Source organism: Carassius auratus, chromosome 15 (genome assembly GCF_003368295.1).
Source record: "Carassius auratus strain Wakin chromosome 15, ASM336829v1, whole genome shotgun sequence".
NCBI classification, from domain to species: Eukaryota; Metazoa; Chordata; class Actinopteri; order Cypriniformes; family Cyprinidae; genus Carassius; species Carassius auratus.
The window spans coordinates 8,417,275-8,478,222 of NC_039257.1; the positions used below are offsets into that span (position 1 = coordinate 8,417,275).

At 35.1% G+C, this 60,948-nt stretch overlaps 1 protein-coding gene and 1 long non-coding RNA gene across 4 annotated transcripts in view; both read left to right on the plus strand.

The window, feature by feature from the left end:
• The window catches only part of LOC113114948 (uncharacterized), an 8,436-nt gene extending 1,555 nt beyond the window's left edge, over positions 1-6,881 (plus strand). Inside the window, exons 3-4 of the long non-coding RNA XR_003293813.1 lie at positions 5,292-5,392; positions 6,254-6,881. This is a non-coding gene — a long non-coding RNA (uncharacterized LOC113114948). The remainder of the gene's footprint in view (positions 1-5,291; positions 5,393-6,253) is intronic.
• A 6,169-nt stretch (positions 6,882-13,050) lies between these two features.
• Positions 13,051-41,241, plus strand: LOC113114946 (FXYD domain-containing ion transport regulator 5-like). 3 transcript variants are annotated; one of them, XM_026282074.1, is made up of 13 exons: positions 13,051-13,484; positions 13,721-13,842; positions 15,844-15,938; positions 16,043-16,244; positions 22,473-22,529; positions 25,226-25,293; positions 32,447-32,545; positions 32,899-33,039; positions 33,647-33,703; positions 34,586-34,615; positions 36,635-36,709; positions 36,819-36,864; positions 40,564-41,241. In XM_026282074.1, exons 4-13 carry the CDS (start codon positions 16,123-16,125, stop codon positions 40,586-40,588), a joined length of 720 nt encoding a protein of 239 aa, XP_026137859.1. In that variant the 5' UTR covers positions 13,051-13,484; positions 13,721-13,842; positions 15,844-15,938; positions 16,043-16,122; the 3' UTR covers positions 40,589-41,241. The 3 variants fall into 3 exon arrangements, with proteins under 3 accessions (XP_026137859.1, XP_026137860.1, XP_026137861.1); XM_026282076.1 differs by lacking the exons at positions 13,051-13,484; positions 13,721-13,842; positions 15,844-15,938; positions 22,473-22,529 and adding an exon at positions 30,100-30,145 and having other exon boundaries at positions 16,221-16,244; positions 34,574-34,615; XM_026282075.1 differs by lacking the exons at positions 13,051-13,484; positions 13,721-13,842; positions 15,844-15,938; positions 22,473-22,529 and having other exon boundaries at positions 16,179-16,244; positions 34,574-34,615.
• The last annotated feature ends 19,707 nt before the right edge of the window (positions 41,242-60,948 follow it).

Here is a 60,948-nt window from a genome sequence, read left to right on the forward strand (position 1 = left end):
TTTAAATGATTCAGTTCGATTTGGTGAACTGGTTCAAAAAGTTCCAGCTACATTGAATGATTCGTTCGTGAACCGGATATCCCAAACTGCTTTGTTTTGGACTCTCTCACAACAGACCCGGAAAAGAAGACAATGATGAATAAAGTCGTAGTTCTAGCTATTTTCAGACCAAAATGTATTTTCGATTCTAACTGGCCCTCTGATGTCACATGGACTTCTTTGATGATGTTTTTCTTACCTTTCTGGACATGGACAGTAGACCGTACACACAGCTTCAATGGAGGGTATGAGAGCTCTCGGACTAAATCTACAATATCTTAAACTGTGTTCTGAAGATAAACAGAGTTCTCACGGGTTTGAAACAATGTAAGGGTGAATTATTAATGAAATCATTTTTATTATTGAATGAATTAACCCATTAATTATATCTGAGATGACCGTGACCAGTCAGGTGTACCAGTGTACAGCAGACAAAGACATATCTGCTCCTGGCGGTGTGGAAGGACAGCTCGTCATACACTGTGGGTTCTACTAGTCATACTATATTACATAAATGTGTTAAAAAGAGATATTAACCAGAAGGTCTGGACTTTCTTTTGAGGATGATGAAAGTGTGTCCTGGAAGCTTCAAAAATTACCATAAAAGTAAAATAGAAGTAGTCCATATTACCAGTTATATTATTGTCAACAAAAATGATCACTGATGGTTTATAAAAGTTTTTAATTTAATTGGTGTTAAATGATGAAACATTTAAATTAACTCTCATCAACTCTCATCATCTCATCTTAATGAATGATTGGCTAAGATTAGATGTTATTATGAGTGAAACTGATTAAAACATAATGAATATAAATACTGAGTAAATTGTATGTTTTTATGAAGATTAAAACAAAAACTAACTTTAAAGATTAGCACTGCATATTACTTGTATGCTATATTACTATTTTGAAGCCACTGCAGACTGCAATTCAGTGTCTTCCCAAATTCTTCCCAGACATGAAAATATCCAAGTGATGTGTCATTAGTAGTAACCCTTTGAAATAATCAATAATGACATTTAGTGTGACAAGTGTGTGACAAATAGTTTTATGTTCGGTCACAATTGTGACCGGTGGGATAATGTGTGTACTCAACCATCACCGCATTTCAAAAACTTTACTTTTTTTAAAAAATACAAAAAACAATTTTTATATTAATGCTTAGAGTATTACAACATCATTATAGTACATTTTTGTAACATTTGAATTGTTAATTTAGTGCAATATTTTGTCATTTTCATAAGCAACTGCATTTTGATTTATATTGTATTTATAAGTTCAATGTTATCCCATATTACTATTGTGACATTAACATTTTTACTCATTCTATGACCACACTAAACAAAACTAAATGTATGTGAATGCATATATTAACACCCTAAAGATCATGTGTACCAAAAATCTTGATCATATATTTATGTTAAGACACTTTACTAGCCTTTAGTTTTGGAGCTTTGATGCAGCCATCATCTTCTCAAGGTGCAAACAGGAATAAACTGCTCTGGTCAAGTGACAATTTGCACTAATCATGTGAAACTGCACATATTTAATTGAGACCCTTCTTTTCATATTAGCAGGAAGTACACTAATACAGTATTGTTCAAAATAATAGCAGTACAATGTGACTAACCAGAATAATCAAGGTTTTTAGTATATTTTTTATTGCTACGTGGCAAACAAGTTACCAGTAGGTTCAGTAGATTGTCAGAAAACAAACAAGACCCAGCATTCATGATATGCACGCTCTTAAGGCTGTGCAATTGGGCAATTAGTTGAAAGGGGTGTGTTCAAAAAAATAGCAGTGTCTACCTTTGACTGTACAAACTCAAAACTATTTTGTACAAACATTTTTTTTTTTCTGGGATTTTAGCAATCCTGTGAATCACTAAACTAATATTTAGTTGTATGACCACAGTTTTTTAAAACTGCTTGACATCTGTGTGGCATGGAGTCAACCAACTTGTGGCACCTCTCAGCTGTTATTCCACTCCATGATTCTTTAACAACATTCCACAATTCATTCACATTTCTTGGTTTTGCTTCAGAAACAGCATTTTTGATATCACCCCACAAGTTCTCAATTGGATTAAGGTCTGGAGATTGGGCTGGCCACTCCATAACATTAATTTTGTTGGTTTGGAACCAAGACTTTGCCCGTTTACTAGTGTGTTTTGGGTCATTGTCTTGTTGAAACAACCATTTCAAGGGCATGTCCTCTTCAGCATAGGGCAACATGACCTCTTCAAGTATTTTAACATATGCAAACTGATCCATGATCCCTGGTATGCGATAAATAGGCCCAACACCATAGTAGGAGAAACATGCCCATATCATGATGCTTGCACCTCCATGCTTCACTGTCTTCACTGTGTACTGTGGCTTGAATTCAGAGTTTGGGGGTCGTCTCACAAACTGCCTGTGGCCCTTGGACCCAAAAAGAAAAATTTTACTCTCATCAGTCCACAAAATGTTCCTCCATTTCTCTTTAGGCCAGTTGATGTGTTCTTTGGCAAATTGTAACCTCTTCTGCACATGCCTTTTTTTTAACAGAGGGACTTTGCGGGGGATTCTTGAAAATAGATTAGCTTCACACAGACGTCTTCTAACTGTCACAGTACTTACAGGTAACTCCAGACTGTCTTTGATCATCCTGGAGGTGATCATTGGCTGAGCCTTTGCCATTCTGGTTATTCTTCTATCCATTTTGATGGTTGTCTTCCGTTTTCTTCCACGTCTCTCTGGTTTTGCTCTCCATTTTAAGGCATTGGAGATCATTTTAGCTGAACAGCCTATCATTTTTTGCACCTCTTTATAGGTTTTCCCCTCTCTAATCAACTTTTTAATCAAAGTACGCTGTTCTTCTGAACAATGTCTTGAACGACCCATTTTCCTCAGCTTTCAAATGCATGTTCAACAAGTGTTGGCTTCATCCTTAAATAGGGGCCACCTGATTCACACCTGTTTCTTCACAAAATTGATGACCTCAGTGATTGAATGCCACACTGCTATTTTTTTGAACACACCCCTTTCAACTAATTCAACTAATTGCCCAATTGCACAGCCTTAAGAGCGTGCATATCATGAATGCTGGGTCTCATTTGTTTTCTGAGAATCTACTGAGCCTACTGGTAACTTGTTTGCCACGTAGCAATAAAAAAATATACGAAAAACCTTGATTATTCTGGTTAGTCACATTGTACTGCTATTATTTTGAACAATACTGTACATCAGTCAGTAAGGTTTTTATAGCTTTATAAATGGCCGGTGGGATTAAAAACAGGTTAGTTTAAAACATAATCTATTTCAAAAACATTGCAAAAAATAAATTAAATAAATAAACACTAGCGTTATAAGGTATGAGGTTAGTAAATTTTTTAAAAGAAATTAGTACTTTCATTCAGAAAGGAAGCATTTAGTTCAGTTTGTTATAATGATACAAAAAAAGCTTCTAAGATGCTGATTTGGTGCTCAAGTAACATTTCTGATTCTTATCAACGTTGAAAACATCTATGATGCTTAACAGCATAGAAACCTTTGCAACGATGTCAATCTCTTTACGTTTACTTTTGCACAATTTAATGCATCCTTGCTAAATAATTCATGCATGAAGTTTATTTTTTTTCCAATCCCAAACTATAACCGTTTCCACAAAAATATTAAGCACCATGATTAATATGAAGAGATTTTAATATTAAAATCAGATTTGCATTTTCTTTATAACTCTCTATATAGGATTTGTAGCTTTTGCTGCATTGCAGGGTTTTCAATTCTTTTAGGAAATGCAAAGCTGTTTTGGTTTTGTTTTAGTCCTAAATATAGCATGTTAATGTTTATGTGACCTTATCTGAGGAGAAGACGGCGGTGACAGGAACCGTCCAGCATTCTGACCGTCATTCTGACCACGTGATGGGAGCGTGGGAGAGGACTCTCTAGACATACAACTCCTCAGCACTAGTACAAACAGGAAGTGAGCCTTTCAATGCCGAGCTTGAATGGTCAGCTTCGCCCGACTGGTCAGGTCACCTTCTCTGACCCTTATTGAAAGGTGATCGTGAATTAGCATACATGCATGAATAAATAAAAACCTAATAAATGAAAACAAACAGACACCGGCGTCTGGGTGTCACATTTCTTATCGCCAACTCATAAACGCACACAAAGATGATGAGCAGAGCCATGAAAGAGATTTCTGCTCGCCAATGAGATTTTGTTTTTCTCGACCGGAGCAGCAATTGTGATATTAATTATTCAGTTGTGGTAATCAACGTCCGCTCTTTTTCAGACTGTCCCTTAATATACAGAACAATAGGGTCGAACGATCTGAGTACCTCCTGCTCACACTGCACTTCTCTTTGTCCCTTTTTAATACTAATAATGTTACTTTTTTTTTGCACTGGAGATTTCCATCAAAGTTATTATAAAAAATAAAAAGTTTGAATTGTAAATAGTTTGCATTCCTTTTCTGATTATGAACTGTACTTACTATGTATTAAATATACAGAACTAATATATATAATCTAACACGCACGCACACACACACACACACACACACATATAGTTACCAGTACATTGGCTTGCTCCATTGTTAATGCATAACTGTAAATGCTGAGGTTTTTGTTTGTGTTTTATAAATTGAGAGTTGAGTAGAAATGATTTGCTTTTGTAACAGATACCCTTGTATTGCACCCGGAATAATACTTTAATTCTCTCTTTCCTGCAGTAAACTGGAATGTTTTCCTCTGTTGCCTGCTCTCTGTTGTGCTGTTGCTCTCTCTCTCTCTTTCTCTGAGGTCCGTGGAATCGACTCGGGCAGACACGTTTAATGTTTATCATAAAAACCATGAAATACAATCCAATATCCGCCTCTTTTTGTCCACACCTCCTTCTCTGTTTTTACTGCCACGAATATTCATAATTAATCTGACACAGCGATAATAAATTTTATGTGCTTCTTATCATCAGTCGACCGGGGAACGGAATGGTGCAGATTTTTGCTCCCCGCTTTGCAATTTTGGATTGACCCCTTCACCCCGTCCCAGTAGAGCCAACAAGATAATTAAGCAGTTTCACAGTTTAGTGTATTATTGACACACATATTTCTTTCTGACTGTGAAGTAGCCTGTTAATTTCTTTCTTGTTGTCTCTCTGCCCCTCTTAAATAAACATTCTCTGAGCAGTGCAATAAGATTTAGGCAGTAGTTATATTTTTAATAGGCTTGTGTTCTCTCTGTTTCTCTCTCTGTCTGTCTCAGACCACCCCTGATCTGAAGCTGCTCCGTGTCGACCATAACTCGGTTACTCTGGAAAGGATGCCCGGATTTGATGGTGGTTTGACACAAAACTTCCGTGTCAGGTGAACTTGTCATAAATGCCGCTGTGAGGTGTCTAGAACATGTGGAGTGTGTTGTGGATATGTTTTATCTCTCAGTCTCGTGTGTGTCACAACACTGAACACATTTCAATTTGGCCGATGTATTAACGTTTTCATCTAGGTCCATGGCACTGTAATTCCCATATGTTTCCCTGATAGGAAAGGCAGGTTTATTTTTATTTTCATTCAGTTATTCAGTCCTGTCTGGTCCGGAAGTTTGACACCATGATGAAATTGAAAATTGAAAATTGAAAATCGAAAATTAAATTAAATTAAATTAAATTAAATTAAATTAAATTAAATTAAATTAAATTAAATTAAATTAAATTAAATTAAATTAAATTAAAAATATTAACATTTGTACACTAAAGGTGAACACATTGAATGCAGAATCCTCGATATTTCTTGTAAAAGATTATTTTTAGATTTATTTTCAAATTATGCTGATCATGTGATCAGTATGTTTTACACAAACTTGTGGATTTCATGCAGTTCCTGCTGTCAACAAAAGCCTGACAACCCAGATATTATAAATTCTGAAATTCCTGTTAATATTACATTAATAAATTATTTAATAATGGTATATCCTGTATTTAAGTAAAAAAATAAGAGCTTTTTCATTAGTGACCCCATTGCCTGAAAGTGAAATTGAAAAGATCCTAAAAAAATGAACAAGACAAAAATAAAAGTAAATAAAGTCATTTTAAGTACATAATTTCTTGAAAGTCAAGTGTTATTTAAGAACACAAAATGAATAAAGAATTAAAGGAAACACAAGTTCAATGTAGAAATGTATAAAAATAAATGTATAGTGTATAACATTAGCATCTCTTTGATTGACAGGTACCAGTGGGCGGGATCAGTGAGATTCATGCATGTGGACGTGTTTCCTCCGACAGCCACTGTGTATACCGTCATGGGCCTTGACCCTTCCACTACCTCCAACTTTTTTCAGTCAACACTATCAAAACGATGTGAGAGAGCAGCTATACAGACAACAACAAAATACTGACAGTCACTACTGCTGGTACATTCAGCTCAGCCTGGGCCTGTATAATAAAGCTTACGACACATAAACTAAATTATTCGTCATTCGGTTTCCGACCATGGTGGTTTACTTGTAGATTTAGACACCGGCTTTACTTTCCACTGATTTGATGAGCCATTCATCAATCCCACCAATCACATCTCATTTGTAAGGCAAAGATCACGGCTGAGCCTCATGCAAATAAGCCGAATGGCTGAATGTCTACACCAATCAGTGCACCAGTGTGTTTTCTGAATGCGTATTTCAGTCTGCATCTTATCGGGATTGCGAGCTAGAGGGAGAAAAATCGAGCGATAGAGGGAGAGAGACAGAAAACAAAACCGTGTGATGTATGATAAATGATGATAAGCTACATTCCCTCTGCAAACATAATGAATTCTGCAATTGTAATGTCATAGCATTTGATTTGCAAAACAAATTAGTCATGAGCACAGGCAGCTGACAGAAGTACGGAAAAATCACAACATGGCTCTGCCACAGAGTTTACTGATAGCAGAACTGAAAAACCTTACTTATTTAACATTTATCAGCTATGTAAAGACAAATTCTGTCATATTTTGCTTACTATTGTGTCATAAGAAAGCTTTTCTGTGTTTTCCATGGAGCACAAAATCAATTTTAAGAGCGTCCTTTTCATACAACAAAAACATACAGTGTCCAATGGCTGTCAAGGTCCAAAAAAGCAACATGAATGTCATACAACAGCAAAATTCATCATGGTGGAATGTATTGCATTTATGCTACCATTCAGCTACCATTTTGGGGTCAGTGAGATATTATTTGTGTATTTTAATTTTTTGGAAAGAAGTCTTTTAATTTATTTGATTAAAAATACAGTAAAAATGGAAATATTATTACAATTTAAAAGAACTATTTTCTATTTGAATATATGTGACCCTGGACCACAAACCCAGTCTCAAGTCACTGGGGTATATTTTTAGCAACAGCCAAAAAAACATTGTATGGGTCAAAATTATAGATTTTTCTTTTATGCCCAAAATCATTAGTAAAGTAAAGATCATGTTCCATGAAGATATTTTGTAAATATATCAAAACGGACTAAATCTCAAAGCATTTCTGTCTGAACTTTCCCTTTAAGTATGAATAACAACTAGCAGAACAGTTTGTACAGTCCTAACTAAAACCCCAATAAAACCATAAATCCTCAGTTCCGTTTGAACACACAGCATATAGTTTTGCTTGAGCAGCATTCAGCAATAACTAGACTATGAAAAAGCACGAGATGTTTTTTTGCAGGTACATGCGCTGCTTCCCGCAATCACCTTATTTCAACTCACTCCAGGAGCCATATGTAATTTAATGCAAATGAAAACGGGGACGAGAAAGTACAGTCCATTCAAGTGCCTCGTTTTCGTTTGTGTGAAATTAAATATGCCATTTACTCTGACTAAAGCCTTTACACATCACAATGGGGCTTTTCAGGCTAGACTAAGTCTATAATGTTTGATTTTACACATTGGTACCTCTGTGCTTTCAGTGGAATTCATTATTTTCCTTTCTACTCTATATTTTCAGTCCACTCTAATGGACTTGGCTATATGTAGTACTAGTAGTGTTTTCGATGCAAAGTGTTTTTAAATGCATAAATCAATTTCAGTTTTTAGAATTTTCTGATCATAGACTCAGAGCAGAACAAAGCGACTGCACTCTGTAACCTCTGCAGTAAGTGATTTACCTTCTCTCTCTCTCTCTCTTTCTCTCAGATGCGGAGGAAGCAGATGACGGGGTCTCCCCAGCAGACCAGGACTCAGCTCTTGCAGGTGCTGCATTTCTTCCTCCAGCTTACTGCAGCTGCTATTTATCAAATGTAGAAAAGGCCTGACACCCCAGAATTCAGATCAATTTCTTAGCTCGTACTTCAGTTTCCATGGCCTTTACCGGCCTGTTTCATGTGATTTCATAAAGCCTTGGGGCTCAATGTTTTCCCCACTGTGGTTTGGTGCAGTTTTGCACAGGCTATAATCCTGAACGCTTTGGTGCTGTTTAATGGGACACTGTGGCAGTTATTGACCCTTGAATCGGGATACAAAATAAACTGACATTAGCTTGCGGCGAATTCGAGGTCCGTCAGATACTGCTTTGCATTTTGATTGGGTTTGTGTAGAAAAGATTCATTAGGGTTTTCAATTTCCTCGGATAGTTCCTATGTCATCAGTTTGATTTGGGAATGATACACTGTGTGAGGCAGCTTTTTTTCTGCGAGAGATTCATCAGTGTCTTTCGTCTGTGTGAATAAACTGGTTCTTGCGGCGTTGGAGGTATTTTCACGCGGCAAGGCATGACTCGAGCGTGTCAAATCTGTGCCAATCACACGCTCTCTTCTACAAAACTGTGACATATGGTATAGCAAATCCAACAGGACAGTGATGCATAGTATTGCAAATTCAACCCAAGACATATTTCAGCATCATGCACATATATATGTCTGAGTTTCAGCACAGCTGCCATTAATATATATTGTGCCCAAAAAGTATTTGAACGCTTCATGCTTTAAAATGTCAGAGTGTCATTGCATTGGATGACAAAATATCTTCTCAAGAAACAAACAAATGATTCTAGACCTTTTCTCTAACTAACTCAAACTTACAGGCTTTTTATCTGTTTTTGGAAATACCTTTAAGCAATTGGAGTCATGCTGATTGAGAATGGATGTTTTAAGTTTCTTTGGAAGACTTTTGCACTAAAGCACTATTCAGATGGTAAACAATTACAAATGCATAAAAGTTACAATTAATTTCAATAAAACTTGATTCCAGTTTATTATTATTGCTTTGTATTAAAATGTTTAAAATATTGTTGGCTTCTGTTACACTATATTTAGTGTTGGACCAATGTAAAAGTAATTTGTTATAAATAAATACAAATGTATTCAATAAGAATATATTTTTTTATAATTATTAAAATGAATACAAAAATAATATGTTATTGGATTAATTTACACTATTGTTAGGCAAGGCAAGGCAAGTTTAATTATATAGCACATTTCGTACACAATGATAAAGTAAAATAGTCATGAAGAAAAATAATACAAAAATAAAAACAAGCAATTTTAAAACTATTTAAATTTATTTGAAAATGGACTTATTTAAAATGAATTTAAAACAGTTAAAAATAAAAAATGATTTAACATAAAACACAGTGAATACTTAAAATACAGTGCGATTGGTTCGGACATTGCACAGTGCTCATTCAATAAATGCACAGCTAAACAGATGCGTTTTGAGTCTAGATTTAAATGTGACTAGTGTTTTAGCACATTTGATCTCTTCTGAAAGATGATTCCAACTGCGGTCGGCATAGTAACTAAAGGCAGACTCCCCTTGTTTTGTGTGAACCCTTGGTTTTCCAGCTGACTCGATCCTCGTGATCTGAGTGCTCTGTTAGGTTTATATTCAGTGAACAAATCTGCAATATAATTCCGTCCTAGGTCATTGAGTGATTTATAGACAAGTAAAAGTACTTTAAAATCAATCCTAAATGTAACTGAAAAGGCAGAGTGAGGACCTGAGGACTGGTGTGATATGCTCAGATTTTCTGGTTCTAGTCAGAATCCTGGCAGCAGCGTTCTGGATGAGCTGCAGCTGTCTAATGGTCTTTTTGGGAAGGCCAGTGAGGAGCCCATTACAATAGTCCACCCTGCTGGTGATAAAGGCATGAACAAGTTTTGATGGAAGCAAAACCTCTAATTCTTGCTAGGTTTTTTTTAGATGATAGTATGCTGATTTAGCTACTGCTTTGACATGACTACTGAAACTAAGGTCTGTCTCCAAAATCACACCAGGATCCCTGACTTGATTTTTAGTTGTTTGACCCCTAGAATCAAGGTATGCATTCACCTTGAACACTTCATCTTTGTTTCCAAATGCAATAACTTAGTTTTTTCTTTGTTTAACTGAAGAAAGTTCTGGTACATCCAACTATTAATTTCATCAATGCATTGGCAGAGGGAGTCAATGGGGCTGTAGTCATTTGGAGATAAGGCTAGGTAAATCTGGGTATCATCAGCATAGCTGTGATAGGCAATTTGGTTCTTTCCCATTATTTGACTAAGTGGGAGCATATACAGGCTAAACAAGAGCGGTGCAAGAATTGACTCATGTGGGACTCCACATGTCATGGACATATGTTCTCTTAGACTCTCATAATAGAACTCCCTTCTAAGTATGACCTGAACCATTTGAGTACCATCCCATGTTAGACAAATTAGAAGTATGGTGGAAAAGGTTTTAACATTATTAATAATAATAATAATGATAATAATACATTTTATAAAAATAATGACATGCTTAATAATAATTATAATAATCCAATTTATAAAATAATAATAATACAATTTTAAATAATAACAATAATAATAATAAAAGTATTAATTAGTCAGTTTAAACTAAGAGGAATGTGTAAGTTTTAAAAAGTAAGGATAAGAACTAATGCAAAAAATTATAAATATAGAGTTAAATATATGGAATAAAAGTGATAAGGAATTAAAATGATGTAATTCACTTAGCAAATTTAAGAAAATGAATAAAAACAAGTTTATAAATAATTAAATGACTCAACTTGTACAGTAGTAATAAATTATTGTTGTCGTAATATTTAGCAATTTCAAATCATTCATTGACTGAATATAACTTCAATAAAACAATCCGATATATTATGTGGTTTTTATTCACAACTCGTGTTCCTCAACAGGTTGTGGTCCTCCTGTCTATGTGGTGGTGATCCTGGCTGTGGGAAGTCGTCTGTTGTTCCGAAATCCTCTGAGTTTCTTTTCTATTGGCCAAGTTGAAAAGAAGGCGGAGCCTGAAAGGTAAATGACAGCGCAGCTCCTCAGCGTGTCACCGTTTCTACTTTGTGCTGTTAGACAGCGTGTCCTAGACTGGTCGACTCGCAGCGACAGCACGCAGCGCAAAAGGGATGAACTGTCTGAATCCTAATATGACTTCTCACTTTTAAATCCATCTCTCTCTTTTCCTCTTATCTCACTCGCTGCCTCCTCAGCCGTCTGCATCATCCCGCCATCTCTCCTTTCCCCGGCAGCTGTCACTTCCTCCCTTCGTCTCTCCCCTTATCTCGCCCCTTTCCCTTTCGTCCTCTGTCATTCTCTCTCTCACTCACCCCATCTGTCTTTTTTTCGCCTCGCCCCTTCCTTCAAACTGTCAGGTGTCTTGTCTCTCCCCTCTCATCTCTCGCACCCGGTTTTTTTTTTTCCTCTCTATTCATGAACCTGTCGTCCTCTCCTCTCGCTATCAATTTGAACGGCCCTTTTTATCAGTTTATTAAAGCTACTGTCACAACACAATTTGTAGGGAGGAACCAATAATTGAAATGGCGTATGATGAATGTTTCGTACACAAACAACCTTGTGTTCTGTCTGTCTGACGTTCTGGATACCTTTTATTTCCGTCATGCTCTCCTTCCTGTGACCTTTGCCCTGTAACACCCGATCGTCTTTGGTTTTTGCACCAGGAGCATTTGACAGGAGACCAAAGGAGAGTGTTAGCGCTCTGTGAGTAAACCCTGAAAAAAAAAAGAATGCTGTTAAAAACATGAGTGCAGTGATGCTTGGTTTGCTAGGTACCGTAAAGTTTCATATTTAGCTCGAGATTTGAACAAACTCCTGTGCTTTAATATGAGCAGTAGTAATGGTGATGTGAGCCGCACTAACAAGCAAGTCCAGCATGCTGTGACGGCTGGAAGGCATTCTGAACAACTTCTGCCTGTCTGGATAAAGCCTTTCAGCTTCCAGTAGCTATGGAAGCCCTCAAGATGGCATATAGAAACGCTGCTTAGCTTGCATCTCCATAAATAGACTCCAGAGAAATACAGAGTGTTCACTTCACCAGCCTACATGTGACAGAGCCATGATCAAAAGTTTTGGCTTGTTCTAATATACTTTCAATTTTCTGGACATCTGAATTTATTGACTGCTCCTCAGAAATTCCTCCCTGCTTGCAGAAGTTCTGCTTTCTCGTCATGTTTTCTAACTTGCAGGTGTGATATGTTGTAAATGTGATGTTTCTGCAGGTCCGCTCAACCAGCTATGCGAGCAGAGAGCTTATCAATGCCTCGGTACAGCGAACGCTCCTCATCAACAGCAGCGTCTATGAGAGCTACGGACGGGTATTATCACTGGACACTCACAGTTCAGTCGTTTTTTTTAATTTATTTATGTATTTTACACAGGGAATCTGGAAAAGGCTGTTTTAGCAAAACATTCAGATAAAAATACTTGAAAGCAGCATCTCCTGTCTTGTACTGGAAAACATGACACCTGAATTCAAACTATGTATTTACTCCTGAAGATGCTCTTTTTCCTCAGTAGCAGGAGAGTACTAATTTTTACTACACGGGTAACAAAAAGTAAAGCAAAAGTGACTTGCATTACTTTTCAGAAAAGTAACTAAGTAACACAATTAGTTACTTTTTCATGGAGTAATGCAATATTGTAATGCATTACTTTTAAAAGCATCTTTCCCCAACACTGAGGGATCGTGGGTGCTAAGAGACTGTATGGTTCAGGTCCGTCTTTCAGTGGAAGTTTGTGAACAAATCGATCATCTACATGACTTAAGTTGTGGATATGAACAAACCTGAGTGTGAGTGAGAGTTAAAGTGATCTTTGCCTTAGCAGCCATAACAAAGAAATATTTTCTTTTTCTGTGATTGTGTAAGGGGAGACATTTTAGATTACTTCAAGTTTTCTGTTTTTAAAAGCTCTTTTGTTTTTATGCAAAGTGAGTTTTCAATATTTGAGCTACCCCCTCCAGTGACAGTTGGTTACGGATTAATTAAGAATTAAAACGTGTTTGCAGTTTGAAGTACACGGTTGAAGTAATCATGTGCTGAGTTTCTTTCCCTCCAGATGGCAGACACGGCACAAACCCTCTCGCTCATGACTATGAGGAGGTGAGAAGCTGGGCGACGGATGAGGACCTGCGGGGCTACTCACTGATGCCCCCTGTAGCCCAATTTCATCCACGAGCAACAGAATCCTCCTACCATGAGGTGACTGTGTGCATTTGGATGCATCTAGAAAGATGCACTTGTTAAATAGTGTCATTTTAAAGCTTACATTTTCTGTCTAAATTAAATTCATTTTAATTCAAAGAATATGATATACACAGGCTCCATTATGATTGCATAATTGTGGAACTGTAGGACAGTGGTTTAATGTTTTTTATCGAACAGTTTGCAGTTTCTCTTTTGTTTATAGTTGTCGTTTATTCCACTTTTCTCCACAGGGAAGAGTGTACGGTAAAGCTGATGTGGACGTAACAGCAGGAGTTTATGATTCTATGGTGTACAGCCGCAGAAGAGACACAGACTTGCCATTTGAGCTCAGAGGGGAGCTGGTTTAATAATAGTGAGGCTGATGTGTGCTCTGGTCTAGACCAGCTCTACCCTGAGACCAGTTTGGGTTTATGAGTTGATAAAACATTTTCACTTTTACTTTTTTTATTATTTGTCTAAAATATGTTGGCTGTTCTATTTTTGCATTTTAAATTCACCATAAATATTTAAATATCTAAATACATATTTAATTTGTTTTTAATTTGGTCTAAATCAGAAGCTTTTTTATTTATTTATTTGTTTATTTATTTATTTATTTTTGATCGGCTTCAACCATACAATATGTTCCCTTTTTAGCAAATCAGTTTCTTATGCTATCCAATATTTATTTGATCAAATACACAGTGAAAATAGTAATATTGTGAAATATTTTTACTATTTAAAATAATGTTCTACTTTAAAATGTAATTTATTCCTTAGATGCAAAGCGTTATTATTTTCAGCTTTATTACGTTTATTTTTTTTTTGGATGGGTTGAAAGTTCAAAAGAACAACATTTATTTGAACTGGATATATTTTGTAGTTTTTTTCCCTTGGTAATTTTAATTTCAAACTAAATTAAAATGGTCTGCTAAATTCATAAATGTAAAAAAGACTGAGCCTTGTTGTCTCTGCATATTAGACAGTGTGTAGAAGAAAGGATATTTCCGTCGGCACACATGACCTTTAAAAATGAGAAAAAATGTTGCACGTTAATATCAATTACAATAGCAATAACAATGTGCAATTACAAGCTACTCTAGTAATTGCATATTAGGTCATTCATTTGTATTACTGAGGACTTAGTTATGTAATTAGATATTATGTAAAGTGTGACTAATAATAATCTGATAAGAACACAAGTGTTATATAATGCAGGTTTTTAAGTGATGAGGTACTACCCTGAGTCTAATGGTTTTTCCTGATGGCATGCATTCCTCTTGGGATTCTTGGAAAGCGTGGAGCTTTGTCCCAGGAGGAAGTCTCTGACTGTGAGAACGAGGATAAAAGTCTCAAATTCTTGAGCCTGCGGAAGCCGACTACAATAACAACAACAACAGCAGCCTTCAGTGATACACATTTGTGCTATTGTCATGTTTATGTCATCACGAGGAATTAAAAAAAAAAAATCTAGGCAAAGGCTAAATTTTTTATTGGCCTGAGACAAGATTGCTGGCTTGGGGAAGAAAAAGGTTGCCTTAAAAAGAATAAAAATTCTGTCATCATGTATTCCCCTACATGTCATTCCTAACACATAATATTCTCTTTTTTTTCTGTGAGAAACTAGATGTTTTGCAGAACGTTCATGTTACACTTTTCCATATAACAGGAAAAATGGCCGTCAAGCTTTTCCTAATCTTACTCTCTAAAAAATAATTAAGTGTCTTTGTATATATCACAATAATAATAAAAAACTTTACTACCTTAAAGGGATAGTTCACCCAAACAGTCTGCCATTAATTACTCAACCTCATGTCGTTCCAAACTCATAAGACCTTTGCTTATAACTATAGAAACACAAATTAAGATATATTTTTTTTAATCCGAAAGTTTTCTCACTCTTCATAGACACTTATGCAACTGACATGTTCAAGGCCCAGAAAGGTCATCTTTGAAATAATCCATGTCACATCAATGTCTTAACCTCAGTGTTATAAAGCTACGAGGATACTTTTTGCTCACAAAGAAAACAAAAATAACTTCATTCAACAATTTTTTCTCTTCGGTGTCAGACTTCAGCACACGTCCATAACAGTACCACAATGCTTTAAATCTACTTTTATTGTGCTTTTTAGTCCTTTCTGGATCTCGACAGACCATGGTGGTGATCTACCTTTAATTTATGGGAAAGAACAGCTTTTAGATTCCGTAAAACATCTCCTTTGTGTTCCAACGAAGAAAATTAGTCTTTTATCAGTATGAGTTTAAAAGAGCGTCAAAGTGGCAAATTACCAACTTTTATTCAGTGGTTGAAATATTTATTTTAAATTTGTCTTGTTTCTTCTGTTTAATTTGCTGGGTGCTTTCAACTAAGCTGGCTTATCAAGAATGGATGGAGAATTACACGTTGGGAAGGACGCCAGTGCTTCTGTCCGGTGCCGTAACAGCTTGTTTAATTGTAAATCAAAGGTAGTCTATAACCCATTGTCTTCTGTGGCTCTTAATTTCTGAGATTTTATTAGTGTTGTTTGGCACGCAAACTACCTCTGCAATCTCCCTCCCTTTTCCTCCAGTGCAATGCTGAGATTGGCCTTCATGTCCGTGGAGCCCTGGCCGTGACCCTCTGCCCTGGCTCCGCCGTGACAGGGAGCAGATGTCCAATGGCTTAAGGTTGGCCGATCTCATCTCCTCTCTTCTGTGTACCCACAATCCACTTGTCCTATTGACCGTTTCACCTGCCATGTCAAACGCCTCAAGCAGCCACGACGTCTGGAGGTGTGAACTTATCGTTGTTGCCATAGTTACCACCCTCTTTTAGGCACGTTTAATGTTGTCTACTTTGCAGGTGCCTTATGGTGGAGGAAATACCTGTGTTTTTAATATTTCCATGATACTGAAGAACATCTGGGTATCTAGTTGTTTTAATAAAAGATAAAGGCTTATATTGAAAATAAACCATTAGTGATTATCTTTAGCTTCCGGGAGATGTGTTTCACCTTATCTTCTCATTCTTCTGTTGTATTTCTAAGAGGCCTCAAACTCAGATAAACAAACATCACTCTTGCAACTGTTTCAGCAAAGTTATGCAAATCAAGGACGGGGTGTTAATTATATCAGGTAGTACAGCAGGATATTAAAAGAAATGTTATTATGTTGTATATTTTTATTGTCTAGTTTTCTGTTTTGCATTCATCATGCTGTTTCTCCATGTATACAACTGCTCTGTACAGTGAAGCAGATATATCAAAAGGTTCTTAAAATCAGTTAAATTCGACCACGGTATGGTTTGTTTGTAACTGTTCAAAACTGTAGTGATTCACGGTTAAAGAAGATAAAAGACACATTTAATTACTACATTTATTTTTATAGCACACATTGCAATAGACAGTAAGCACAGTTTAATGCTTTCAAATATAACTTTTTGTATCAAATAAATATAGCCTAAATATGGCATTCAAAATGAGACACAGCATGTCAAGATTGTCAAGTCATCTTCATTTATATAGCGCTTTTTACAGTACAATTTGTGGAGTATATTGCAAATAAAATTCAATTCTGCTGTAAAGCAGCTCTAAAAAGAGGCCAAAAGTCAATATTTCAGTTAAAGTCAGTCCACTGTTGATTCAATAATGTCATTGAGAGTATGAGTCATTGAATCATTCATTCAGCCAATTTATTCATAAACAGAGATTATTTTAGGAATGTGATGTGTTGCTTGGAGGGACGCAATGTGAGTTGACTTCCTCTGGAACGGTTTGCATTGTTGGAGGAAAAAATACAGGCAAAGTCTTGTTCCAACTAACAACAATATATTGTAAGAATGTTTTGCTAATGTTCTCATTAGTTTATAAAATCATTATTTCTGAATGTTCTCTGAACATTTTATGGCCAGATTTCGTTTTTTTGCCATTAAGATAGTACTGTCATGTTGGCGGCGATACCCTTGTGGTGAGTGCGTTAACAAATAGCGCAACTGTGCTTGTGGCAGCCCGAGTTCAATTCCCGTCTTGAGGTCCTTTGCTGATCCTGGTCCCCTCTCTCTGCACAATGCTTTCCTGTCAGTGCTCTACTCTCTTATCCTTTAAAAGCATAAAAATGCCCAAAATTATAACTTAAAAAAACAAAATACAGTCACGCTACTTGTAAAGATGTGCAATGAAGAAAGCCTGGACAGTTATTTTTGCGCTTGACCTTATTGACTATGCATTTGTAGGGGTTTCCCTTTCAGACCCAAAATTTATGGGAGGAGAGAAATAAAATTAATCACCCAACACAATTAACTAACATTTTAGCTTATCAGATCACTGGTGTTTGCACCATTATTTAATGCCCCAAAGAGCATGTCTTAAATTATTCTGAGCCTTTGTCATAAGAGGACTGGCTCTGCTTATTTGCAACTACACTAATTTGCGCTGCCCTTAGTATAGTATGACTACGGTAATTTGCCCTGTTTAGTAAATGTGGCCCTAAAACTCCAATTTAAGTGTTTTACAAATGTAATGTTAACATTAAGAGAACATTAATTATTTTTGCTTTGAAAACATTATGGAAATGTTGCTTTTGAATGTTCTCTGATAACAGTAGTATTTAAATGTATATTTACATAATGTGTATATATATATATATATATATATATATATAGAGAGAGAGAGAGAGAGAGAGAGAGAGAGAGAGAGAGAGAGAGAGAGAGATCTAAAAAAACTCTATTAAAGAACATTTGTTCACAATATGATGCAAACCAGAATACATTAACCATGATGCTGTTCAGTAAATTTCTCCAATCCAAGAGTTACAGTGAGCTTAGCGTGCCAAAGGAGATCTTTGGCTTTGAACCATTGCAAATAACATAATAGAAATAAGTATTTTGTGTGTGTGTGTGTGTGTGTGTGTGTGTGTGCGTCTATCTATCTATCTATCTATCTATCTATCTATCTATCTATCTATCTATCTATCTATCTATCTATCTATCTATCTATCTATCTATCTATCCATCTATCTATCTATCTATCTATCTATCTATATACAGTCCAGACCAAAAGTTCTGACACACCTTCTCATTCAAAGAGTTTTCTTTATTCACACTGAAGGCATCTAAACTGAATTAACACATGTGGAATTATGTATGGAATTATATACATAACAAAAAAGTGTGAAACAACTGAAAATATGTCATATTCTAGGTTCTTCAAAGTAGCCACCTTTTGCTTTGATTACTGCTTTGCACACTCTTGGCATTCTCTCGATGAGCTTCAAGAGGTAGTCACCTGAAATGGTCTTCCAACAGTCTTGAAGGAGTTCCCCGAGAGATGCTTAGCACTTGTTGCCTTCTGTCTGCGGTCCAGCTCACCCCTAAACCATCTGGATTGGGTTCAGGTCCGGTGACTGTGGAGGCCAGGTCATCTGGCGCAGCACCCCATCACTCTCCTTCTTGCTCAAATAGCCCTCGATGCCTTCAGTGTGAATCTACAATTTTCATAGTCATGAAAATAAAGAAAACTCTTTGAATGAGAAGGTGTGTCCAAACTTTTGGTCTGTACTGTATACACACACACACACATACATATTAAACAGCAGCATATCTTGCTGAAATTACACACTATGTTTTGGTAACATAATCCTTGAGGAATTACTTTATTAATGTAATGCTTGTCTGAGCTCATCAGGTACAAATTCTGAGAATTTTTTTCTTTTTCTCATGAAATGTGATTCTTTATAAGTAAACAATAGTAGATGCGATGATAACAGTCAAGGTTCTGTACAAAAAAAAAAAGATATCCCTGCTTCCCCTGGTATGTTCACATTTCCCTTTTGAGCAGTGAGAGCAATGAAAAGTGTCACAGATGCTACACAGACGAAAGCACAAAGCCCTCACTAAAACTTTCCCACTTGAGCTTGAATGTTGTAATCTGTCACATGATAACAAGTCTTTGTACACAGACACTCCTACACACACACAATCAAACTCAATCAACGTGTGTGTTCTCACGCCAGTGGAAAAGAACACCATCTAAACTGCCTCTCCTTTCATTTGGATCATCATCTGGCCAGTGCTGTGAAATACTGTTTTGCCCAAGGGCAAATTCTCTCAGATCTCTATTGTATATCTGTCTAATGATGGTGAAAGTGCCAAAGCTCTAGCTTTTTTAGATTTAGAGCGCAGCCACAGTTCATTATATCCTAACAAATGTTGCTTTAATATTGGGAAATGTAAGATTTAACAAGATAAGATGTGCTAAAACTCAGAGTATAATTCTTCTATTTCTGCTGTGGACATAAACCTCAAATCATGTTGCTTGATAAGGAAATGTGTGCTGTTATTTTTTTTCCGGATGTATGATGTTTATCTTGTGGGCAATAAAATTATTATGCAGAATACTTGATTATGATCCGTAAATTGTGAAATCCAGCAACTTTAAATTCAACATTTGAAAAAGTAATAATGTGTTGTTTAGTGTTCATGCTATACTTTTTAAATATTTTAAAACATAGAAGTACACATTGTTTAGTGAACATGGTAAAATTAGATATTTATTGCAACTAACTTTAGTTTGTTATAACTAATTGCAGAATTACAAAATGACATTTTTTTACGGTGTAACAGGGAATGTTTTTAGAACATTTTGGCAAGTTATGAACAAATATTCTTCCAGCAACTTTTGTTTAGAGTTGTCTGGTCTTTAATAATGTTCGCAAAAATTATAAACCAAACAGTAGCCTAATGTTTTATTTATTTTAGTTTAGGACATTAGTTTGACATTTTTTAAATGTTACTGCTGGTTTAAGAACGTGGTAAGAACATTCAGGTTACATTCCCATAATATTGGAATGTTCCAAAAAATAGAATGTTCCTTTAATAAGCATAAACATTTTTAAAACATTAAAAAATATATATTTTTGGAATGTTCAGAGAACATTCAGAAATAATGTTTTCATAACTTAATGTGAATGGTATTAGCCTTGCCACCAAATATAGCCCACACTGGTTTTCTGACAGTGTCAGAAATTTAGCACGATCATCGCACAGTGTGTTGCTGCTATGACCCATGTTTATTGACCAGCCAATAAAAATGCGAAATGAAATCAACGAAACATGATGCTAAAACATACAACTGCATACCTCAAGCTCTTATCCCCTTCCACTTTTTTTCCCTCACACATACAAACCAAAGTGTGATACGTCTTGCTCTTTTTGTTTGTGTACCAGCGCGTGCTGATGACATTTTATTCTTCTATAGTAACGTGCATCATAGCGTACGAATCAGTAGGTCATCATTGTACAGCATACATGCATGTCATATCCAAGTTTATTAGATCCATGTCGCAAAGTGTGATATGCAGTGATCTTATAGGATTGCTAAAATTGTACAAATTGTAGAAGGCTTCATATTCGTCAGAAAATTTTTTATTGTCCACAATGCAGGGTCACACTAACTTCTTTCATACGAACTCTACTACAGAAGCTTAATCTAGAATTTTAGTTAATGATTGATTGCATTGAAATTTCCTCATATTACTGTCATATTGTTGCAGTGTCAGTCTTCTCATTTACTCATTTACATCCACGCATTAGCCTACCTTAAATCAGGACCGGTGTCCTGCAATAAGCAGTTTATTTTGATGCGCTGTGTAAATTTAGCTCTCTCTGCATGGTCAGCGACGGCCAACCAGCTTTCATGCACAAATCTGTCGCAGGTAATTGTGGGTAGAGCACTGTAATAAACTACATCCAGTAGGTTTACAGTAGCTGCAGCTGTGCACACATAGATTATGTCACCGCTGTTAAAGGCCCGCAGAACGCTTGACTCTGCACATTTTTTTTTTCTAACTTTGAAAAGTGAAAAATGACTTTTCTCTGCAGAGGACAGATTAATCTATTTTTTATATGTGTATATAAAAGATGACTTGTCATTAATCACAATTCTAGGTTGTTCATCAGGGACAGGGAAGCAGGGGAATCCGGCTAATTTATAGTGTTTCTCTGGCACTTTTTGGATGATATAAACTGTTCTGTCTAGGCTACAGTGAATGTTGCTTTATTCTCGCTTTAAAGATTGGTTTTGAGCATCAAATGCAGGGTTTTAGTTGCACGTCCAGCTCGGTTCTGCTTGTTGTAACTCATCCGACCCGTATCTCTCTCGGGTTGGTGGCGGGTTGCTGGGAAACAACCTTTTACTGTTTGCCGTCAGCTCATAAGCACTTCAACACAAACTAGCAACATTTTATAATGGAATTTGCATGCTGAACTTTTCTATCAAAATTGTCTTTTCACACGGCAGATTTTAAAATTACAGGAATAATAAAGCAATACGAACTAAGGTAATAAGAATTTTGATTGAATTTGGCTTGCAGTCTATCTCCCATTACTCTGCGGCTGCAGTATGTTTTGGTTCCTGGTTTCTGTTCACTCACTGTTTGAAAATGACACAAAACGCAGTGCATTAACAATCAGAGCATTGTGGAGCTGGCCAACACAGTAAGCAAACACAATTTACTGCATAATCACCGATGATAAAGTTCTGCAAATATGGTTATTCTCAGATATTACCCACGTGGCTTTGTTCACAATGCGCAGAATCTTTTTTTAAGAATAGCTACAGAGCAGAATGTGTGAATAGCTGTGACTTTTCCAACTGCAGCGGTTCATCTTTGTTTTCTCAGACAGACTTATGTTCATTACATAGTAGCAGATTCAGAGTTGTTTATAATATATATGATACATGATACACAGAACAAGATCTGAATGCTTTCTGAAGAAAATACCAGTGACTTTTGTGTTGTTGTGCCAGGCTGAAATCATTTACCCAATCGCTTTGAAAAGCAATAACATACCGCTCCTCAACAAGCTGCGCAATTTGATGTATCATTCGTTTTTATGGCTATAAAAAATATGCAAGAACCACTAATTAGTTTACAACAAAAAGTACCATTAAAAAGTGATTGAAACTGACAGACTATAGCAGGCCAACTCTCGAACAGCTTTATTTCCCATCTTTTTTTTTTTAGGATACTTGACAACCGAAAAGATGTTTCTATACAGGCGCCTCAGAAGATTTCAGTCAGGTAATTACCTCTAAAACACGCAATAATAATCAAGGCATGTGTTTTTAGCCAAATTGGTGAAATCAAAGACTCATCTGGAAAGGTGTTTCTTTTGCACTTATCCCATCAAAAGAAGTTTGATTTGTGCATTGTATCAATTTGTAATGTTTTGTTGTTGTTGTTGTTGTTGTTTTAATTATATTAATATAAAAAAGTCTTGTCAGTGTATTACTGAATATATTGAGTCACAGATATTCTATCAATAATGAAAATTATTGTAATTTATAGTGAAAGCCATGGAGCCATGGCAGCCCGTTTCTGAAGAAAAAATAATAATTAAAGAAGGTGATTGCAACTTTTAACGATTTTTACTTTTTTTATGTATATGTGTATATATATATATATATATATATATATATATATATATATATATATATATATATATATATATATATATATATTCTAATTTTGAGTTTTTATCTCACAAATCTGAGTTAGTCGTATTTCAACTTTTATTTCCAGAAGGAAGTCCTTGAAACCTTTTTTTTATTTTTTTTTATCCTGTGGCAAAAACAAGTTTCAATATAATATATCTCACATTTTTCCAAAATGAATCATACATTTTACTGAAGTCATATCATGACTTTGTTTGAGGAACAGACAAAAATGTAAGTCATTATTTATTGAAAACATTTTTGGAGGTTAGTCCTCTGAACGAACTGATTGATCCAGCGCATAAACCTGATCTGAAAAATTCTTTCACAGAAAATGAGATCCACCTGAGTATTTAATGACAGCATTTTTATTTCAGCATGAACTACTGCTTTAAAGAGAAGACTTTTCACTTAAAGCAATCTTAAAATGAGTTCACAAAGTCTGGAACTGAATCAGTCTAAATGTTAATGCACTTGAACAGATTTACTGGACTCATATGCATGCTCTACACATCATTTTGTTTGTGTTTGCTGTTGTTTTACAGCTAGTTATTTCTTCATCATTTCATAATGATGCATCTGTCCCATCCTGCGATGACCAACAACAAATCATGGCTACATTGGTCCCTAATTGACACTTTTTTCTGTCAAATGCAAAGACATGCACTCAAGGCTAAGTGGTGCTCCAAATCAGCCTTGTTAAAACTGTTCTCTTTATTAAGCTAGGTAGTGCTAGACAGGGGAAAAACTGACTAGACCTACATCTCCACTTCAGTTAATAAAAAGTTTTTGTGGAAATAACACTTTTTTTTTCATGCAGTCTGAACTACGTTTATCGGACCGACATAAGGAGACCATAGTGCAGAGAACTTAATAGCTTGATACGTTGTTGTTTCTTCTTCTTCTTCTTCTTATCTTAAGTATTAAACTTCAAGTTTTTTTATTTATCTATCTACACCGTTTAGACCTAAACATTTTGTATGGTAAATGAATGATAAAACAAGTGAAAATCTTTTGTTTCACCCATTTTATCATTCACTATGCAAAAATGTTAAGTCTAAACGGTGTAGGATTTATAGACTTGTATGAATTTCTTACAGCTTTTGGGCACAAAAGAAGATATTTTAAAGAATGTTTTGTAGCCAAACAATTAATGGTAGACTTTGACTTCTATAGTATGAAATTTATAAAAATAAATAAAATAAAAACGTGTTGCTTTAACGTTCCATATTTTGGAAACTGAATATTATAATGCTTTGGACTATTATTATTTTTAGATCAAAACAGACAAGGCAAAGGAAGAGAAAATACTGTGACAAATTGCAGCGTTCTGTAAAAAGAGGAGAGGAAGGAATCTTGGGATTGCGGGGGTCAGCATTGAGAACGTGACATGGGGACGGGGTGGTCTGCCTCCTCTTTGTTGAGTTCTGGCAAGCTTCTGTTGTTTATTGTTTCCGAACAGAAGGTTTACAGTGTGATTTATATAATGTGTAGGTGTCTAATGTGGAGGACAAAGCAGTGGTCTATTTATACCAGGTGGGTTCAGTTAACCATGCTTTACCCTACTATTGAATCAGAGGGACAGATGAGGACGTTGATCATTTGAGAACTGCAAAATTGAATTTCTTTCTCAAGAAATGTTGGAGTGTGTAGGAGGAGGGCTTTCAGAGATTGTGTGATGTTCATTACAGCTCTTTTGAGAAGGCTAAAACATATTAAATGAAAAAAAGTTTCAGTACTTTTGTGATGGTAGACTAACCTAATTTAAGGCTTAGGAGGCCTTGCTGTCATGACAACCTCTGGAACACCGTGTTCTGTTTGGTTACCGCATCTGGTTGTGGGTTACATGGTTTCCTTCCTTTTATTTTCAGAGAAGCCTACATAGTAGTGTATGTCATAGTGTATGTAAATCGTTTAAAGGAGAACAGTGCACGCCATGCAGGAGAGAAATTTATAACTAGATAAAAGTATTTTTAGTTGTATCAAATAGTAATACACTTTTGACCTGTATGTATTGGATATACAGAGATACAGGCTTTATTCTGTTTTCAGGATAGATTTTGAATGTGCAGCTGGTTAGAGACAATGAGTTACAGTGCTGATACACACAACGTGAGAGAGGCTGGCATTAACACAGTTTGAATTGTAGACAGTAGCTGATGAGACGAGCATAAATTAGGACTGGTAGATGTGAACAGAGCGAGAGGCCTCAGAGAGAGGAAGTGTGACATCAGGGCGTGGTCAACCTTCTAACCGACTCCCATATTCTCTCTTTTGCGACAGACTGGCAGATGCTACGCTTTGTTTGACTCTGATTGGATGTGGGACGCAGGAGCAAAATGAACATCAAGGTAAGTGAAATCAAACCGTTGATATTTAAGTATACGCTTATTTTGGCATTTCAGAGCTTACACGGATGCCACAAGGTAAGCAGAATAGAGCGTCTGAGAGAGACAGAGATGTAGAGATAGAAAAGAAAATGATATGCTTAGCCACAGGCACACGTGATTCAAGCATGTGGGGTCACTGTGGACCAGCCTATTCGTTTATCTGATCCATCGATCATGTAAGACCCGGAGGACCATCTGTCTTTAGGAACAAGTAAACACACTCACTCACCTGCAGAAGAAAATGGAGCACACCGCCACAGTTCAATACATGCTTGCCCTCGCATAGATCAAAGTGGCTACTTCTAATGAAAAAGGTCTTGGAGGCCACAAAATAAAATAGAATAGGAACAAATAAATGTGGAATGTTAACAATAAATGTTTATTTATTCAATGTTTTTAAGAAAGTTAGGAAAATGTAAAAATAAGCAAATATATATATATATATATTTTCTCATTTTATGACAGCTTATAAAGTTGCATAGTTAATGCCATTTTCTATCATGTAAAAAATATTACTTTGAAAGCTATTGCCAGTATGAATATATTAATGGATAGCTCCGTTGAGACATTGAATTATGTTCATACCCCACTTTCACTCCATGAAGTTACATTTCTTTATGACTCAGGATCATCTCTGCGTTAAAAGGTTTTATACAAGACAGGAGTAAATGGCTTGATCTAACCTTTCAACAAATTGAATGTTCAGTGGTAACACGTGGCAGAAGTTCACGCTTTCAGGAAGTAGTGTGACGAAAGACTCACTTAAATTTTGAATAGGCACCGTTCATATTTGTTGTTGTAGGAGAAAGTGGAGATAATTGTAACATAATTTGTTTTTTGCTCACTTATTCAGAAAATGTTTAGCCTAGAGCTTTGAACTGATGCATTAATCATCTTTGACATGTCAGTAGTCATTACTTGTGTTAATTATATGTATAACTTAATTGAGTTCAATACAATTAATCTGTAAGTTAACAAAGGCTCCATGCTGAGCTGCGTTCTCCATATGCCGATTTCAGCAGAACATGCTTAGGGCCACGTCTCTTCTTGCTTAGAGGAAGCTGTTACAGATGAATACATTGCACAATTTGTTGAAATATTGTTACTAAATCAGATAAAACAACATGAAACTGTTCAAACAGAGATGACTTTTTAAATTTATTTATGATTTAAAAGATTCGAAATTAAATTTTAACCCTAAACAATAATAATAATAATAATAATTGATGGTTGTTACTGATTTTATGATATCTTTAACGTTATAATGGTGAGAATGTATGCATTTAGTTATGTTACATTTACTCATCCTAATACAGTATTTATACCATTTCTCTATATGATTATTACTTATCAACGAGATGAATTAAATAACTTTTTCTGCATTTGTACGCAAATATGATTCGCTTTGACACTGGCACATCTTACCTTTGAAGCATCTGACATAGTTTAGCTCACATTTTTCAAAGAAATTAATATTTTAAATTGTTTTTTTATCTGTCAAACAGGAGTTTCTTAGTTGATTTTGGCAAATTTCACTTTTCTTCTGTAACTTCCTGTAACTGCAATCACCTTCTGTGACCTGTGAGGAACCCCAAGGCTCTACTATAGCTCCAATTTTATTTTCTCTGGATATGCTTCCTCTCAGATCTATCTTTGAGAATCATGGTTATGCAAGTTAAAATTACTTTATACTTAAGTTATCATTGTCATGCAGATGACATAAAAATATATATTCTTTTGAAACATAAGAATGGATTAGACCCGGTGGCCGCCTGCATCTTGGATATGAAAGCATAATTTTTTAAAAGTCTGAATGAGAGTAAAACAGAGATTGTGGTGTTTACCCCTTCTGATACACACTGTATACCAAATATAAATCTTGGTGTTCTGGCACCTTGTGTCAAACCATATGTAGAAAATCTGGGTAGGGTTTTAGACTGTGCTCTAAAGCTTGATACACAAGTCTACAAAAATTTGTTAAGTCAAGCTTCTACCAGTTGCGAACCTTAATAAAACTGAAGTCCTTTCTTTCTTTTACTAATTTTCAAGGAGTAATCCATGCTTTTATCACCATGAGGCTTGATTATTGTAACTCTCATTATTTGGGGATTAGTCAAACTTCCATAAACTGAATTCATATTGTTTAACATGCTGCTGCCAGTCTTAACGGGAGCTTGAAAGCGTGAGCATATTACTCCTGTCCTTCAGTCTTTACATTGTTTGCATGTGCACTACAGCCTTTAAATGGTTTAGTCCTCTCATACTGTACCTGTCTGATCTGTGGATAGAACACCAACCTGCAAGAGCTCTTAGGTCTGCCAATTGAAGGTGGTTCCTAGAACCAGACTAAAGTCTAGGGGTGATCAAGTAGCCGCTCTGAGACTTTGGTATAGTCTACCTGTGGAAATCAGACCTGCTCCTACACAATCCATTTTTAAATCTAAGTTAAAATATTTGTATTTGATCTGACTTTTTATTAATGATTGGCAGTTATCTTGCCTTGTGTCTTGGAGTTTTAACTGTGACCTAGTATTTGTCTTATTTTATATTATGTGTATCTTATATTATGTTAATGCCCTTATATTGTACAGCACATTGGTCAATAGTAGTTGTGTTTAGTTGTGCTTTATAAATAAATTGAAATTGAATTTTATTGAGCAAGCACATTAAATCGATCAAAAGTTACATAAAAGACATGCCTTTTTTGCAATAAATAAATAAATAAATCTATTTCAAATAAATGTTTTGAAAAAAAATGTATCCATCAAAGAAAGTTTTATTTATCAGTGAGTCAGTGACAATTAATGATAATCAGAAATGTTTTTTTCAGATCAGTATATTAGAATGATTTCTGAGAAATCATGTAACACTGAAGAAGACTGGAGGAATGACTGCTGAAAATTCAGCTTTGCATCACAGAAGTGAATTACATTTTAAAATACATTCAAAAAGAAGAAAGTTATTTTCAGTTGTAATAATATTTAAGGGGAAGTCGTGGCCCAGTGGTTACAGAGTTTGATTCCTAACCATAGGGTTGTGGGTTTGAGTCTCGTGTCGGCAATACCACAACTTGGGTCCCCCAACTGCTCCACAGCATAAATGGCTGCCCACTGCTCCGGGTGTGTGTGTTCACTGCTTTGTTTGTGCACTTTGGATGGGTTAAATGCAGAGCATGAATTCCGAGTATGGGTCACCATACTTAGCTGTATGTCAGGTCACTAATATTTCACAGTTTTGATGTTTTAATTGTATATTTGGTAAAATAGAGCCTTGGTGAGTATATAAGAGACTTCAGAAACAATTTATTTTTTAAAAATCTTACCGACCCCAAACTTTTGAAAGAGTATTTTTCCATTATGGAAAAACAATGCTTATTTTTTTATAGTCCATGGTTTATTTTTACACCTTCGATGATATATGCCTTTCATATAGAAACTCTGACATTGGAAAAAAAAGTAATTTACCTTTTTTTTTTCATGTGATAGATGTTTTCTGTGCAATGTTGGCCAGATAGAGGGGTTGACACAGTTTACCCAGTGACACATCTTACCCCACGCTCGCTGACACACTTAGACTCGCTGTCATTGGTGCACATTTAAAGCAGTGAGTTTTGGCCCAGTCTGCGACAGTCTGTTCTTTCACACCTACAGATCAACGGTATTTTTGGTGCTGCAGTTGTTTGATTATACTAATGGAGAGCTTGGTGACTGTAATGCCGGCCTGTCATCTGATGTGTCATAATCCACTGTTTGTGTTGTGTGCTTGCTCATGTCACTGTTGCTAAGTAACCCCTCCCCTCAAAAACACTGGCAGCCTTCTATTGTTGGGCTTTTATGGATCAAAAGGCACAAAACAACCACATCTCAGAATTGATTGGCTAATGATAACATTGGGAGATGACAAGACCTCTCATCTCAAACGCTCTCATTACATGGGCAGAATTTTCACGGCAGCACGAGAAAACCGTAAAACACTGTAACACAAGCAGGGCTTCTAAATATTCAACATGAAATCAAAAAAGAACTTATTTTCAGTATTTTGCCATTCAAAAGTTTGGGGGTTTGTAAGATAATGCTCACCAAGGCTGTGTTTATTTGATGAAACATACAGTGAAAACTGTATAGAATTTCTGTTTTCTATTTAGATATATTTTCAGATGTAATTCATTCCTGTGATGCAATGCAGATTTTTTAGCATCATTTCTCAAATCTTCTGTGTCATATCCTTCAGAAATCATTCTAATATGCTGCTTTGCTTCTCAAGAACATTATCAAAGCTGAAAAAAAAAAAAAAAATTTTATGAAATAATTATATTCTTAGGATTCTTTGATGAACAGAAAGTTCATAAGAACGACATTTACTTATTTATTGTAAAAATGCTAAAGTTTTTTCTCACACATTTATTATGGTGTCCTTGCGATCAATAAAAGTATTAATTTTCCTTCTAATTTTCCTTAAAAAGACAAACTCTTATTCAGTCTGGTTCTATTCTGCTACATCACTTTTTTTTTTTTTTTTTACTACCCAGTCAATTCCATATAGATAATTTTTTTCTCAAATTTTAAAAATGTTACATTATGGAAGTAGAGAGGGTTCATCTTGCTTTAAAGTTGCAAAAGAATAAAAGAGAATATAATAATAATAAAAAAAACAGTGCTTTGTGGGAAGATTTACAAAAAAAGGGTAATTTTGCACAGCCACCTTTTTCCACAGTCATGGAGACGTGCGTTTGTCTGTTGGTGATTGTGGGAGTTTTCTCTTTTTCAGATCGTGTTGCAAGGTTCCGCCTTTCTTCTGTTACTCATCTTCAGAAGTGAGTTATCATGATTCTTCCTCCACTCTTTTTTTCTTTCACACGCACGCACGCACACACACACACACACATTTATACGTCTTTTATTATGTTACACGTATACATCATAAACATTTGTCAGCCTAATCTGATAAAGCCTATTTTTAATAAAATCCTACATTACCCAAAACCACGAATGACCAGCGGGTCTAATATGTGGGATTTTTCAGATGAATACTTCCAATAAAAGATTGATTATAGCCGTTGTGCAATAATCACAGTGTTTGCCAGTAGAATTGCTCAGTCTCATGTGGCCATTTATCTTGTGAAGGGATTCATTGGAAAAACTGCGCGTAGCCGGAAAATGCATACAAAAATGCTGCGACCCATCTCTGTTAGACCACAATTAGTCCTTGTTCTGTGGCAGGGTCTATGAGAGGCCTGCCTTCATTACAACCGCTGCACTCTACATCACCACACTGTTATTATGCCAGCCTCAGAATACATTTGCATTAATCTGCTACTTGTGTGTGTGTAATCTTGAACTCTGAAGCTGGCCAGGATCATTGTGCTCAGTGTGTTCTTCAAACATTCATAAGTCATAATGGTGTCAGAAGGAGATTGTTGCTTATGCTTGATAAAAAAAATCAGATGCTCTTGTTGAAGTTGTTATATATTTGTCTCTGCGTCCTTAACGAAATTATCAGATTTGTATTCAACCTCTCGTTCTGTACTTTTATTAGTAATTTTGTGATTTGAGGATGAATGCTAAATTGTATTAGATATTAGTCAAAATGTATTTTTAAAAAGTGTTACTTGTCATCTTTATTAAGTTACTTTATCCGTTTATTATTGTATTATATTAATAAAAAAATATTAGATTGTCAAACATTAATATATATATATATATATATATATATATATATATATATATATATATATATATATATATATATATATATATATATATATATTAATGTTTGACAATCTAAAGCGAATAATATAATATAAACAGAGCATGTTTTTTATCTTTATTTTTTTATTATTATTAGATAGTATTAATTATATTATTAGATTATCTTTTTATATGGTATCCATATTTATAAAATATTTATATGGTATTAGATTAGATTAGATTAGATTAGATTAGATTAGATTAGATTAGATTAGATTGATTAAAAAAAACATTTTTCCTTTTTTTATTATTTGATCTAAAAATATAATACGACATAAAAAGAGTAAGTGGCATATATGTCTTGCTACTTTATTATCTTTATCTTTTTATATGGTGTCTATATTTATATATAGCTATTTTTATATGGGATTAGATTAGATTAGATTAGATTAGATTAGATTAGATTAGATTAGATTAGATTAGATTGATTAAAAACATATTTTCTTCTTTTTAAATTTTATCTTAAAATATAATATAACATAAAAAGAGTAAGTGGCATATGTCTTGCTACTTTATTATTTTTATCTTTTTATATGGTGTCTATATTTATATGTTCATATAAACTGTATTATAGTATATGAATAAAAATAAAATAATATTTGATTAATTTTTAAGTAAAGCTATTTAAAATAGAATAGAATAGAATAGAATAGAATAGAATAGAAAAAGAAGCACATCTTATAGTAGCATATCTCTATGACCAGCTACATACAGTACATGTATGCATTCATAATTTAAAAAATATATATTTTGTTTGGCATCTTCTTCATTATCTTATTTTATTTTATTTTATTTTATTTTTTGTCCATATTTCTTTCTGTAACTTTGAAATCATTCAGTTTTGGGCCTTAAATTATAAGTCAGTGAAATAGATTTCTATCCACCCATTTTAAGCGGGTGTTTGCTAATGCCATTTTCTGGTAATGGTCTTTTTATATGCTATAAATAATAAGGTAAGATACTCATCAGCATTCCAAATATATATTATATATATATATATATATATATATATATATATATATATATATATATATATATATATATATATATATATATATATATATATATATATATATTAATTTTTTTTTTTTTTTTTTTTTTTTTTTGAAAAATGGCCAAGGTACATTGTTGAAAATTCCCCTGGGAAATCAGTATCCCACGATCTTGAACTGTATCCCAGAAAGCATATTTTCCGGCAACTCCAAAATATACGAGATATGATCAGCTTCCAGATGACCTCACATATATAGATGCCTACTCTTTATTACCAAAAGAGAATCGCAAGATTTCTCCACCCAAACTATTTCCATCTTCATGAAAGTTTTACTCACTAAAGCCAAAATGTGTCTGTGTTTCTGTATATAAAGGTTATGCAGCTGAGAACGTGACACAGACAGAGACCCCGACACCACTGGAACGCTCCACACCTATGTCTTATAGCTCTAAACCCACAAATGTGGGTCAGGGTAGGATTTTTATTTCATTTTTACCATATTTATTTGCCACCAGAACCACACAAATTTCAGAATTGCCTGTTATGTTTTATATAATAATCAGTTTAAGTTTTATATGTTTATTCTATACTTGTTTCCAATTTATTTGCGGCTTTGAATCTAAGTGTTTCCATTACAGCTAAACTGAGTTACAGATCCAGTACAAAATGTCTTCGTTCTCTGTTTACCTTGATAACATACTCTGTAAAGTTTGATATGTCACAGAAGGAATTGATTTTTGGTGGCATAATAAAGCCAGCGATATTTGTTTTGGCTTATATCTCAAATACAATTCAATCAGGAAAGTGTTCGCCTCATTCCTCCAGGTAACCCGAATGCGACAGGGGTGACAACGAGCACAGATTCAGAGCAGTTTAACCTCACCGTGACGGCGGCAATCACGGACAGCTCTACAGACTCTCCGGTGACCTCCGCTGTGACCTTTGGAGAGACGCCCCCTGCACAGCGTAAGTCTTGATTCTGACTCAAATACAAGTTTGGTTTCAGTGGAAGGACTTTCAGTGTGGGATTGGGAAAGGGTTACAGAGCCGAGGATTGCATGAATAGCTGAGAGGCTTCCTCTTTACTCATGCAATTCATATCAAGGGCACACATAACTTAGAAACTAATTAGCAGGTAATTAGAAAATGTTCAGCGCTCTTTCAATGCTGAGAGGCTTAAAGATAATGCGGCGTTTCCACAGGATTGAGGAGCACTGTCGCGGCGAGCTGATATGCTTTATGAAGAATCAACCAACCATATATCCTGAGAGAGCAGTGCCATTGAAATATGCAAAAATTGAATTTGAAAAACAAGGCTGGACAGAGAATGAGTGCTGCTGGAATTTAATTAGAAGCAATTACGGACAAATCCATAGGACTGCGATAAGAGGAAGCGTCTGCTTTTCACACTGAAAGTCTTTGCTGTCAACCTACATTATGGACAAAAACGGGATTCAAAAGCTCACTTCTATTCATAATTCTGCACATTTGGGGAAAGAATGTACATGCTAGATTAGGTTTCTCTCCTTCTATTTTTCCTTGACCTCACTTCCCTCTCATTTCCTCTTTGCAGCGGCCCATAACACCAGCACCTCCAGAAGCTCCAGAGCCTTCAAAGCTGTGGTGTGGGGTAAAACATCTTCGTCAGTATAAAAGAAGTGTACACATATAAAACAATTAATATTCTAATTTGTAAAATATTATATTAAAAGTAATAATAGTATTAAAATATGTCAAATAATTATTGATTAATATATAAATTGATTAATATATATAATATATATATATATATATATATATATATTTAATATTTTATTTACACATATCAATCCTTAATAATCACTGGAATTGTTTTTTTTTAATGTACACTTTAATCTAATTTGAATAAACATTTGGGATCAGTAAGATTTAGAAATTATAAAAGCAGTCTCATATGCTCAGAAATAAAGTAAAACACAAATATTGTGAAATAATATTACATTTTAAATTAAATGTTTTATGTGAAACTTTTTTAAGCTTTGTTAATGAATATAAAGTTCAAAATAACTCATTTATTTGAACTAGAATATATATTTATTTTATTTTATTCACAATTTAATTAATTTAGTATTGCACTATTATATATATATTAAATAACGACATATTTTTATCATAATTTGTTGGGTAGGATTTAATTTTTCCAGTCTATCATACATAATGAAATATGAAAAACCCATAAAATGTATTTTTACCCATCAAGTCATTTGCATAAACAGCATCTCATTGACACAATTCTGATTAACTCAGAGAAAATTAGTGTTGGGGGTCATGTAAGGTGAACAGGTGAAAGATTGTTTCATCCCATTAGACCCATTAGACACCATGAACATGCACACACCCACACATATACTACTGGCTTATTTAGCATATTATGAAAATGATAAAGTCAATTACATTTTATGGGCACATAGACTGTTTTCAAGTCTTGTTTATGATGTCAAAACCTCTCTAAACTGTGCAGTTTCCTCAACAGATGAGGAATGGGACAAGCCATTTCATTACAGTAAGTATCTGTTTAATCATTCAGTAATTAATGGTGCTTGCTAATGCAGACATCACAATTACGACTAGAACAATCCCCTAACCCAGAGTATTGAATGTCGGCCTGTAACTCATGGCGTAGCATTTGTTCTACAGACATGGATGATACTTTAAATCATGTGACTGGACTTATGAATCTTACTTAATGGATAAAGCATGCAACAGACAAAACATCACGGTAATTAGCAGTGTTATTTTAGTAGTAATATATCATTATTGTATGTCATATTTGGAAGTAGTTTTTATTTTTATATTTTCAATTTTCATTTTAATATGTTCTTTTGTTCTTTTTAAAAATGTTCTATTTAGCTTCATTTTTATTTAATATTAAGTTATTTTTGTACTTCATCTTAAACATTTAATAAAAAATTAGTTCAGCCAAAAATAAAAACTGTTCTTTGAAATAGTTTCAGTTAACAATATCATTAAAGGTACAGGTTGTAGGACCTGCCACAAGATGGCGCACTATCAAAACAATAACAATCCTGTGGTTTGATGATGCTAAGAAGGAGCGTGGAATGATGGGATTTGTTGTCTTCTACCCAACTGCTGATGGCCATCAATAAATAAAAGATAAATCATGGATTTAACGTGAGTTTAACGATTTGCGCGAGTAGGTTACATACAAAGTCAATGCAAAGACTCAGATGCGTCCTCACACGAATCTAGAGATGCGATGCCCCGCATTTGGCATGTATGCCCCATTATACTAATTTTCTTGATCGTTATAATAGCATACGTTTTCTGTAAAGATACGAATCAAAACCACTCACCTGTCGAGTAAAACACAAGCGAAATCGGCATCTCTTTCTAGTTGAAGTTTGTAGCGAAGCTACTTCCGCATTTGTCCACGACACTATTGTCATGTGGTTTCTACATCAGTGAAGGCAGTAACAAAGGGTAACTAACGTCATCGACAGGCGACTGCACTGCCCCATGTCACTGTTTAAAATGGGAATTTTCTCATGATTTACAAGTAGTTGAAAACATTAGAGATATTGTTAGTAATCACCTGGACAAAATATATAACACTAGCCTAGTAGTTTTTGGATATTTCACTACTAAATATCTTACAAATTGTACCTTTAATAGACCACATATTTAAGGATCTTGTGGAACTCGTTACCAACTAATCAAGAAATGTGGCAGTTTTATTTTTAATGTCACATATGTGCAGCTCAGGTGTTAATTGTCTGCTGGTTTTTCTGGTATGAGCCGCTGACAGTGCATTCTAACAAAGACTGGATGAACTCAATCTCCCTGTCAGTGGAAAGTATTGTGTTTATAAGAAGCACAGAGGAGCCGAGCAGGGAGCACTATTACTGTCTCAAGAGCTGTAGTTGAAAGCTTATGACCTGGCGACAGCCGCTGCTTCAATCACTTCCTATTGTTAGGGCAGCTACAGGGCATCTGATGTTCAGGAAATAGCCTCATTAGCAGTGACCCGTAGATGCTTCTGTTCTGCACCCATTCCCCAGGAACTACGTTTATAAGTGCCTGAATGTATTTCAGGGTCATCAGTTAAGGGTGTTTTATGCTGGTTCTGTGTTATTTCAAAGCCTGTGTGTGTGCAAGGTTTTGCCTGCTTTGTGGGTACCGAATGTTCCCAGACGGAGAGTAAAACCAGGAATCATCTGCCAGCCATAAGGAAAAACACTTAGTAAACATAATAAATTTGAATGTAGGATGTAAACACAGATGATAGATTTTCCTGCAATACAATTTAAAAAATGATGACCGCAAATGACAGCAAATGGCTGTGTGGGATAAAAGATTTGTTTATAAAGCAAAATTTTGAGACACACTTTAAAGTTTGTTGTGACATCCTCACATAAACATAAAATATAAAATAAATGTGACTTCATGTATGTTTTCAGACTGTTTAACTGGATTGTTCTGTGAGTGTGTGTCTGCATCTTGATTAGCAGACAGCATTACTGGTGTTTTTTTTTTTAGTTTTATTGTTTATTTATTTTTTCAGATTACTCCTCTGTACGAAATGCAGGGCTAATCATCGCTGCGGTTCTCTTTGTGATGGGAATCATGGTGCTTGGTTGTAAGTAAACCCAACTTCAAGTCTCAGTCCTGATTGCTTTTATAAACCGTTGCGTTTCAAATCCCCAAACCTCTCTCCTCTCTTTTTTCATTCTTCCTCCATCTGAAAGGTGGCAAAGTGAAACGAATGCCACGGTGTCGTATTGGCAAAGGAAGGTGAGCGAGAAACTCTCTAGTGTGTGTGTTTGTGTGTGAGGCTGTGAAGTTATTTTCAATGGCATACCTATGGTGTATGATGAATGAACTGGAAATATAACAAGTAGCCATTTTTAACATTTTTCTTTATTCAGTATTTGATTGGACTGACCAAAGATCTATTTAAATGCTTTTGGATTGCCTAAATATATTTCTACATGAAGTATATACAGTATATGGATGAATAACATTATATTATGAATAATATGCTAAAGTAGTTGGTGGCTCTATTAATACTTTTTATGTGTGTGAAGATGTCACAGATTTTGGCACTGGAAATTGGGTTTATTAACGGATACAATAATCCATGCTGTAAAATCTAATAAGCTGCTCGTTTAGGCAAATGTAGTAGTTAATTTGAGAACATATGCATGCTGCATATAGTATACATGCTATATACTTCGTTTAAAAGTCTGCAAGTCTGCTCAGTTTGTACATAGCCATTATGTGCATTTTGAATCATCCAGTGATTGGGTGCATAATAACGTTTGGCGTCTTTTGTAACTTTCTGATGTGTCTTTATAATCATTATGGACTTCATTGTGTTTAGACGCCATTAGGGCTTTTATATAGATTGTTCTAAAACATATGATTTCAATCTCGCCGCATATGATGAATGCGAAGAGTTTAACTGTAATGTGCTTATTATACACCTGTCTGTGCCATTTGAAAATGGAACATTTAAAAATAAAAATACACAGACATTGCATGGGCAGAATGTCAACCGAATTGACTTGTGCAAGAGAGACAACAAAACAGTATATAATTTAAGTAATATAAGAGAAGAATAATGACACACTTCTCTATGAAAAGAGCTTTTTCAAATGGTCTCGGCTATTAAGGCAAAAAGGCATAATTTTCTTTCTCTGCAAAATTGTAACAAGCAGTAACGCTTTAGCTGGAGAGAAAGCAGTTGTTGACTTGACTGTACCTCTCATAGAGCTGCTCTGAAAAATCCGCTAGAGGCTTTAACAGACAATTTATACTATATTTAATGGAATATTTAATGCCCTGTGCTGTAAAGTGGCCTTATATGACTTTGGAATGAAGGTTAAACTTAGTAAGTAAGCAGTCATTTTAAACAGGCAAAAAAAATTATAATGAATAAATCCGCTTTCAGTTGACTTTTTTTAAAGGAAAAGGAAAATTTGTTAAAACATTTACTCACCTTTCTTCATCAGAACAGATTTGGATCAATTTAGTATCACTTCTTCACCAACGGATCCTCTTGCAGTGAATGGGTGCCATCAGAATGAGAGTTCTTACATTTGATCATCACAGTAATCCACACAAATCCAATTTTTTAAAATATCATGTTAAGTGAAAAGGTGCATGTTTTATAAGAAACAAGGTGTTTTAACTTTAAACGGTCACATAATCCATAATAACACTTACTCCAGCGCAAAAGTCCATCACCTGTTGTCCTCTCACATCAAAATCTACCAACATATTTGTTTAGAATTGTTTTGGACTGGTTTCAAATAGTGTTTGATCTGTGCATATTTCTCTCCTGATTCAGATCAGATGAGTATTTCAATGGAGAAAGCAATATTATTGATAAAAGATGTGAATTGCAGCAGGAAGAAATGGTTTGAAGTTAAAAATATCTTGATGGATTTTTTTAAACAAAAATCAGGCAGTTTGTTACTTGAGACATTAACTGATGGACTGGAGTCTTGTGGATTACTTGTGGATTATTGTGATGTCTTTAACAGCCGTTTGAACATTTGTTCTGATGGCACCCATTCATTTACATTTATGCATTTGGCAGACGCTTTTATCCAAAGCAACTTACAGTGCAGACAAATTTGACAAATAATTTGTTTTCTTCTTGGTAACACTGCATTCCTGTTCAATTTAAAGGGCTACTCCACCCCAAAATCAAAATGTTGTCATTAATCACTTACCCCCATCTTGTTCCAAACCTGTAAAAGCTTTGTTCATCTTCAGAAAACAATTTAAAATGTTTTTGGATGAAAACCAGGTGGTGTGAGACTGTCCCGTAGACTGCCAAGTAAGTTACATAGTCAGGTCCAGAAAAGTATGAAAAGCATCGTCAGAATAGTCCATCTGCCATCAGTGGTTCAACCGCAACGTTATGAAGCAACGAGAATACTTTTTGTAAGCAAAGAAAGCAAAAATTACAATTTTGTTGAGCAATTCCTTTGTCAACAGTCTCCTTTCTGTTTCTCCATTTAACTGTATGCTGCTCATGCACACCCTTGTGGCGCGGCTGAAAATAATAAGCAGTAGGGATGGGCAATACCACATATTTTGTTTTCGATATGATACCGATACTTTTGGCCAGTAATATCGATATCGATTCTAAACTGAACTTTTAGATTATTAAATGTATTTAATTATTATGAGTACAATGGGTTATAATACCAACTTAACTTTATATTTGAAATGCATTTTAACATTCAATATGCCGTAATTGCAACTTATTAGGTTATATTTTTGTTTACACATGGTTAAAATTTGTTTACTGTAGTGGTAACCAAGGAAATCTACAAATACTATAGTTAAACTATGTTCACTTAACCATGGTTCATTGTCATAAGGGACTGCCAGTAATAGGCTGTTGCATGCATAAAATGCAACCTTTTTATTCGGAGAGTGTATGATTTATATTAACAATACAGAATAGAACATAAGCAATATGAACTTTTAACATGCAGATTTAAATAAATGTACTGCACAAACTAGGGTACGATTTCAATAGGTTCATTGTGAAATAACTCAAACATAGAGCCTGTTTTTTCTGCATTGTTCTGGGCTGCCTTTTCCAAAAACATAAATGCTTTCTTATTATAGGCTACTCTTGGGAAACGCAGCTCTATTTAAATGCACTGTCAGAAGTGAGTGAACGCTCTCTGTAATTGATTGATTCTGCCTTGCAACATTTGCATGTGTTCAGATGAGGAGGAAAATCCCTTCCACACAATTATTTGCTAACATAAGTTATTCGTCCAATTTAAGCATATTGTAGGCATTGTTTTTTTGTTTAATAAACAAAATCACTGGTAGATAAAAACACCTTAGTATCAATATTTTTATATGAGTATCAATACTTTCGATACTTGCATCAGTATCGATATATCGATACTTCAGGATCGATTCACCCATCCATAATAAGCAGAATACAGTGATATGGAGAGACACAGAAGGAGACTGTAGACGAAGAAAAAGTTAAAGTTTATATTTTTGTATATGTATTTCGCACAAAAAGTGTTCCCGTCGCTTCATATAACCCAGATTGCACGTCTGATGGCAGATGGAGTATTCTGATGACGACTTTAATACGTATTATGGACCTTGCCAATGTTTTTTACTTGCCAGTCAATGGGGCAGTCAGAAGGGTCCCGGTTTTCATCTAAAATATCTTAAATTGTGTTCCGAGGACGAAAGACGCTTTTACAGGTTTAGAACGACATGGGGGTAAGTGATTAATGACAAAAATTTTCCTTTTGGGGTGGAATATATCTTTAATAAAGTTAAGCTCTGTAAATGTTGACAAACTAGTTCAGTGTCAAAATGGCCTCTAGGTGAACTGATTTTCTTTAAAGTTTTTTTGTTTGTTTTTGCTTGAGAAAACTGAGAAAGTGTATTTCTCTCTCTCCAATCTCTTACTAACCATTTTTTTTTCTGTGTATGTAGTTCATATGAGGTGACCAGAAGTTAACACTTCTCCCAGCATTGATCAGCTGGCTCGACAATAAACAGAAGTACAGCAGGAGAACACAAAGGAGCCAGTCAGACCTGTTTCCACAGAGGTTACAGACTTGCATTTCCCCCTTGTGAAAACAACATCATAAGGACAAGATGGAGAGGTTGTGTGTGTGAGTGTGTTCATTATTTCAAACTGATCTCTGGGTTTGTCACACAGAGGAGCCGGGGAATAAGATGTGTGCTATTGTGCGGCACTAAACGCCAGCGGTAACACAACGGCTGGGACTTCGGCAGATCCCAGCGTAATCACGCGTCTCAGACACAAAATCCCTTCATCCCTCTGCTCTCCTGCACCAAACTGCTCGATTTAAGTGTCAAACTTTGTACAACGTAAAGCTGTACTTGTGTTTTATTGTCATTATTATTTCAATTCTGTGCATCCTCTGATGTGTCAATCTTTTGGAAATGGAAAAAAGCGTTATGTGGCTCACGAGCGCCCTCAAGAGGCCATCAGACACATTTATTATGAGTTCTCCCAAGAGGAGAGAATAAAAACAGTTTGGCTCAGTCTGTTTAGAGATTCATGTATCTGAATTCACCATCTACATCATGCCCTTGTAAAAACAAATTAATAATAAAAAAAAATCTTTATCAGTGTATAAGACATGAGTTTAATATAAGTGATGTTTCATATTTCTTATCTTGCATAAGCTCAGATGGCAGTGGCAAATGAGTATATGCTGATGTCAGGGGAAAAATGAAAATATCAAGACCATCTCACAGTGACCGGTACCATTAGCATATCTCCACTGGAAAATTGCAAAAGGTGTTTATGTAAATATTCTATAGTTCACCCAAAAACCAAATTTGGTCATTAAAAAGCTGATTTTTGTTGTTGTTATTTTCCATAGTGCATAAAAGAAGATCTGTAGATGCTCGTTAATGAACAGCAAAACTGAATGGTTGTTAACTAAAGCAAGCAAGCAAATAAACAAACAAAGTTATTTTAAATAAATTTGAAATAAAAGAAAATCTAAATATTTTATGAAAAATTTAAGCTTAAAAAACAAAATTAGAAATGATGTTCCTTTGGCAAATAATTTAAATAAAAGTAGTAAAAGTACTAAAACTAAATCTGAATTAATAATGAATAGAAATATGTATAAAAAGTAATGAAATGACGAAAATGTAAACAAAACAAAAAAAAAGTGAAAATCAAAAAATAAAATGAATTTATTCAGTATAATAATTATGAATTATTACAATTGTTATTTAAATGTATTATTACTGTATTATTACTGTTTCAAGGAAATTGTTTCTATCACAGTTGCACCATGCTAATGGAGTCTATTAATGCAAAGAGTAGCTGATGATGATGAACAAATTTTGCATATTAGAATAAACTAACAAACTGTAGTCCTGGTGTAAAATATGCTTTTAATCATTTTTGTGATCTCTATACCAATTCCCACACGAATCAAATGCATACAGTTTGCAGTATAATACTAGCACAGCTGTTGAGATCAATAATATTTATTTAAAATAGGTTTCATACAACAAACAGTTGACAGGTTGTCTTATAAAATATATACAGCAACAGGCATTAACCTATAAAACTTCAGTAGAAATCACACAAATCTGACAAATTGACTGCTACTGCATGATTTAATGATTTATTACGCTGCTTTATCCAGTGACATTGTGCTACAAAATTTTACAAGAAAAACACTACTGATAACATTTATAAAAGTAGAATATAAATGGATAATCTCGTTCATACCGCATAAACTTTTCATAAAACTCTTTTAAGTATCCATTTTTGCTGACAGAATACCTTACATAACATAAAAGAAAATAAGCGCTGATGTCAGAAACAGCCTCTATTGAAAGGAAATACAATACAATCTCTTATGGTTTTCTTTTCAAAGACTGTTGAGCACGACCTTCAGAGGGAAAATCTACATCTGTAGTTCCACTCTGTTCTAACTTTAACCACGAAGAGAAACTGGTAACAGAACTGAAATGTGAATCTATGTGAACCGAATGTTATCCTACATGATAGCAAGATGTACATCATTCATTTTTTGAGTAACATGAATGGGGGAATATCAGAGCTTTATATATAGCTTTTTAAATCATTTATATATATATATATATATATTTTTTTTTTTTTTTTTTTTTTTTTTTTTTGCCCAAAAAAAGCCCAAGAGGAAGTTGTTGGAGTTAATAAAACCCAACGGTTTAGAAAAAAAAAAAATCTATATTAAAAAGTGGGAGGAAAATGTCAAAATGATGGAAACTGGCTTTCAGAATGACTCAAAGGAGTTGAAATGTTTTTTTTTTTTTATCCAATTTCAGTTATCTGAAATGGTGTGAAGTGTCTAAGGGACACTATTAGCGAATGATTAACCAGAATAGATATATTGCAAATCTTGTTTAATATTACACACTAATGCCTTACACACCCACACGCATCAAAGTAACAAGCTCAAGCTGTCTGATGCACGCAAGATTGGATTTCATTTAGATTTAAATAGAAAACCAGCAAGCACAAGAAAAGCAGGTAATCAAGAAACAGAAAATTCAGCTAGAAAGGAAATGGAAACATTTTTAAAAGAGATCTGGGTTAGCAGCCCTCCCTTGTTTTACGTACTGTTTATACACAGGCTGGGTGGACAGACAGTTATTAGCTACATAAAAATTCAAGTTTTGACATTATTTATTTATCTTAATGTCATTCCATGTCTGTTTGACTTACTTTCTTCTGTATAACAATGTTTTCATCCATACAATAAAAGTCAATGGGGTCCAATGTTTTTGGACCCCAAATGTTCAACAGAAGAAAGTAAGTCATATAAACCTGGAATAACATTAAGGTCAGTAAATGAGGACAAAATGTTCATTCTTGGGTGAACTGTCCCTTTAACAAGATAGCAAGAAATCACAGAAAAACTTTGCCTCAGAAGTGTTAAAAGTGTTTGCTAGCCTGTCGTCTTTGTGTAAATTCAGAGTAAAAAGTTGAGAAGCTCTCAGTCTCAAGACTCAGGCTAAAAGGGCTTTGATTGATTTCCATTTTAATCTAAAAAAAAATGGAAGAAAAAAAGAAAAGAGAGAAAGAGGAAGATAAAAGTATGCAGCTCGCTATAGTGTCTTAGTTTCAGTCGATGATTCTGTGGATACACTGGGGTCCAAAAGTCTGAGTCCACACTAAATATTATTTCATTATAGTGATTATGCAAATGTCTTCAAATGTTTCTAATGTTGTTAAATTGGGGAAAAAGTACTTTTTTCGCAGAAACTGCTAGTAAATTGATAACCACAAGTTACACATTTGGGTTTCACATCTCACGTTACCCCACTTTACTGTCCTTACAGATTTTAACACCGAGTAATAGAAGGTTTTACACTTGTAATTTAGGAGCCAGGTTGACACCGCTTTAGTGATATTAACACTTTATTGCGGTGCCACAAATCTTAGCAATAGACGCCTAATCCTGTGGCTCATATAGACTTGCTTCAAACCGTCACGGAATGCTGCATCTTGCATAAACAGTCATTTCATTGAGTGGAAAAAAATGTCTGTGGGTGACTCGAAACACATATTTTTTTTTTTTTTAAGAAGAGACTGTTTTATTCTTACCTTTGTAGTCCAATGGAAAAACAACTTTAGGAGCCTACATCTGCAATATGAGGGTGCGCGACGATGTTAACATCACATGCTGCGTTCGTCCAATCAGTGACAATATAGGATATTGCAAATATGTAAATAAAGCTGCGTTCACGCCACTTCATAATTATGAGCCATGTGAAACAAGATAAACTGCAGGGTTAACTATTTTACACATTAAAAGTCCTTTTGAATCAAATGTTAAATTTTGAAGAATAATTTTTTAAGTGACTAATGGACTTTAGGACCTCATTGTAGCTATGTGTTGTATCTTTATTGCATCTACCCATCGGATTGTCTTCCTATTAAAGCCAGGAGTATATAGCCTATGAAACATTAGTCTGCTCCCCAGCATCCCAGAGCTATTTACAATCTGCTGTGCTTTAAAGGAGTTGGCCAAGGCGAAAGAGAGGGAAAAGAAAGCAACGTCATTATTTAAAGCGGTTGATTAATTCACCATTTGACAAGTGGGTGTTCAGAGCCACTTTTCCACTCGTTTTTCTCTCTCTACTTATTTCTTTCTTTTGTCAAATAATCAGAGAGCCAGAGACCAGCTTTATCTTTTAACCGCCTTGATTTTGTCACTTTAAATGCACTGGGGACAGCTAACATTTGAGGACCGGGAGCAAAAATAAGGAGGATGTTTGCTTCAAGCTGCAGTTCATGATTTCTGTGGCACTGTCTGTCATTGGCTAGTTAATTAGATAGTCCCGCCCCAAACTCATGCCATTTGTTTATATTTTTGATGACTATGAATGGCTTACATTTGAGGAGAATATCTAAAGATTGAAAAGATTGAGTTTAAAAATGGTCTGAACTTGATTTAAATAAAAAATAATTGCAGGCAGAGAGTGAAAAGTTCCAGTGGGCTGTACTACACAGTCCAAGCACTTTCTCTGTGAGTGCAACATACGGCATGTGTGCATGAACAGTATACATTGTGCATTTAAAAAGAGTTCATAAGAAATTTGTGATAGCAACACATTCTCTTTTACTGATGTTATAGAATCCACTATATAGAGATACGTTCAGATGAGAAATCACATGCTTGCAGCACGTCCCTGAAAGGATCCAGTGGAGAGAGGAAATGAAAAGGCCCTGACGGTTAGACCGCAGCTTTCTGTCCTTGCTCTGCTGGCACAGAGTAGACCCTGGAGAAACAGAGAGAGAACAGTCAGTTCACTATGGAGACTTTGATTAAATCTTTAAGATTTGATGCTCCATTTTTTTCCTGCCTTTCGCTTAACAGGATTTTTTCCTCTTTAAAACGTTTAACATAATTAAATTAATGAGAGATATGTTTAAAATGATGCACACCAAGCGAAAGCTAAATGAAAGCTGTTATTTTTAAACGGAGCGGGTCATGAGATTAGTCAAATATTACTCACTTTTTGTAGGTTAATTACATACTTTTGTTGACTGCAAATCAACCTAACAACAAGACTCCAGTTCGCAATTTCAATACTAAAGTCCTCTGAGATGTGATATGAGAGACATTGAAGTTACAGTTTGATCTATCGATAATGGCCATTAAAGTAAATAAAAAATCCCATACATTTGCATAAACCTTTGAAGACAGACTAATATATGGTGCATATTTTTGTTGTTGTTTAAATAATTATATTCAACAATGGAAAACTACATTTCCTGATGGAAAACTACATAACCCATGATTCTGCAAAAATCTCCACCAATCAGAAAACTGAAACAAGCGTGTGTCAAAAGAACTATATTAATATCGACAAACTTAGTCCGTTTCCTTATGCTTTCAAACTAATTATATATTTGTATGCATAATATGCATATTTTGCTATAAACTTAAATTTTAATGTTTCTGTGTCAACATTTTTATAACTGTAATTATTTTCATCACTAAAATCATTAAGTACACAGTTTTGTACCTTTATCTTTTTGTCTTATTTTCAAACACTTTTTACTGTGTACTTTAATGTTGTGATTTACCTTGTAGCTTTGGTTTGTCTGGTTTTTGGATTATAACAAGTAAAAAAAAACACCTAAAAAATAATACAGAAATTTTACTGTGGCCAAAGCTGAACCAAAGCCACTGAAAAAGTGCAACTGACCAATCAGAATCGAGACTTCCAGAATGCAATGTAATGTTAGTTTTGTTGCAATCTAGTGTATATGATGTAAGATATAAAAAGATTTCCTAACAAGCCATGTTTAAACATCAGTAATGTTCTTTTTGAACTGTGGACAAAGTTTCCATCTAACAATTAAATGTTATCTCAAAAGATTAACAAAAATGTGTTTCCTGATGAGGTGACCCATTTCGACATCTACAAAACCTATTCAGTGTATTAAGACCGAAATTATAGCAGTAGCACCAACAATGGCTGGATAAATTTACACAGCCAGGCTGATATCTGTAAAGAATAGGGTCAGCTATGGGTCACATTGTACTTAAGGCAATATAAATACATACATGTGAGAGGAGCTTAAGCCTGACTTGCGCTTTGAATACAGGGACATTCAGTTTATAGTTGAGGAGAAAGATGAATGGAGCTCTTTGTGGCATGTTCATGTTGTTCAAACACATGTACGTACGCTTGCTTTCCTCAGGTAAATGCTGTTTAATTTGCCTCGGTGATGAATTCGTTCACAGTTTGCCTGGCTTTATGAACTCTATGGCAAGATTTTTGCCCCGCGAGGCATTTTCGGGGGGCTTTTATCGTTTTTTATTGAGTGTGCTTTCTGTGAACATGCTCAGAAAGGTTCAGTGTTGATCCACAGAGCCTGTGGTTGCTGTGTGATTAAGCCCCTTTCAGCCACCCTATCACTCAACACCGAAAAAAAAAAGCTGTGGCTCAGCTAACTGCATTCCCCTGAGGTAACCTGTAATCCTGCAGAAGAATTTAACCTCAATAAAGAAAGCGAGAGTGAGAGAGAAAGAGAGAAAACAGAGGATCTTTAAGCTTGCTGTGTGGAGGCAAGTGTCAGACCAACTCCGCTCCTTTCCAGCCTTCTCTCACATAACACCATACTCAGCAACTCACTGAAACTGATTACTGTGCAAAACATTCAGCTACACAACCTATCAAGACGACAGCGATAGGCCACGAAGTGGGGGGACAGGACGTGAGAGAGAACAAAGCAGCTCTTTCCTTTTCTCTACAGAAAGAAAACAAGCATTCTTATATTTTAACCGCATTGATGTTGTCACCCAAAAGAGACAGTTCACCTAAAAAAAATAAAACATGTCCTCATTTACTCACCCTGATGTTGTTCCAAACCTCTTTGACTTTTTATTACATGTACAATGAATAGGGACTGGAGTTTTAATTCTTCAAAAAAAAATTAACTTAAAGACATTATAAAAGTAGATTAATTTACTGTATTAAAATTCATTATTTAAAGGTGCTATATGTATTGTTTCACTCTACTAAAGCATAATATATCATAGTATGTTTGCAGATATTTAGAAAAAAACATGCTACAGCTAGTTATTTTGAGATGTGAGTTTTGTGTCGAGTTTTTTATTTTATTTTTTTATTTTTTTTATTATTATTATTGTTTAGTTGATTATTATCCAATAGTATTTCGACAACCCAGGTTTTCATTTGGTGGAAAACACAGCCATGGGAGCCAGCAAGCTCTGGGTTAGAATTTGCAGATTTTACCTGACCTAAAATTCCTATGCATTCATCTAACTTGGGGATGTGACCAGCGACTCTTGTCCTCTTTTCGGACCAAAACATATGCGCTTGGTCAGGATTTCTAAATCGTCTAAAATGTTCCGGGATTTAGGTTTTGCTTTCCATAGTCGCCATTCATTGGGTGCATTTTTGTATTAAAGCTCTGCATGGGACTGTTTTCTTAAACCAGGTGGACGCTAATATGGTTATAGCTATTGATGTGACCGAACATTTAAGCTTTAAGGAAGGCTTTAAAATGGCCTGAACATGATCCAAATAATATATATTTTTTGTGGTCTCACTATAAATGCAATGTACAGATAAATGGCATGTAATTTGTCATAATGTTTAATGTATTGATTCAGGTCAGGACATGCGGTGTGGGAGTGTGGCTGTGCTTGCAAGGAAAAAAATAATAATGCAACATGAATTGTAACACCATTTTCTTCCTTGTTCCTTCTCTGTCTCTAATAAACATACAAACTGGTTCAAGCAGTTTCGTCCCTGATTGTTTTTGACCAAAAACATCATGACAAACAGACATTGAAGGAGTCAATTTTCAAACCCTGCCATACATACAGTATTCCAACAGTGTTAACTCTCTCAGGGTTTAGCAGGTCATATCTTGTTCATGTTAGTCAGCGCATGGCTTGTTTTCTGTCCTTTTTTCTTTGGGTTTCTAACAGTTCAGGGCTTGAGGGGCGTTTGACAGATGGCTGGAAAGTGGAGTCATCAATGCACATGTACAAACCCGCTGTTAATGGTGGCCTATCCCTCCTGCATGCGGCCCTCTATTGTCTCGCTTAACTCACGTCGTCTTGTGTTTAGTGGGTTACCAGGGATTCAGACAACTGTTACCTATCCGACTGGTTGGACCACCCCAAAAAGTTGACGGGGTGGAGTGTGCAAGCCACCTTGTAAATCTAAGCAATGATGTGTCACTCAAGATAAAGTGTCAAGTAAGCTAAAGGTGAGACAAAACTATTTTTCCACCAAGTGCTGCCAAATCCTTCTTAGATCCAGTATAAAAGGGGTACCATGTGGAGCAAATAATACATAAGCGATTGTGCTTGTGCAAATAGCTTCAGCTTCAATATTTTCTGAATTATTAGCAAGCGTGAAGTACATTAGATGTTTCCAAACCTCTATTCACAAAGGCATGCACAAATCCACACTGCATTTGTAAGCAACATGGGTAATAGTTTGAGGAGTGAACACAAATTTCTGTCAAATGGATTTAGCTCTATTCAACCCAGCATGCTTCGATTCTTTAATAAAAAATTTTATTTATTTTTTTTAAATATGCTAATCTGACGCACAGGTCATTTGAAATTGCTTGCAAGCAAAGCTAAATCAGTCTTACCCCAGTTCTCGGCTTCGCAAGTAGCGTCTGTAGAGGACAATAGCTGCAAAGATAAAAGAGATGTTACGCTTTAATAAATAGCCTCACAGAAAATCCACCGTTGGAAAATTGTGTTGCATTTATGTTAAAAAAAAACAGGACATCCAACACCCATCAATGGAGATGTTGGAGTTGACAAAAATTTGGCGTACAGCCTAGCTCCTGCGTTTCTTGTTAAGTACACACCCATATTAAACTAATGTTTTACAATAAGACAAACATGTTATACATTCATTTACAGCATGTATCTCATAAACTATATAACTGCTGTATAATTAGAAGGAAGTATTTCTGAACTTTATATTTGAAACATGATCTCATTAGTAGTAGTGTTTCTTTACACACACTTTCATACATTTGCATAGGCACTGAATATACAGTATGTTACTAATGAATTGAAAGAATCTAAACTGCATTTTAGATATGAAATTGCAGCAACTGTTAATAATTAATATTGTGCATTTCAGTGTATATCCAAATAAACAAAAACGTAAACATTACACAAATATTATGAATACTAATATGACCAAGCTGCCATTTGCTGGAATCATTCATTCATCTCCATTATGTAAGATTTTACACACATTATTGGGGAAAACTAATAGCATGGTAGTATCAAACTGTAGTCTCTAGTATATGCCTGTGTTCGTGTGGCAAAGTTTGCTAGGATTCAACCTACCTACAATAACTCCGATGAGCAGAACTACGGCGCTAACGGCAGATATGATGATTATCAATGTTGCACCTAAAAATTAACAATAAAAAACAGGAGGGTGTGCATTAAATTTGTGCACATATACTTTAACTCCAAGTTGTAAATACAAATTAATCAATAAATAGAAGAGTTTGACATTTTTGTCAACCTTCATTAGCTTCAGCGTCTCCTGTGGATTTATCTGATCCAGGATTTGCTCTAGGCATGTCAGAATGTACAATTCCAGGACGCCTCGGCTTCCCTGAAAAAAAAAATGCAGACACAAGGATGATATCCATTGATGAACTGCTATAACATTAACAACAGTTACAAAATTCCTAATGTTAGTACTGAATATGTTTAAACAGGGATCCATTACAGCCTTGTGAAATGATTTTGTAGGGCTGCTTTAAGCCATTTTACTAAAGCAACTGTGGGTATTTCCTCTAGGTGCACTAAACTGAAGTGCTGAACATTATCATTGTTTTTAGTCAGTTTTTTAAACACATCCCCATCTGCCATTGGTCGAGTCTATGACTTTTCAAAGCGATATCTGTGACATAATAGTTTTAATAATTGTGGGAACATGGATATTATCAATGTGACTGCACTGATACTATTGCATGTTAACAAAACTCTTACTAAATTGAACTGAAGTAAAAATTGTATGCACTATTATTGAACTAAACTGAATCAACACGGAACTGACTTGTGCTGAACAATGACACTATTATCTTCTGTAGAGCGGCTTTCTTTGAATCAAGTTCATTCATAATTAATGAACTTTGCAACATTGACACAGTTAAACTTAATCAACACTGAACTAAATTGAGCTGAATAATGGCGCTGTTGTGAGCTGCATAATTAATGAAACATGGAATGCAACATTAATACTGTTTTTTTTTTCCTATTTATTACTGTGAATCGGCATCTTATAAACAAATCTGTATTGTATAAAGCACTATATAAATAAATGCTATTTGACACAACACATGCCAAATCTGAACCCAAAAAGCTTGATGTCTCTAGGCCACATCTTCAATCAATTTTTTTTTTCTTATTAATCACTAACGTTTTTTTTTTTTTTTTTTTTTTACCCTTTCTAGGGAATTAGATGGGAAATGAATCTCAATTCTTTTCGTGCTCATACTGAAGATTTTTACTTCCTTCTATCCCACCTCCCATCCTTCCCATCAGCCTCTGGCCAGAACTGGTGAGCAGGGCTTGTCTTAACAGCTCAGTAATTCTATCAGAGAGCAATCATTCGGCTGATGAAGATGGACAGCTCCTCGCACAGGAGAGCTGAATGAGACTGCCAACGTCCATTAAGGGGACGGACAGTGGTGCGGATGAAGCGGGGGCTATCAGCGCCTCTCTGCTGGGAGACGCTAATTGATTGCTTTCAGGAATTAATGTGGCGGATGAGCTGGTCACGTCTTACAGTAACAACCTGTCTTCATGCTACATGTGCGACTGGAGAGGAATACCTACCTAGATCTTCATCGTCCTCAATGCCACCTGGGTAAATGGGAATATGAAGATGAAATAGAAAAAATGAAAGACAGAAAATGTTGAAAAAAATAACACTTAAATATTCATAAATGATAAGAATAAGTCTTAATGTTATTTTGAAGTAAAGAATTTTTATTATATTCTCATATTTTTCTGTATTATAGTACAATACAATTCTGTATTTATTGATAATATGATTTATTTGTTTATCAGTTTAAATCAAAGCAAACACAACACATGCTGTCATGATAGATAGTCTTAATTTAAATTATATATTTTGAGCACTGTTGGGTGTAATGCATTGCTAAGTAACCAATTTCTGTAATTTGATTACTTTTCCCTTGAAAAACTAAAGTAAGGGATTGCTCTCACTTTTTCTGTAATTGAATTACAGTTGTTTCTGATATAATTGCATTGAATGCTTTATAGTCTATAACAATTGTGTATAAATACATTTTACCTCAAAATGTAACACCTAAAAATAAAATGTAATTTTTAATGCAACCTTTTACCTCAAAATACTTTGATCAGCTCAAGAATAAATGATGTAGTTTCATATTTTTTATTTAAAAGAATTGAACAAACAGTTCCATGTCTATATTTGTATTGTTCATTGGTCAAGGTTAATATGGAATTTAGAAAGTAATTATGTAATGCAATACATTTTAGAGAGAGTAATGTGTATGGTAATCTAATTACACTGTTGAAAATGCAATTATAATTATGGCTAGTAATTAATTATTATTATTATTATTATTTTGAGTAACTGGGCACTAATTTAAATAATGATATTTTGAGGAAGAAAGTGTAATTAATTGAGAGATTAACTGAATGCATTTATTTATTTTTGTGGTTGTGGGGTGAAATATGACCCAGGCATGACAAAAAGAGATTTATACATATTCAGATTTTCAGAAAACACGAGAGATGTCATACTGATACCGTCTCCTGAAGTACTTTCTTCTGAAGTATCTTCTGATGCTGCGGCTGTTGATTTGAATAAATAAATATAAGGTTAGAGGTCAAATGAACATAATAGTTGATTATTCAGCTGCCATGAAGGTAAAAACTGCTCCATTGTGAAATGGCTATTTTAACATATGTATGTATATATAGAGCATTTCATTTGTCATGCATCTAAGTGGCAGATAGAGAACTGACATCATTTGATGAAATCTCTAGTGTTAGCACAAAACTTTGAGAGCGTTCAAGGCATGCTGAATGAAAAGCATCTGCTAAATGGTGAGTTACAGGAGGACTGTTCCACGAGCCTGTCACCGATTCAGATACTTTAGATAGACATGAGAAGAAAAAGATGGATTGAGTACAAAAATAAACATCTGAATAGGACGGAGAACTTTTGATCAAAGTACGACAGAATAATGTAAGCCTAGATAGAATGAACTTACCTGCACCTCGAAGAATCAAAAACAGAATGAATAAACGCAGCATCTTCTTATTCTAGGAAAAAAAAGATAAGGAGAAAAAATTAATCTACATATTAGAATGCTACACCTAGATTTCTCAGGAGCTTTGATACATAGTCGACCCTGTGAACCTGGCCTAGTGTAACCTAGATAAATTCACATGGAAGAACTGCTTTATCTCTCTAATCACAAACGGATCACAGTCATCTATTACTGTACACCATTCCATGCCACAGTTGAAAATGTATGTCAGAGTTAATAAATAACTTGAAATATAATCAGTCGAGTATGAAACTGAACTGTGGTTAGCCAGGCTAAATATTCTAAATTCATCAGAAGTTTATAGTCCTTATCTCATCATGAATTTACTGTGGGCTGACTCATGGTTTCAGGTCTGTGGTCTGGTGTACACTTGTAAATGCAACTTTTTTGTTTTGTTTACCAAAGCACTTGAACAAGCACACTCGACAGGAAACTTATGCTGAGTGCCATGAGCTCCTTTAAGGACCATGCAGGCTAGTCATGCTAAGCAGTTTATTTTCCCATAACAGTAAATTCCTGTACAGTGTGGGTATTTGTCCATTTTGTTCCCTTGAAATCATAACCTTGTGAATTTAGTGGTGGGGTTTTTTAACGTTTTTTAGCCTCAAGGCCATGCTCTCCCAAGAGTCCACATAAACTGGTGGACAAAATAAATGCATTTAGGATGTTCTTCTTTCTTTTTGTGGAAAATGACAAAAAATACTGATATTGCAGGGGTGTATGCAAGTTTCTCTGCAATAAAATGATCTGTTTAATACTGCAAGTATCTAATCATAGCTTTGGCTGCGATAGGATGTCAAGTTCCTGTGGAAGTTTGTTTCCCCCAAGGGGAAAAAAAAGTAGAAAGGTAATTGCAACTTTTTATCTTGCAATTTTGTGTTTAAATCTCACAATTCTACTTTTTTTTTTTTTTTTAAATATATAAATACAGAAATATTTATACAGAAGAACCATTTTTTTTTTTGTCTAAATTATGTTTAACATATGCAGAACCTTCTGAATTCTGTACTAGAAAAATTGCAATTATCTTTTTTAGTTTTTATTCTATGGCAAAAGAAAGAGAGAGAGTGAGCGTGAGAGTGAGAGATAAACGAAATATAAACTTGCCAACCCAGAATAAAAAAGAAAAAAAAAAATGAGATAGATACTTGGAATTGCGAGAAAGTCCGAATGCTGATTTGAATGATACTTTTCCAGTAGTTTTAGCAATCTTAAAACTTAAATTAGAAAATAGAAATTTGTAAAAGAAATGCCCCCTAATTTCCTGTAAAATCAAGAAGTGATTCATTTCAGACTTGTGTGTGATTTGTGTCCCTCACACCTTAGTGAATTTAACATCCTTCATTGTGAAAGCATCTGACAAGCTGCCAAATGACTTTAATCAATACAACTAAGGCACAGATACATATGGAGGAACATTTCTATCTATTATGTCTTCAAGATTTCACTTCCACATTGTATTTTTCCCAGAAGGGCTTGTTGTGGTCATTATCCAGGTTTGACACACACAGCTGGCCGAACTCAGCCTCCACTGACCGTTACTCTTAACAATTAAATGTATTTATTGTTGTTCCCACTTCGGATAAGGAAATGGGAACTAGCCCAGGAATGACCTTTTCCCCAGTCCTCAAATGGATAAATATAGCAATAGCTTTTGCCCTACAGTCAAATAGGTGCTATCTATCTTACAAGACCCTGCTCTTTATCCAGATATTGTTGTTGGTACCCATTGTGCTGGGCTTCCACTTCCACTTCCTGTTGCTGTTATGATGTCACAATAACTGGGAACTTTACAAAGGGAAGTGACACTGGGACATTATACACCTGTTTTCTCCATTCACATTATACTACCACAACTGGATGTCCACTTTGGACATTTTTTCTTACGCAAAGACTGTTGCTAATAATAGGCCTATTTATAACTGAATCAGTCATTTTTTGCAGGCACAGTGAATGTTTTTGAATGAATGAACAATCTCGAATAGGCCTAGATACAATTTTGAATAAAGGTAAAAAATGTGAACAAAAAAAACGTCCATTTACACAAGTCTCTATAGAAATCATTCAAAAAAAAAATTCAGTGAAAGACAAGTATATTTTAAAAATAGTTGCAATTTAGTTCCATGTCAGTTTGACGCCACCATGTTATTCTGCTTCTCACTTGGGTGTTCCGACTTGGAATGGAATTCCATTGCTAATTTCCAAATAGCAGGTGGGAAAATGACTAGTTGTGAGCTTTCTGAAGCACACATTACAGAAATAAGTGGTGGATTAGCATGAGGGACAGGTCAGGACAACGTCAATAAAAGCAAGAGAATGAGTAATGCTTTTGACGCTGCCAAAAGAGCTTCGTTTTCAGAACAACCTGTGAGTACTTGGTGCTGTGCTGAGCGGAGAGGAGAGTTTGCTTTGACCCTGGCAAGTCTATATTTGTTAGTCTAATTAGCAAATTATCATATTATCGAAAATACAGCCGAAAGCAGCCTGGAACACCTTGATTTAATTGCTCTGTCATTTATTCATCTGTGGTTTACATGTCTTGAATGTGTCAAAAACTGTTAATAAGTGGAAATGAAAGAAGCATCACGGTAGTGATACTAGTATGTCTGTCTTAATGATAGGCTGTCTTGGCAAACCCATCCATAAGGGACTGCAGTATTTGTGTGGGGAAAAAGGCTCTCCATAAAGAGACAGACTGTGGTGGTTTTACTCTTCTCGTAATTTGGAATTTCCACGCTCAATTCAGGTCATCACGGCATGAGTGATTCTCTCAATTAAGCTGTTAATCAGGAGATGTGGGACTGGTTGTCGGAGCAAGCACAATCCAAGCTTGTAAAAATGTGACAGCGAATCTCCCATCAACAGTAACCTACAGCCGTCTGAAACCCCCTCCAACCCCCTCCCTAAATTCCAATTTGGTGCACCCGGCTGCCTCGGAGAAATAATAAGCTGAACCAATTTGAAAATATTTATCAGTGCAGTCCATTGCCTGTGAGTTGACAGTCCTCCTAAAGCTTGTGTTGCTGAACAATTGGCTAATATATTCGCGTGTATTTGAATTCAAATTGAATTTGGTCTATTCCCCGGTTTTTGCACTTGTTTTGCCTCCACCTAATTTGTGCTCTATCATTAATACGTGCAGTCCTTCAAAAGAGGCCCGACATGAGCCTGCAGCAAAGCCATCAATGAAAAACCACTTATATTCCTCATAAAATTGTAAATCAACACACCGTATGAGAGAGCTTTTTTTTTTTTTTTTTTAGCTTTGTTTTGTCCTATAATGTGTGGCTTCTGCGCCTTCTGTCGTTCAGACTGTAGATTGGTTAAGACAATGGTGATATGTCAATGTTTGCGAAAAGTTGCCAAAATGCCCACACTAAAAGTTGAAAAATACAAATGCAAAATAAAAACTACAGCTTTACTAAGAGACGCCAAACATTTTGGTAATGGCATGACCACTTTTAGTGCCTAATTGTCTGTTTTCCTTTACATTATGCTGGCCTTTTTCTACTGTTTGCTTGTTTGGATTATTATGATTTACTCACCTAGAATCTTTTGAATGTTTAGGCATGGTGAGTTTTTGTTCTAATTTGTTTTCTTCAGTATGTTAATGTTGATAGCATTGGAAAATCAGTCCGAGGAAGTCACAGTATAGTTCACAGTAGAGTACATATCTACATGTTGTTATAATGATAGGATTCTCAAGCTTGCAGAACTCTGCATCTGACAAAAACTCACAAATTTTAGCAATGAGTGAACATTCAAGGCTCTCCATTACACAAATACACACTGAAGCATTTACCAAATATGTTTGGCCAATATCAGATGGGGCCCACTAATTCGCTTAATTGACTTATTGGTTAAGGGAAAACTGGATAATTAATGAGGAAAATGGGGCATAATTTGATTTGCCAGAAACTGATTTATTTGTGAAAAGTGGGTGTTGCATACTAGAATGGACCACAACAAATTTAAGTGTACTAAAACAATATAAATAACTATTTAGCTATTTGTTAACATTATCCAAAAGAAAAGGAACATCGTTAGAGGGCAAGATTCAAGTAACATTTTTGAGCATTTCTTCCACTTCCCCAATAGTAAACCGAGCAGAAATATGTATTTAAAAAGCTATGATTTCATGTAGAATTAAGCAGATGAGGAAAGGCTCAAAGAAAACAGATATGAAAATTATTTTGTGGAAAAAACTATTTACCACATAGAATTAAGAACAGGAGCAAATAAACTGATGACTAAAGAAACCGCCTTGCTCCGTTCTTATGGAAATTAATCTTTTCTGATTGTTTCTTTCATCTGAGTCACAAACAGTCCCAAAAACATATAGGCCAGACTCACTAACATCTCTCAGTTGAATCAGTAAATACATATAATGTCAGCATTATATGTAAAAGTAAGGTTCTATAAAAATACAGTACCCACTATCCTAACCATCAGACAATACATGTTAACGGCTGGTTTGGTTTCTTGTTATAAACTCAAAACTCCAAAGCATAATGATGAGGCTGTGTTACAGGCTGAATTTCCTTTTTAGTCATTAGCTGCTAAAATTCTAATTATTTTTAACTAACATATTGTTGCTTTATTCCCCATTAAATGCCAGTTTCCAAAGTGTGAATTCTTGTTTCTGATAGCTCTTTTCTTTATTTCACACTTTCACATCTGGCTTAACGTGACCTTTTATGTATCGCAGCAAAGATTCTAATCATAGACAACTGTCTTTTGATCTATCTACAGTTTCTCACTGCCAACACTTTGTGTCAACCAAAAACCTCAACGCCACAGATATGTGACTAAAGTTAATGGAGCTGGTTTTGGTAAATGTTTAAATTTGGCCTGAACTGAAAGTGAAAGACATGTGGAGTAGTAAAAACATAGTTTATACAAGACACACAAACAAATGTTTCACAGGTGCAACTGCTTGAGATAGAAGCTGATAAACAGGAGGTTTGAAATCCTGCTTTGATCGTATTTCCTTTAAATGGTGAGTGAGAGACATTCAGTAAATGCACAGATACAAGAGAAATTATTAGGATTAAGAGGGAAGTCGGACAGTTTGATTGAGATTTAAAGCCAAATTTTACCACAAATGTTCTCATCATTTACCTAACCCTAGTTTTACATTTTTTTCTGTGGAAATAGAGTCTCTTTGTTCTACACTGAAAACTGAAAAACTCCAGAGCACCATAAAAATAGTATAAAATTACTGCTTCTAATAGATTTCTAAAGTCATGCAATAATCATATAGTCATTATTCATAGAAATTGAATAGAAAAGAGTGACCAGCACATTATACATTGCAATTTTCTTTTTGTATTTCAAATAAGAATGGAAGTTAGAATGGCATTGGGGTGAGTAAATGGTACCAGAATTTTTTTTTTTTTTTTTTTTTTTTTTGTGACCAACTATTATTTTTTGAGGTTTGACAGGGTTGACGATACAAAAGAGCAATGATGGTAGACAGGACCTACAATACGAAAGTAGGGACATCAAACATTCATCATAGGGTCACATTATAAAGCAGCACATGAAAACACATCCTCAGTTGCAAACTTAACCGCAGCAGCCAACCACATGGAGCTCATATAATAAGGATATGGTTATGATTGCATAAGGTTTTTGTTACACGGTATTTGCTGACGGAGGTCTTGGCAAAAACGTGTGACAAGATACGCAAACATGCAAAAAAATCCCCCCCAAAGTATCCAAGTAAGAGGCGGCTCAGAGAATGCGGTGCTGGTAGAAGGGAAATTTGCTGAAAAGTTTAGCACTTCACATGAAACTTCAGGTCTGGCGAGTAGTGGTTTGACATTCTCTGAAAGTGTGACGTCATTTAGGTCGTCTGCTGAAACTGAACGGAACACAAAACTTAACGTTCACAAACATGACGTGTGATAGAATGTTCTTGAAAACATATTGCACAATCTTTCTTCAGTATCTGGAAGCTGACATGATATGCAAACAGTCAACAACATTCTGGTCAAATTGAGAGAAAACGTCTAAAGAAACAAGTCTGCATAGCAGGTTTTCCCTCCAAACCAAGCTCTACTAGACCGAGATCCAGCCCAAGGCATAAGCAAATGTAGGGGCTGCTTAGGGCCCCGTGGCCACCGGGGGACCCCAAGAGTACAGTACATGAAATGGCTTGAATTTTTTTTAGGAGTATCTATTTACACTAAGCGCAAATAGCCCGCCTGCCTTGTTGGCCAAAGCTATTTACATTAACTCCACCTAACAATGTGTCTCTCGGCTAGTGAACACTACAAAAGACAGCCAACGATCCTCATCTTGCTGTGGCACAGATGGTAAAAATGGGGCTTACTCGTTTTGATACAATCAACTTGGGTGCAATTCCACCTTTTGGCTAATTTTTTTTTCTCCCTTTTAAAATTTCAGATCACATCAGAAAAGCACTTATTTCATATTTATATATTTATAAATGTATATTTATTTATTTATTTATTTTTTTTATTTTTTATTTTTATTATTATTTTTATTATTTTTTTATTTGAATTTATTTTCAACGAAAATCAAAAAGTTACAAAAAAAGAATTGGGTAGGGTTAAGGTAGGTGTAGGGAGGTCTTTATTGTCCCAATCAGGTGGCATCCATTTAATAATTAGAAAATTATAAATTTTTTGTTGTTGTTGTGGATTGTCTGCTGGTTTATTTAGCTACTTTTCAGTACACCACATTGCATACCACTTAGTACTGTAAGACTGAATGTTAAAGTCCAAATTAACACCTGACCACACTTGTGGGTTTTCTACTGTGACAATTAAAAATCACAGAGCAGTAAAAACATTGGTGTGTAAGCAACACAGCCACAACAAATACTAAAACTGATAATGGCTGAGTTAGATTTATAGTGTCTGAATAGTCAAGCATTGACAATAATCATTTGCATTGGGAACACCCCTAAATAAGGGGGTGAGGGGCCCCTAAATTAAAGTCTGCCTAGGACCCCATAAAGGCTTGGGCCGGCCGTGGCTAGACCACAGGTTGCCTTGCTTTACAGAGATGCACTGTTGCATTTACAAAATAAACTAGTATATTTTCAGAATGAATCTGTTTAAGAAGAGCTTTTGAGTCAGAAAACCCCTTTAAGCATTCGTTTCCATGCAATGCAGACTTTTTAAATACTTTTGAAAGCAGTAACCGCAATGGTAGCCCAAATCTAAAAGTGATATCACTAGTAATGGTAGAAATAATAATATGAATGATCAGTTTGTTTAACATGGAAAAAAAGTGCCTGACAAAGTTTGTTTTGTACAAAAACCTGTCTTCACATTGGTGGTGAAAACATATACAGCTCTTGGTTTCTCTCTCTCTCTCTCTCACACACTCTCTCTCTGCTCTTCTTCTTAATATCTGCACAGACCATATGGCTTTCACTACAACTGCAAATAAACATCACTAGTGAAACATCCAACAGACAATGAAACACTGCAACTACTATAAAGCCTTCTGCATGGGCATAAAATATTTATAATAAACGTTTAATCACAGACTCACCACTTCCTTGGCCACTGCCGCACTGAATAGGACAGGAAGCTGAGCTGACTTAAGCTGAGAGCAGCACAGTCATTCTGTGAGATCTACACTATGTACGTCATCCTACATGTGCTAAAAAAAAAAAAAACGACACCAGTGGTGCTCAACTTTTTCACTGCAAGTCTTTATACGTGCAAAGACCATATTCTGAAGCACACCATGTCTATGTCCATGTCTAATGTAATATATTTTGGTAGATTTTGTACAAGGTGCCACAAAACAAAATAGCGTGTCAGTGTTGTTTCAGTTCCCCACAAAGTTTTGTCAGTAATAATGATATTTCTAAAAGAAAAACTGAAGATTCAAACGTGGTTAAATCTGTAAGTGTCAACCGAATGTATTATCCGATTAGATACAACAAGCCAATGAGTGGTTGCCTTTGATACCAGAGCGTGCCAAAGGTA

What these genes read in the sequence shown, in the direction of transcription:
- LOC113114946 (XM_026282074.1), top strand. Translation starts at nt 16,123, where the DNA reads ATGTCCAATGGCTTAAGGTTGGCCGATCTCATCTCCTCTCTTCTGTGT. An exon ending in ACCCACAAATGTGGGTCAGG is followed by an intron (nt 32,546 to 32,898) that starts GTAGGATTTTTA and finishes TCATTCCTCCAG; the next exon opens with GTAACCCGAATGCGACAGGG. An exon ending in AGAGACGCCCCCTGCACAGC is followed by an intron (nt 33,040 to 33,646) that starts GTAAGTCTTGAT and finishes TCCTCTTTGCAG; the next exon opens with CGGCCCATAACACCAGCACC.